Source organism: Thalia democratica, chromosome 4 (assembly GCF_965202585.1).
Source record: "Thalia democratica chromosome 4, ktThaDemo2.hap1.1, whole genome shotgun sequence".
NCBI classification, from domain to species: Eukaryota; Metazoa; Chordata; class Thaliacea; order Salpida; family Salpidae; genus Thalia; species Thalia democratica.
Window position 1 is genome coordinate 41,511,255 of NC_139168.1, and position 72,089 is coordinate 41,583,343.

The window sequence follows — 72,089 nt, forward strand, 5'->3', positions numbered from 1 at the left end:
TATTTATGTCAGGATCAAAAACACAACTAGGAATTTATTGGCTAATCTCAATATGATCTTGCTTTAAAAATAGTTGAAAAACTAAAACACACCATTTGTATATTTTTTACTAAAAATTATATTTTAAAAAATTCAAGTTTTATTTTCATAGAGAGCAATTTGCCATTTCTTTCTCGAAGTTCGTAGAAGGGGTTCTGAACAGGTTTGACAAGGGGAACGCAGTATGTGCGGTAACACTTTATTCAAGTGCAGTTTTTTACAATGTTCATAAAATAATTTTGCTGAACAAAACACAATACTATGGCATAAGAGAAGAAAAAAATGTTGGTTAAATCATATTTAGCCAAAAAGAAACCGTTTGTTAATTTTAATTCGATTGAACAAAATATGAAAATCACAAGAGTTCCACAAGGTTCAGTCTTATTGTTCATCGAACGACTAAAAGAACTTTCAAAAAGTTAGATCCACAGACCTGCCGTACGAAAAAACCTTTCGGTTATCGAGTCATATACCACGGATGCAGTTTAATATCTTATCCAGACTTAGGATACATATTGCTTTTAACACACATTAACGACTTACAAAATAACACTAGCTAAAGAGTATAAAATTTGCAAATGATACCTTAAAAAAACAAATATTTGAACGTGGCAACCTTAATTAGGAACTTCAAAAAATATCAAATTGGCCAAAAGAAAATAAACTGCAATCAAATATAGATAAAACTAGAAGTATACTATTTTATCTAGTTAAAGCAAAATTTTGAAGTCGTATGTTACAATATACAGTTATAAAAAATGTAAAAAACTATAATTATTTGAGAGTAACTTTAAACAGTAATTAAAACTGGTCAGAACAGAACGGGTTACTTTTTCACGAAAGGTAATTTTTGCATCAAGGGTTAGTTTTTCACGAGTGTCAATTTCGCAGAGAGTAAAATTTAAAAAGTTATATTAATAATAGAAATACCGACCACAAGGGTAAGGGTTAGGGTAACAGTAATGTAAAATAAATTAATACAATATAAAAAACAAGAAGAATAAAAAAAGTGTACCGTACCGACCAAAGGTGAGGGTTAGTGTCCAGTGGTTATAGTGGTAGTAAAAAAAAAGATACTAGTTTAAAAATAATAAATAAACAATAAAAATTTTTTTTACCCGTGCAAAAGTTTTCCTTTGAGCATATTAATACCTAATCGGTCAAAACACATAAAAAAAGTAAAATGAAAATTATTAAACGAAATTGGTGTTCCGTATGAAGTATTTTTAATTAAGAAATTTCTATACTTAAGTTTTAAATCATTATACATAAGTCAAACAAAGTACGGTTTGTTGTTTTTGGATAGAAATAAATGAACTAAATTTAAATAAGTCAACATTGTTATAAATAAAGCATTGGTACATTTATTCCAAAAAATATAAAACAAAAATTAAATTAACTTTTAAAAAAGCTAAAAAAAAAATCAAATACTGTTTAAATAAGATATGTATTTTATATAAACTCTTAAAAGATCAATTAAATAAACAAAGTTTGCATAAAATAAATATGAATAATGCTTTTATTAAAAGGAGCAATGGATTAATAGTTATTTTATGTCTTAGGATAGTCATGTTTAAGTATTTTATTTAGGTTTAATTGCGTTGGTATAGCCTACTACATTGTAAAAAGTTGTAATATGATATTGTGTTTTTTTTTTCAGTTCAATAGTAAAAAAATTACTGTATAGCCAAATTTTTTTGGGAAACTTTTAATACATATATAAATGTCTCAAGTGTAAGAGAACCATGCCTATTTTATTATAATAATAAAAAACAAAATTTTATCTACTTATTGACAATGATACGTGTTTAAATGGCTGAGCCTTTGTTTTAAAACATGATTTGTTTACTAATCAAATATTATTTATTTTATCATGTTAATTTAAAAATAGTTGAATAACTGTAGTTGCTGATAAAACTAAGATTTAATTTTTTTAGCTTTTTTTTGTTGTTTGATGTGAAAGTTAATAAAGAAAAAACTGTTTTGAGTCTGTTGTTATGTTTTTTCCCCAATGATTTTAATTTTAATTTATAGATATTTATCTACAATTTTAAAGTTTACAAATTAGATAACATCGTTAAGTTTTTAATAAAAACCAGTAACAAAACAAAACTCTAAAAAAAATAGTTAAGTTTTTTCTAAAGAGCAAAGTTGTCAACTGCTGTAGTATACTTTTTAGTCTTTTTTTAATTCTTAAAAGTTAACGTGACTGATTCAATTTTTCCATTCTTTTTAAGTTAAGTTATTTTTTGTAAATTTATCTTTTAAAAATATTTTGTCTTTTTTTTTCTATAGAGGATATTGATGCTTAATTTTTCTATAGCACATGATAGTTTTAGTTTAACCATGTGTGGTGTATGACTCGATGACGGAATTGTTTTTTTTACACCATGTCCATAGACAAAAATTTTTGAGTACTTTCATTTGTGTCCAATAAAATTTTTATATCCAATACAAATAACTGCGTTAATTATGCTGTAGTATCTAGTTATTTGTTTTCATTATATTTTATTTTGTTTCACATGTTAAAATTCACTTTAGTTTTATACTTGGTTTGCATGTATAAGTTTTGTAAATACTATCATTAAGCTAGTTTTTGAATACGAAAGTTTTTATGTTGTGTTCATTCAAGCAACTACAAATTGGAGCATCTTTTGAAACTAACCAAAATTCAATAAGGAATGCCTACAAAATTACAAGTTTTATTATAGGTTTAGTATTAAAAGCCTTGTTCGTGAGGCAAATTTTAAATTAAAATAAAACTATTTGAAATTTTAGAAAATTCTATGAAAATAATAAAATTTTGAACAATTCTTGTGTGTAAAATAGAATAAATTAGAAAAATTACTTTTATGAAAAAATAAATGTATTATTTGATTTTTATAAGATATATTGAAATTGGCAATTTGGTGTTTTTTCACTATTTTAATACAATTATAAGCATTATTTTACCTTAATTTTAGCTTTATACTTAAAGCCTTTAAAAATTGTACTTTGACTAGCTAATTGAAATCATAATAACTACAAGGCATAGGGGGGGAATTACTTTTTTCAAAATTTGATCTTTTTTTGAAAGAAAGAAAATTGTGAATACTCACAACTATGGTCAATGGATTGGTGTGGAGAAAGACCTTTTGGTCATTGATCCTCACACCATATATTTGTAAATAACTGTGATAAGTTTTATTTAGAACTTTAAAAGAATAATTTATTAATCAATTCAAATGATTTTTTTGAATTAAATTAAAAAATAAATAAATTAACTCTAAAAGAAAAAAAAATGGTATGCTTTCTTTTTTAAACCCATTACTGCCAATATTAACTATGGAAACCATAGTCTACCATGGGCACCACACCGTCTCCACCCAAAGATTTTGATTTTTATGATAATTATAATGTATGTTCACATTTTTCTTTTTGCCCTCCTTACAAGAGCAAGCTGGAAAAATGCTATAAAAAGTTCAATAATAAAATTAAAAGGGAGAAGTAGTGAAATTGCTATAACTAACATATTTTCCAATGTATATGTAAAAACAAACATAAGTAAAAGCATTAACTTTAGAGCATTACCTATTCTAATAAGATCTACAGATATATGTGCTAAGAACAAAAATATAAAAACATTCAGTATTTTCTTATACTTTTTAATATGTAAATTACTCAGTTACAATTACTATTCCTCATGCTAATAAATACTAGATACATGTAAGAAAATAAAAACAAATAAATCAACCTATAAAAGTACAACTAAAAGTTAAAAAAAAAGTTAAATAAAAAAAAAATTAACAACTACTTAAGTAAATAAAAAATTAGTTAATAAATCTTACTTAAAAAAATAAAAAAATAAGTTAAAAGAATTATAAATAAAGATAATAATCATACTTGATTACAAAACTCATATGAAAAAAAAAGAGTTAGTAAATGAAAACTGCATGTTCAAAAACTATAACCAAGACCAAATCAACTCCGCTCACACCCAGCCAACACAACTGCCATTGATTAGTCTTAAAAAGAAAAAAATAGAGAGTAAAATCTAATGACCAAAAAATCATTTTATGTGATACTATATAAAACAGAAAATACAAATTGACTTCTGTCTGATTGATTTTTGAGTAATACATTTTTTAGTCCAGATTGAAATGCTATAAGATAGTATTGTTCTTTTAAGCTTTTTGGAATTTCCCCCCATACCTTACATCCAAGATAGGATAAGGAAATTGTTGAGTTTTAACTAAGCTACATGATACTTTTTACAGATTTTAAAATTAAAAATAATTTTTGAAATATAACAGGTCAAAGTTGGAGACTACAATAGGAATGGAGGTGCAAACTAAAACGACAAAAAAGACTATTTCACTAATAATCTTCCTACATTTTTTAAGATAAATACCTCAAACTTTCAGGAAATGTTCCTTGCAGTATTTAGAAAATTCTGTTGGAAAGAATAAAAAAATAAATAAATAATTTTTTTTTTGTTTTTTTTACTTATAAAACTTGATTTTTAATTTTTTTAAATTTTGTCCAACTAAATTTTCTAAATATTGCAAGTAACATTTCCTGAAAGTTTGAGGTAGTTATCTAAAAAAACGTAGGAGGAAATATAATTTTAAAGATTTCTAGTTATTTGCTGTTTTAGTTTGTGCCTCCCATAAGGAACCTATAGTAGTCATCAACTTTAACCTGCTATATCTCAAAAATTGTCTTGAGTTTTAAAAATCTGTAAAGCAACTTGTTGCTCAATTAAAACTAAATAAAATAAGACTGAATTGTGAAAAAGATGATTTACCCCCCACTTCCCATATGTCCTTAGACATTTTAAATCTATCATGAGCTTGTAGATTACAATGTGAGGAAAGCTAACATCAAGCAGAATAGACCCATAGCTTTTAAGAGGGAAGGTCAAAGAATGGCCCTTAAGAATAATTGCTGCTTCAACAATGGGTTCCTGGCGTAAATAGTGACTAATGATAATAATTCCTAAGACATAACCAATTTTTGCACTTAATTCTGCAACACCAACTCTTGTGGCTCCTGCACCAATTAACTTGGCTCAACTTGAATCAATACCCCTGTTATGGTTGGTTTTGCACACAGCTGGGGACATGTGAGTGAAGCTTCTCACAGGTTTGCCACACATTTAGGATACCTCAGGATATATATTTTTTTTAAACTCACGATAGTTTTTTGTTATTATTTATAAAAACTCATAGCTTTAAGATTTCTAAAAATCACAGATAGTTGTTTATTTTCTAGATTTTGTCAAAAAATTATTTAACAAAATGAAACAAGTAAAGTAGTTATGAAATACATTATTGCTTTTTTTGATTTACTTATTTTGTTACTTAATGTGTTCCTCTTAAAGTGCGTACCTTGTTGATGACATTACTGTTTTAAAAGCACATATTAGAAATTTGAACCTGTTATTAAACAAATATTGTTTATCATATTATTTAGAAGAAGTTCCAGTGAATATTGTTGAATAATGTGTGCCTGATTTGTGTTTCTAACCAAAGTTAATTTAGTTTAAATATTTTGTTTTTTTATAAATAAATATGTTGAAGAACTTGATTTTTATTGATTTTGAAATGCTTTTTTGTTGTTTTAAAGAATTTGAAAAAACTTAGGATGACTCAAGTCAGTTTTAGTTAAAGTAACTATGACAGTTATTGGTTACTCAGGACAGTTTTTTTAAATAAAGGAGAGGCAATCCTAATCTGAAAAGAACTGTAATTACAGTACTTGATAAGATATCGTTAAAGATTATGTTCCGTTAAATTTTTTTAGAGAAGATTCTCATAAATAACTGTTAATACTATAAGTATAACTTCAAGCAAAAGCAGTTTTCAAAATAATTTTGAATTTTTCACAAAAAAATTATAGCTCAATACTATTTGATAAGTATTAATACTTCTATTAGCTGCTATTTTAGATCAGTTTTACATAAATAGTATAGTTTTCTTAATTTTTGATTTTAAAAGTACTCCAATGCTGCGGCTTTACATCAATTTTGAACAAATTATATATTATATATCATTAACATTAAGTTATTATGAGGTTAAACTGTTCTGGTGTATGAGTAAATAACCAATAAGTTTTTTGTACAACAGGTCTTTGGACCAAACTTTATGTACTTAAAATTATATTAGAGGTGCTGCCTTGAAAAACAGTTTTACACTGTTATTTTATGCACATTGCAAAATTTAAAGCAAATGAAATTAAAATAAAGTAAAACTTAAGATGTTTTATAACATAACAATTGTCTTGCTAATAGTTGGAATGACATTGTTAGTAGCAGTTAAATAGAAATGATTAATAAGAGAAAAAAGAAACTTATTTAGTCATGTATAGAAGAGAAATAGTATTAAACAAAGTATTTCCTGTGAAAAACTCAAAATTTTTTGAATACAATAACTGCTACCCCTTAAATTTATATTAGCCTAAACTGTTACTAAGCCTAAACTTAGTTGAAAATAATATAAACTATCTATTGATGTTAAAATAGTTATGTAATTAAACCAGTACTTAGAAAAAAATAATTGAAACAAACAATGCTTGAGTTGCCACACACTTATGAAAATCAGTATAACTCGGATATTAAAAAAACTTAAAAAATCAGGATAACTTAGGATATAATGTATTTATTTGTACTCAGACTGACTCAAGATAGTTTAGTTTTTAGTAAAAAACTCGGGATAGTTATAAAGTTCTTAGGACAGATTTTTTTTTGATCATGAATAAGATTTAGTTGATCCAGTTTAATATTTTATTTATTTATATACTATTGATATTGCCTGTAAAAAAGATGCTCAATTTACACAGTGTAAAGAGCTAAATATAATAAAACAAATTGTATTATTAAATATTAATAGCATTAATCATCTGTTAGCTTTTTAAGAATTTTGTTAAGAATTTGTTGTGTTTTTGTTCATATATTTTTTAGTTTTTTAAAACTTTTTAATTTTCATTAATTAATACCAATATTAAGTTCACCCAATTATGCATCTTTGATTAAAATTTGAATACTTAATGTCAAAATTCTTTTGTTTATGTTTTTATGTATCAATGAGCATCATTACTGCCATTGTCTAAATGTATTTACTGTTTTGTTGTTATTTGACAAGGTCAGCTAACGCTTACCAAAACCAGGTAAAAAACCAAAGTAATGCATAAACATTTGTTTTATTATATTATTTTTATTTTATTATGTTAAATATTATTTAATAAATATTATATTAACATTAAATGTTATGTCAATATTTATTTTATTATATTATATATTAATTTATATATAAATTTTGTTAAATAAATTGATTTTTAAAATTTGTTTTGCTTATTTAAATATCTTTTAGTCTTGTGGTTAGCTCTTCACTATTCCTAGATGAACATTGTAGTTTGTGTTTTAAACCTAAAATTGATATTATTCATAGTTTGAATTTATGTTAAATAGAAACAATTAAATAATAAAAGTTTAAGTATGCAGCATAAAATTTCAATAATTTTTTAAAGTTAAGTTATTATTTAGAAGGAAAATTAACATGATGTTTGCGCCAGAGGCAAATAAATTTTTATAAGGATCTACAAAACTCAAGTATAGTTAAAGTCACTCAGAATAGTTTTTTTTTTACTCTAAAAGTGACAACCCTGAATAATTACTCATAACTTGAGTTGAAAAATTATAAACAATCCAAAAAGTTTCTTATTTTTTAAAAGTTTTAAATTTTTTTTAAGTAACCTAAATTAAGTAGTATATTTAGTAGGGACACGTTCAAAATCTACCCAGTCAAATTCGAGAACTGCTTATCAATTGAGGGTAAGGGTTAGGGGTATCAGTGATAGTGAACAATAAATTTAGAAAATGCAAAAACATACCATATTTAAATTATTTAATAAAGTAAACAAGATATTAAGTTGATTTTGAACGCAGGTGGATTTTGATAGTATAATATTTAATTACACGGTTTCCGTAAAACTTGTTGGAATAAAATTTGACAACATAAAGAAATGATAAACCTGAAAAAATCTTGAATTTGAAAAAAAAAACAGAAAATACCGGAATTTGGAACAAAAATTACTGAAAAGTCTGGTATTTAAAACTATTTTTACATGTAAAACAATTAAGTTTGATAAGACACAAACAATTTATCATACTAAATAATTTTATTTTGTATCATTTAGAATTCTATATATTGTATAATACACGGTTAATGTAGCAATTAAGTATCCTAATATTTTTGTACTATAGTATTTAAAATATTTTTTTTTACCTGAGTTTAATTTTATAATGAAAATTAAATTAAAAACTTGTTCTTGTACTACCTGGAAGAAATTAGAATCCTGGAAAAATTTCAAAAAACCTATGGCAACCCTGTAGTTATCACAAAAAGCGTTTATTAGTTGTTTGGTATGGAAAACAATTATGATTACCATCAGTAATGTAGTTTTTGTCTTAAATAACTGGAAAACATTTAAATTTATATAACAAGGCTACAAAATATTTGGTCGCATGATTGTAATAATTCAATTAACATTGTGTATAATATACATAGCATAAAAACTTATGAAATTTGTTTTGAGTCTTGTGTGTTCATTCTTTAAGGAATTTTATTAACTTGTACAAACTTGCTATATGTTATTTTATTAACTACTCATTAAAAGACTTTTTAATTTTCTTAATAGAAAATCTAGTTGCTTAAATTTGTTTCTTTGTTGTATCCTTGTTTTAAATAATTTGGCTTTGGTATAACACTAGAGCATTTAAATTAGGTTTTATATATTAAAATAAAGAACAAGTTATGAAACTTCCACCATCTTCATGGAAACCACCAGTTGTTGTAATGGAAACTTCGTTAGTTTTAAACTTTTTTTTTCTTTACTAAAAAGAGTACTATATTGGTTAATGAAAAACGTTTTTGTAGTTGTACAGTACTTTACTTAATACTTCATTTTGATTTTTTTTCATGAAAGTAATATTAGCTGGCTTTATGTTAAAAAACATTTTGTTTGTTGTTTATTGAACAACAAAAAAAGCACTCAAAATATTTGGTCCAAAGACCTGGTGCAAGAAAAAACCTTTCAGTTATTTTATAGCTAAGTTTATGAATAAGTATCTTTCAGTAAAACATTCTTAGTAAATTAAAATAAATCAAGAATCATATACTATTCAGAAAAACTATATTAAATTAAAATTAATTGGAATTTTTTTGAAACTAACTCTTAAAATTTGAATGTACTATTTTTTTCAACTTTATATATTAAACTAATTTTAAAACCTTATAACTTGAGTTTATTTATATCATCAAATTAACCATGTAAGAACAAAACAAATAATAATTAAGTGAAAATAAATAATAATGTAAAAAAATTAAAAAGTTTTATTGCAGAGTCTCATAGACAAATTTTTATAGTTTTTAAAAATTGACTTTAAAAGTCTAGAGGGAAAAACAAATGGCCTAATGGGAAAAATATATGGCACACAACATAATTTTTAGAGCTTTTAGAAAAGCTTTTTAGGTAAGCTTGTATAAAATAAAACAGATAAAATTGATCCTTTTTGTATCAAAGATTTTAAAATGTGATTATTATTTGCTTGTTAAATATACCATAATGCTAGTTAAAAGATCTTTTTGTGATACAGATTTATTTTTAAAAGTCTTAAAAAATTTTAAGTTTTGATTTTAAGTGTTTTTAGTTACTCTATTCACTAAGAAACTTTAACAAGTCCAGCTTGCAAAAAAATTTTAGTATGGTCTGTCAACTAAAATGTTGCCTACCTCAAATGTATACAATGCTTTTATAATATGTACCTGTAAAACATTTTCACTCTCACCACAATAGTTAAATGAAATTTCTGACTCACTCATGACTCATGGTTTATAAGTATTAAAAATTACATAATTTTTTTTTTAGGTTTCCTGTTATACTTTTATCTCTGAGAATTTTTGTCACATGATTATTAACTTGTAAGTGTAATGATTAACTTTTTTTCAATCTACATAGTCACTACCACAGTATAGTTTTGTTGGAACAATCTGTTACCAGTAATCTTTTAATAAAAATTACAAGAAAGTTAAACTCAGAGGTTTTATGTATTAGGATGCTTATAAATATAGCAGCTTTTGAGTTTTTGTATGGAAAATAATGTTACACTTAGCAAATACCACAAAAACACCCTGTGCAAAATTTTAGATGATTTGAATAAACTTTTACTTTGACCAAATCCAATTTTCTGAAAACCCCCATGCAAATTGTATGGGACCCAACAAATGCAACCTTTGAGTTTTTAGCTGGATTTCTTTTTTCATTTGGTAATTATCATATAAACACATTGTGCACAGTTTAAGACAATTTAAAAAAAGTTTTGTAAAGGAAATTCTTAATTTTAGGTTGTTTTTATTCTTTTTTGTATGTTTTCTTTAATTTATAGTCTTTTTTTTCAAAAAATCAAGAAAACTCCACAATAAAACTTTTCAATTGGAACAGTAAACTCATAGGAGCAGATTGAAAAAAATTATTACCAAAATTAAAAAAAAGATCAAATTTTTTGTTGATATTTTATAATTACTATCAATTTTCTTATTTAAATATAAAGGTTCCTAAAAATTTATTAAAGACTTATATGAGAAAAACTTGAACCATATTAAAGAAGAAAATATGTTTTTAATGAAGTAATTTTGCTGTTTTGATTTGTACATCCTATAAGAATCTATTAAACTCTCTTACTTTGATCACTTATATCTAAGAAGTTACTTTTAATTTTTTTAGTGGTAAAAACATATGTTTGTTTTTTGTGTAAAAATAATACCTACTTGAAAAAAAGGTTTACCCCCCATATGCTCTTAATATAAAAAGTTATTACAAGAGCAAAATACTAAATTGTCTTTAAAATCACTGTCCTTAAAAAATTCACAGTTTACATTATTTTTACTTATCCCTTGTTTTTACATAATTTTTACTTATCCAAGTTAACTTAAATAGTTTCTTAGGAACTAAGTCAGGTTTTATGAAATAACTAAACAACAACTTTAATGTATATTATACAGTTGCTGTTACTTGATGTTTTGTAAATCTTGTATCTTTTTTTTTTTTGATAGTCGTGATGATTTAATTACAAAGTATCAAAAATTCCACAAACTGAGCTTTAGTTGTAATGGCCCTGGTTTAAAAATATCAACATTTGTTTCAAGAAGTTATACCTAAATGACATTATTTACATGCACTCATTAATCATTAACAAAGAGTTTACAAAGATGTTTTCCTTATTGAAAAAACTAATTATAACATTTATTAGTACAACTGTCACTACCGTAGTATGAATAATTTACCAGACTATTAACAGAATAATCATGATGTGTATAAAAATCTCCAGGCACTGGGTTCAAGGTTTATCTGATAATTCTGCAAAAAGTATATTTTTCTGTGATTAGCCGAACTTATATTATATATAAATAAATATGTGTGTGTAAATGTCATTTTTTCGTGTTGTGATAATATTTAACAATATTAATAATACAGTTTAATTCAAAGAAAAAGTTAAATATAGTTTTTCCTACTGTTACATCATTTATTTTCTTTTAGAATTTAGAATATTATGAATATAATATATTTAAATTTATTTCACTTTGTAAAGAACGTTTCACTGATGAGTCTTGACCAAAAAAATTTATGGTTTTAAAAATGTTATATTAGTTTATTTTTCAGTTTTGTACTAAAAAAGTTTTTTTTGTTTAATTGTATATTATTGTTAACTTTTATGTATTTATTGACTATTTTGTTTAATTTATTGAGCAATAAGTTTAGTTAATGTTTACTAACTAGACAAAATTTAGACTACTCTTGTATTTATACCTGACAAACTGCATTAGCTGTGAAACAATTGTAGTACATCATTACACATTGACTAGATATTACTACATGAGTTTTATACTTTTATTCAAACTCTTGAATACTTACAGATTGGGTGTTATAGAAATTGAGTTGTACCACGACCATGCACCAAAAACTTGCCGAAACTTTGCAGAATTGTGTAGAAGAGGTTACTATAACAACACTAAGTTTCACAGAATTATCAGCAATTTTATGATACAAGGCGGAGATCCAACCGCTACAGGTAAATACTTAAGTTATAATTATAACTTTTTAACAGATGAAAAAAATGGTAAAGCTTTTGTTTTTATTGCTTTGTATGTTTTATTTATAAATTTTTCTTAAAATTTATTTAAATAAAATTTTATTTTAAATCTAATTTATGTTCCTTTAAATCTCAAAAATATAATTTATTTTCAAATCGTGACTTTGAAGTTTAATAAGTCATGAAGTAATTGTTTTTTCACATTTTATTGTTTGATTTAAAAGTAGTACAAAGCAAATACCAATTTAAAAAATAAAATTAATTTAGTGTTGTCAAATAATATAACAATAAATTACTATATTTAAAACTATATTTTTTTCAGTTATCAAGTGTGCGCTCAACTTAAATATAGTTATTTTGATTTTTAAGGTAGTTTGGAGTATATATTTATTTTTCAAATTCATCTTACTTTAAAAAATAAAAGCTAATCTATGATCAATTAATTGATATTATAATTATCTACACAAGTAAAAAGTTCAGCTGGTTTGCCATAAATGAAAAACTTAAATTTAAAAACAGGCTCAAAATTGCGCTAAACTTGACATAGTGAAGTTTTGTATAACATCAATAATTTTAAATCTTTTCAAAAATATTATTTTCATGTATTCCAAGATAATATAAGACTATAAGCTAAGTAAAAATTTACTACTGAAAAACCTTTATCAGACTTGAAGTAGTAGTAGCTTACTAAAGTGTTTTTGCTTGATGTTGTTTTCGTATAAAATAGCTTTAAATTATACTTTAATAAAGGGAAGTTAAAAATATATCTTAATATTTTTTGTTGTAGTAGCTAGCAAATGTTAAGTAGATATTAAATTTTTTAAATGAAATGAACTCTTCAACTGAAATTTATCAATGAAACTTTAAAATAATTTTTCTAAACTATTAAAAAGTTCCTTTTAGGTAAAAGTAATTTTAAGGGTTTTCGTTTGATAATTGATTTTTAATTTAAATACATAAAAGTTTGATCTTTTCATAAATCCTCCAACTTGTTTTGCTCCAACTGGCAAAACTATTGTTGTAAACGGAATTTTTATTTTGGGTTCAATCTCTAGATGCGTTTTGCATTGTAAGCTATTAATTTTCTGTGTAAAAAACCCCGTTTTATTTTTTATTCGTCAAGTTGCTGACTTACTGTGAACAGGGTTGCCAAAAAAACCTGGAATCCTAGAAAAACTTTGAATTTGACTACCTAGGTAAGCATAACCTGGAAAAAGTGGAAATTTAAAAAAATATCACAAAAAACTTGTAATTTTAAAATATAATTTCAATTGTAAAGTAGTGTATTTTTTATTAAATACGAAAAACCTACCATGCAATTAGTTTTTTTAAATATTTTTTAAACATTTATTTATTGTAAAGTACAGGATTGCAGTATCTTTTCAATATTTAGCAATTTAGACAGTTTTTACCTTAAATTTAACTTTATACTATAAATGAATAAAAAAAGTTGTTAGTTTAAAAACCTTGAAGAAATCATAAAACCTAGAAGAAATTTAAAAAAAGGCAACCCTGTGTAAAGCTCTAATGTTTATTTTTAAGTTTATATAAATCGTGTTAGTTCTTTGATTTTAAAACGTTTCTTTATGCTATTTCACACAAGTTATATATAAGTATCCCTACTTATATGTAAATTACAATATACTTACACTTATAACCTAGTTCTAATTTTTGGTTTTCTGATAAGACAAAACATTGTAAACGAATAAAGTTTTAAATAGTATAAGCTAAATTAAATTTATTTTTCGACGTACTTTTTTATTAGTAAGTATAGTTATATCGAGTTTTTGCTGATTTACTTACTCTTAAATTGTTTATAAATACCTATTTTTTATCTTTTATTTGTTATATTTTTGCAAAAAATAGTTTATTTGTTTTATTTTTTTGTTTTTCTGTACCTGAGCTTTTATACTTGAACTAACTTTAACATGATTTTATTTCGTTGAAAATAAAACAAGTAGTAACTGTAATAGTTTTATTAAAAATAATTATAGAAAGTTTTTAAAACTATGCTGAAAATTATTTTGTTTTATTTGAGCAGACTAAACAAAAATTAAAATTAAATACAATATTTATTAAAGAATTTTGTACAGACTAGATTATTATCGTGTGTTAAAGTCAATAAAATGTATATTTTAGTATTTTTGTTTGTAGTTAAATTATTCTCATTGATTAAACTATGCTAGAGTTTATCAATATGTATTGAAAATATTAAAAGAAATATAGAGCTGTTTAATTTTGTTTTAACAATTAAACAAGTTTATGTGCAAAGTTTAATACTTATATGCACACTACTATGCACAAGTTCACAATAAAATTAAAACTAGAAAAACAAAATTTTACGAAGTCTTATGTGTTGTACAAGTTGCACACCTAAAGATTGGTCAAGATTAAAATTTCTTTCTGTAAAAATGTTATTTAATTTTATTCGAAAGGTTGTGGTGGCGCGTCAATATATGGAAACACGTTCGAAGATGAAATTCACAAAGATCTGAAACACACGGGAGCGGGAATTTTGTCGATGGCAAACGCGGGACCTGATACGAACGGAAGCCAGTTTTTCATCACATTAGCACCCACACAGCACCTTGATGGTAGGTATTGTAAAATATGAAAGTCTTGACAAGTGGTTTCATTCTTTTGTAGTAATAAACATAGCACCATATATTAATATTAAACTATGGTTACTCACTTCACTGAAGAGATTTTCTAAAATGTATAACTAATTGATATATAAAATTTATAAACCAAATGAACTAAAATTTATCAGGTTTACACGCAATTTTTGGCCGCATTCTACGAGGAATGAAAATTGTGCAGAAGTTAGGAAAAGTGGCAACAAACAAGAACGATCGACCTCTTGATGATGTCATAATAGTAACAGCGTTCCCTACCGATCAATCTGGTGAAAAAAGTAGTTGGTGATTTGTGCCAGTAGGAATTCAGTTTTGGTATATTTTAAATTTACTTTGGAAAGTTTATAAATAACAGTTATCATTTTGTCTTTTTAACAATTTTATTTTATGAAATTAGGTATTCTAAATAGAATTTTTTGATCTAACAAGAACCAGTTAACTTTTTTTTTTTAATATTTTGTTTATGTTAGTATCTGAAGTTTTTTTGTACAACTTTTTTATGAAATTTTAAATTAGTTAAGTTGGTTTAGCTGTAGATTAATTAAAATGAAGAATAAAACTGTTTTAACTATTGAGTTTTGCTGTCTGTTTTATATTTAAAATCATTTGATTTTACGTTTAAAAAAACATAAACTTAGCCAAATAAATTAATAACTTAAAACCAAGCTTATTTACAATATTTGCACTAGTTTACTATAATTCTTTTTTGAATCTCGAAGTTACTGATAAATATTAAGATTAACGATTTTGATTGCATATAATTTGTATTTATTTTTACCGATTTTACTTACTAATATCAAAGAGGCTTAAAACTTTAGATCGCTGATCACATCCCTGTTGTAAAATTTATTTAATGGTTTCCTTGAACTGTTTACTTTGAGTATATTTTTTAATATTACTTATGGTTTGATCAATATAAGTTAACAAGCAGTAGATGTGATATGAATTAGCTGAATAACTTCGAATGTTTTGTTGTTAAGTTATTGACTATTTTGTAGTTGTTAAGATAAAACATAAAGTATTTTCTTAACAATAATATTGTTTTAGTGCTTTAACAGCATATTTTAAAAATAATTTAATATATATTTTTGAATATATTTTAAATAAAAAACAGGTTTTAGCTTACAATCCGCTCTCTAGTTTTTAGCTTATTAAAAGCAACATGTGCAAAACAACCAGAACTGATATTTCTAAAATAAAAATATTTACAAAAATGCATTTACATTCATTTTAACTAAACAGTGATGCATAAAAAGAGATCGTTTCTCACAATTATGCTTATAAAAAGTTTTTAGGTAAAATTAATTGAAACTTAGCGGTCCACCAAAGACATGTTTTTGAAAATGTTGGGTTACTTGTAGAAGGCTGCAATCTTTTTGTTTAAATTAAGATATTAAAAAAACTTTAATTTGTTTAGGTTAAATGAATAAAATTATTAATTAATTCTTATTATTTCTACAGAAGTTTGCTATTACCATAAAATTTTAGGGTGGGTGTCGGAATGGCACAGCGACACTTTAGTACGGGTCTTCAATTCAGCACAGTGCGTCACTTTAGTACTTAACATTCTAAAGTTTTCATTTTTTAGGCTAGAAAGTTTAGTAAAACTAAGAAAAGCTTCTAAGTATTAACCCTATTTAATTAAATTAAGCCTTATAAATTTGATTAAATTGACCAAAACTTGAAAATGTTATACTATATTTTTTGAAACAACTATAATTTTCCATGCATTGAATTTAGTTTCATACAATATAAACTTGTTTTAGACTAAATTTTCCTTAGTACCACATATAAAAAAAAGGTTAAAATACTTATAAATTAAGTTATAATTTCTTACGAATCTATTGCGTGTTTACTTTTAAATTTAGTTTTTAAACAAGTGTTTTATATTTTACATAGTTCTAAATATTTAAAATTAAAAATGTTATATCGAAAAACTTTCAAATGAAGGATTAAAAATGTTTCGTTAGTACAAAATAACGCTCAGTAAAAATTATAAAGACGCTTCAAGCAAAAATAACAGAGAAAGAAATAGTGCTAAACTGACGCCATGCGAAATTGACGAACCGTACCAAGGTTACCCGCTCCCAGTATTTTACATAGCATTAACATTTACTGCCATAAAAAACAATCTTATTATAATTTCAAAAGTTTTAACTTAAAAGCTTTTAAGTATAAAATAATCATTTTAGAATTGTATATATTATGAAAAGTTTAAAAAAATATTATAGCCAAACTTTTTATAATAACTTATGGTGTAAGCAATTTCCTAGCTGCTTCATTATACTTTATTAGTAAAAATTAATAATTTTACGGATTAAAGAACTCGGATCCGACTGGATGATGCCTTTTTGGATTTGATTCTGGCTGGATCCTAATTTGAAGAAATTGTCTAGATCCTGCCGGATCTTAGTTTGTAAAAATATCCTGATCCAACTAGATCTTAGTTTGTGGATTCGGTAGAAAGTAGATCACTAAACTTGTTATACCTAAGTTGTCATTTTATAGCTTATAAAACTCTTACGAGTGTAAAAGTATTTAGCGTCTTAAAAATTGAAAAGAATCCCTTTGGTTATTGTATCTTACAATACAGATTAAAGATTAGAAAACTTTGTAATAATGTCTTTGATAGAAGAATGCAGCGGTTCTTAACCTTTTTTTTTCATATTTTACTCCTTTGCAGAGGGTGGTTACCAAACTTCCACCCCAATAAAAAGAATTTAACTACTTTTAAGGAGAATAAACTATTTTTTTTGAATATTATGCTTACTAAATAAATAGAATGAAGTATTTATTAAGCTAAATAAAATACTAACTTGAAATTGAAAGATATAATTGATAAACATAAATTTACATAACTTGTAATCAAGAAAATTTATCCTTTGAAACAAAAGAATGTATCCCAGGTTAAGAATCGCTGGAATAATGCATATACTATAAAAACAAACTTCACAGCTTCTAATAAATTGGAAAGAAAGGAAGTACAAAACTAAACAGTGCTAAAATGACGCTCGTGCAAAAGTGACCCGTTCCCATTTTATGTAGCTTTAAAACTTTAAAAACATCGAGTTTTGTGATAGATTTAATTAGAAAGAGAATAAAAATAAATTTTAAAATAGTTTTACTCAAATATTTTTAAAATTCAGCGTATAAAAAGTCACATACAAAAGTCACATAATATAATTATATTGTATGAATATCCTGGACAAGACGTTAAAAGGTATCCGTGGTGTACGACTCGATGACCGAAAGATTCTTCGGGCACCAGGTCCTAGGACAATGTATAATATTTTGAGCGCTTTTATTTGTCGTTCAATATCATTTCATTGTTACTGATAACTAAGTGTTATACTTAATCTTAAATGACTGCGACCCAAATTCAACTTTTATAAGGAAAATTTGTAGGCCTGCAACTATTTAAGCCTTTTGACCTTTGGTTTAAAGTTTTACACATAGTATAAAAACTATGATAAATTATTTTAGTTAGACTCTCAAAAAAAGTATGTTATTAAGGCGTTTAACCTAAGCTTTTTGCATAACCGTTCTTACTTAATCATCATACATTTTTTATCTTTGCTCGTGAACATATTTGGTTCAAATGGCATTCTGGCTTTTCTCCTACGATAATTTAAAAGACTTATATCGCTTTAGGTAATAAATTTCATTTTAGTGAGGTCACTCAGACCACCTCAGTTAAGCTTGAAGTATTATCTGGGAAAGTCAGGTCTAATCAAGGGTTTTCATATATCTCTATTTAGCTTATCTTTTTTAGTTTATGACATATATGTTATGAATAAATATATGAAGTTTTTAGTGGAGAGGTCTAGTTTGTAAAAACCATCTAACTATATAAACTACCTTTTTTGGTTAATATGATTTTCAGCAACTGTATAGATGTTATTATTTTTTTAATCATGAAGTGAATGCAGCGCTCCAACAAGGTCAGGAAAAACTAAAAAAATTACAAAAGTCAGGAAATTTGAAAAACGTGAAATTTTGTCAATTCAAATTTACAAAATTTCTTTTTTTTTCAAAGACTTCAAATGGTGAAAAATTTACTGAAAATCCTTGAAAGTTAGACTAAAGTTGCAAAATTTCCTAGAAATTTACAAAATAACTTAATTTCCAATGTTTTCATCTGATTAAAGTTAACAAAGTATACTTTATAAAATTTTCTTTTAACATATTGAACAACTACCCTACTTGAACAAGCACTTTTTGTATACTTTTTATTATTGATGATCTGTGGCAAGGATACTTCCATAGTGAAACTGTGATATATACACAAAAGTTTATTATGCAGAATTTTAGAATCAAAGTGTTTTTTGTTGAAGTAAATAACTAAGTTCTTTATAACTAAGCACTAAGATTAGTATTTTATTTAACAAAATTATGTATATACTTTACCTCTTTATAAATTTTCAAAATTGTTTAAATTAAAAAATAAGTAAAAGTAGATTGTGTTATTAAATTGTAATGATCTACTGCCTTTATTTATTGTTTTATTTGTTTTAAACCCTGAATGAGTTGAGCGAGAAAACAATGACCATATATGGAAGTTAACTCTTAAAGCACCCAAATGAGCTAATAGGAAACGAGGGTTAGTCAGGCGTAAATCACTGATGAAACAATTCGTAAAAAAGATAACAAATACATTTTATGTGTGCAGATAATTGAATTCAGCAAAAAAAAATTATTGTATTAATCTGTATAAAAATAAGATTAAAAGCTTTATATAGTTTCAAGTGTTTGATATATACTTCAGAATAAGTGTAAACTAAGAATTTGGTTTAGAAATGTCATGAATTTTTTTCAGCTTGATCTGTGGCAATCCTGTGAATGACTTAGACTAGAATTGAAAACATTTATATACTTTTTTTCAAATCATGTTATTCTGTCTTTTTCAATGAGCCTGTTAGTTGGAATAAAAATCTCGGTTAAGTAATTTTACAATAGATATTATTAAAGATGTCCGTATAGTTTAAGCTTTATACTTTTATGTACATATAACATATTGTTTATTTACTTGATAATTTAAATTTATGACATATATGCTAATTTTATATTGTATTAAGTGCGGATGTCTAGTTTACGAAAAAAATATATATTTCAAGAATGTTTGTTTGTTTGTTATTTTTGATTTTTAGCAACAATTCAAATTTTATTTAATTTTTATTTAAATGAGTAGTGAATGACTTGTTACCAAGATTGAAAAAAAAAATATATATAATTTTCACACTGTCAGTAGAACTGATTTTTTTTCTTTAAAGATTTTTACTTGGATGTCAAATGTTTATACTTTTAGATAAAAATATAAGTTTAACAATTAAAAGAACAAAAAAGTTATATTTAAGCACATTCTCGCATACTTATAGAATTTTAATTATAGAACAAGGTTTAGATTCGTTAAACTTTTAGAGTTTCAACTAAAAAATATCCTAATTCTTACCCGACCTCATCTAAGTTGGAAAAAAATGTATCTGAGTCCTAGTTTTTATAAACTATCCGAATCTTATTTTGAAAAAAAAATCGGAAAATTTTGGATTTAGTAGATAACTAGTAAAATTATACTAATAAAAATAATAACTTAACTTAGAAAAAGTTTAGGTTAGTTTTTATATTTTAACTGAAAACTTAAGTCCGTTGATTTGACGTTTAATAGTTTATTTTTCATCGAAATGTTTATAGGTTAATGGTATCATTGCTATACAAAAATTTCATCAGATAAATAAACAACAATAGTATGTACTCAAATAAAGAAGCGTTAGACCGGTTCATAACAGATTTTTCCGGTCCTCGAACGTTTTTACGTGGTCTCTGTGAAAAAGAAAGAGACAGGATAAAAAAGAAAATAAAAAGAGAAGAAAAACTATTCAAAATGGAAAAATATGATTAAAAACGCAAAGAAGTTGTTTAAAAACAAAACTTTAAACTTTACAGAATCTTTTTCTGGTTTTAAGTACAAACTCGAGGTCTTAGAAAACGATAACTAAGATTGTAAACTTTTAAATTGCTCTTTCGGTCTAGACTCAAAAGGAGAAAGCTCCATGTTGCCTGGATTGAGTAGTAGCTCAAAATTTAATAACGTTGCTAGTAAAATATACAGATTTAAAACAACTTATGATCTTTTAAAAAAACCCGAAGAAGCTTCTAATTTGCTATTGCTCCATGGCACTAAACAAAAAAATTTATTCTGAGATAAGGATTCAGACCATCACAAAGTGGTTACTTCGGGCCAGGTGTTTATTTAACAGATAGTTTAGCAATAACTTGTGACTATGGAAAAAGTTTTGTTAATGACAAAGGATTTGCTAAAAACTTGATATACTTTTTGTTAATAAAGTTAAAAAAAGTTACTGAACATCAACCACCTAGAACTCTAACAAAAAAAAATATCACGTTTGAAGAAAAATAATATTTTGTTTTTATGCTAGAACCTCAAACAACTCGTTATATGGATGGAACAAAAATATTATACAAAAATTTTGCTTCACCATCCGAAGATATTTGGCGAGAAAAAACTAATGCTGGACGGATACTTAATGTTTTAGTGTCAAAACAGTAGCTCGACAAGCATCGATTTTTCTCAAAATGACACTTTCGACAGTGACCAAAACAGAACTCTTAAAGGTAAGTTTCAATTTAATTCCGATGCTGGAAAAGTAGAAGTAACTCATCATGACTTAGTTACTCCTGCATATTTATTAGAAATCGAAGCAAAGTAAAACGTACATGAGTTGATTCATTACGTGGTGTACGACAAATTTGATTCAAATAAGTCAGATAAACAACAAAATAGCTTGCTAAAATTTTCAAGCACGCCTGAAGGTTCATTAAATCAATATAGCTTTATGAAAGCTGGCTGTTTTTCAGTAGAAATGTTTATTTCTGAACTAGAGAAAGAAATACCAGCAAACCATTTTGAAAGAGTAGATAATATTAAATCTGAGTTTGATTGGAATTAAACTTCGTTTGCGCAACAACTGTATTATAATTTTAGGAGTCTTTCTGAAACTACCCAGGACGATTCTGTAATATACGAAACAGAGCTTTTACAACCGTCAGATAAAGACTACAAATTTGTTTTAAATTTAATTTCTGACGAAATAGCTAACGAAAATCATTCAGTTTTTTATATATTCAAAATCAATCCTGTCGGTAAAGTTGAGGTTGAAAGAATGCAAAATAAGTTCCTCTATCTGAAAGGTGTAAGAGCTGAAAGGGTTTTGAAAATGCTTACTTCTGTTTATCCTACAAAATAAGACTCATCAAGTGAACAGAACAGCGATCTCTTGTTTGAGCATGTTACTACTGTTTTGAGTTGTGAAATTAAGGACGCTTTAACTTACTGCAAAATAGGTGATGAAGTGAAGAGTCTGTCGTTTGTTTTTGTTACAAGCGAAGGGGACGGTGAATCGTTGCTTTCCGTAGAAAACCCTTCAGACAGCAGAGGTTGCGTGGTCAGAAATGGCTCATTCAAATGTGGCAAGGAAAATTTTAGCCCACCAGTATAAGGCATGGTACCGGCGTACTTGATAGTAAATATTTAGATATGAAGATTTAGGTATAGTCGACAATTATATTTAATACTTCAACTAATAGTTTTTATTGTATTTATAGTATCTTTATTTTTTTTAAGAAGTTTTAGCCTTTTTCTTAAAAATTATTTTACACAAAACATTTTAAGTTTATCAAACTTGCAAACTTGAATAAGCTTTCACTTTTGAAAAAATGGACATAAATTTAAGTTAAATATTTAGAACAATTGGTTTTAAATTTTTTGCAAACCATTGTAGCCGTCATTTGCTATCAATCTTTCAGTATCGATTTTATTTTTTCTTTGTGTAATGTTGTTTACATTTTTTCATATAAAAACATAACGTATTTTTTGTCTTTCTCTGTCTTTGTTGTTTCATGAAGTTGTTCTACACTACAGTAAAAGTGTGCTGAAATTAAATTATGTGTTTAAATTGAAAGTTTGTAAATTGATGCAGAATAGTATGACTCGATTTAATGTTGAGCATAAAAGTTTTACTCTTGCTAGTTCTCTTCACTCACACAATACAAGCTTCTCTAAAAAATTTAATTTTATAACTGAAATACCTATAACAAGACTTGGTCTAATCTCCTTTAGGTATTTCGGTTCAATATTTTGGTCTAGTATCCCATAAAATTGAAAAACTAAAAAACTAAAAAAAAGATAAGTTTAAATGCGGTTATAAATATTTTCTGTTACCTTGCTACAAGAAGTAAAACTGGAGTGCTTTTAATCATATGTCTGAGTATATTGTTCTATTGTCTTTTACTGCTGTGCATTTGTGTATAAAACTAAATTATTTGTATATTTTGTTTTCCCTTTTGATTTTTGTATAAATTTAAATCTGAACATTTTATGTTATCTATCTTATTTCTGTTATATAAAGGAACATTTCTGTTGAGATGTTGTACTTTTATTAATAAAACTTTGTTATGAAAGAAATTGTTTGTCAAGTTCTTAAATATTGATCAATATTTGTGTTAACTTATTGCTAGCAACGAATTACATTAGTTTTCATTTTTTGTTATAGAAGTTTGTTGTTTTGTAATTGTTTGTTTTTAATTTATACTGCTTAATGATATTTGCTACTTAAATTTTTAACAGCTAATTGTGGTATCACTTTGGTGGCAGTGATATCATAATTGGATTGTTGTTATTTTTGTTTTGTTTAGAATCTCGGCAGCACTTGCTTGAAGATTTGAGCTTCAGGATTTTTCCACACTATGTGGTTTTTAATGTTAAGATTTCAACCTTGTGAGTGTTTGCCAAACGACGTGTCACCAGGGTTTTTTTGATAAAAGTTTAGAATTAGTTTTTTTTTGTTTAGTTAAAATAAATCTTCTCCATTTTTTTTGTTTATAGACAGATTTAGTTTTATTTTTTAACTACAAGATAAATTTTTTACTGATAAATTTTAAGATAGGGTAGGTGGAATAACACATGATGAGCTCAAACTCACTCGCTTGACCTTCAGAAAACGTTTATCGTTGCAAAGGGGAAAGTGTGTTCTCTGATGTTTTTCACCTTAAAAAAATATATTTATAATTTATAATAACTAATATTTCATCAAATAAGTTATTTAGCGAGTTAAATTTTTTTAAATACTCATTTGAAAAAATTATAGTATGAAGCATTGATATACTTATATACAATATACTATAAAGTAAAATAAGCTTTTAAGCTGCAAGTAGAAATGTAAACTAAATTCTTAAAAGCTTTATAGTAGTTATAAAAACAACAATACCCGCCAACACGTTTTAAACTTATAGTTTAAGAATAAGTTAAATACAGCTGCAAAATATACTAGACTTTTATGATTGTTAACAGTTATTTAGTCGAACATATCACTTTTCAATCAAACTAGTAAGAAGTCGGTAAATTACGGTCCACACGCCGGATCAGACGTACTATATTTTAATCAGATGTCAAATTAAACTTTATTATGATAACTATTTACTAACATACTCTTTATTTATGGTCTGTAAACAGTAATACTTAAATAATGATAATTTTGTTATAAATTTCCTTAAAAATTGTTTTTTTTATAACACTTTTTAGTGTTACGTTAGACTGGGTAGAAAGTTTTCTAACGAATTTAGCTCCAAAAAGTTTTTTTCAAGGTAATCTGATGCGTTACTGATCCTTGATGTTAGTATTATATGATAACTTTTAAGTAATGCATAAAAATGTTATATATATATCTTCAAACTAAACGTACAAAATTTAAAGTTTAAACAGGTTTACACCAAATACTTGAGTCCAAATCTTTTATTGATAAAACTTGTTTACTTCTTGGTTCGACTAATCCAAAGTTCCCCTAAAGCTCGTATTTTTTATAACAATTTTGTTGCAACTTTTGCATATTTTGAATAAATAAAATCATATGAACAATAAAAGTTAGTTTAACTAACATTAAACGAGTTCATCATTTAACGACTATAACTATGTCTACATACCAATTTAAAAAATAAATCATGTATTACTGTACTTAAAAAAACGTTTTATTGCGAATCTAAAAGGGTTATCACGGGTCTGAAAAAAAAAAAATTAAAAATAAGCATTTAAGTTAGCTAAATTTATTATTTGCTAGTAACACTAAATTAGTCATTTTTGGAAATTATCAACAATTTTCACAGTATCCTGAAAACCAAAAGTCAATTGATATTTCGTGGGCTAAAATTTTATTCAAACTATAAATATAATTTTGTAAAGTTTCAAAATATACTTTACTCTTTACCTCATAAAAAAATTAAACAGTTTTTAACAAACTGAAAACCTTTTTCAGTAAGCTATAATTTTAAAAAGCATATTTGAATGTTTTGTGTATTGTTTATTGAACGAAAGAAAATAAGCGCTCAAAAATCTAGTCCAAGGACCCGGTGTACGAAAAAACCTTTCGTTTCTCGAGTCATACATTAGGATATAGTTTAATGTCATGTCCAGGACATGTTTAAATTGCATGTTTTAAGTATAACTAAATGTGCATTAATAGTATATATCCTAAAGCTATTTTATTGAAATTTTTATCAAACATTATAAGTCTGTTTGATTTATGTATAAATCGTTTATTAAACCACAAATAAAAGCGCTCAAAATATTTGGTCCTAAGACCTGGTGCACAAAAAAACATTTCGGTTATCGAGTCGCACACCACTTGGATACCTTTTAACGTCTTGTCCAGGACAAACTTTATCTTTGATTGAAAACGAGTAAAACCACTAAATAAATTGAAAACACTAATTCAAAACTAGATTGTAAAACTGTTGTATAATATGGTTAGTAACAACATTTAAGGTATAGCTAACTCAATAAATTTAATAAAAGTATCAAAAAAAAGCTACTAAAAGTTTTTCTAGGCTGTTTAAGATACCTTAACTATGTGAAAAAAAATCTCCTGAAATACCCAGATATTTATTTCTACATAAACTAATATTTGATTTCTTTTGATTTTCGGATAAAATTCTTAGATTTTCAAGGTTATTTTTAAAATGAATATATTTTTAAAATGTCTCTGTAGTTTTTATCAGCAAAAGTTTTTTTAAAGAAACAAAAACATTATTTAAAATTTAGACATTATAAAAATTTTAAAAATAATTTTCTTTTCTTATGATTTTTTGAATTTAAGTAGATCAAAAGTGCAAGAATCAAAATTAACTTACCCTTGAGTTAAAATATTTGTTTAGACTTTTAGTAAAAGACTTATAAGTTATTATACACAATTTAAAAAATAAGTTTATCCTATCTAAGTTTTCTTTTAGTTTTTTTTTATGTGTATCTATCCTGAACAAAACATTAAACTGATTAGATGACCGAAAGGTTTTTTTTTGTAAGTTTTTGAGCAACTTTTTTGTCGTTCAATAAAATGAAAAATATATATTGATTTTATAAAGTGCTTCTAAATCTAAAATATTTTTGTTTTGATATAATACAGTTAGTAACATTTTATAGCATTAATTATTTAATTCTTACTATAATTTGTAACAGTATCAATATACTATAAGAAAACCTACAAAGTATCTTAACTAGGAATTATCTTAAGGTTATACATAAATAAAGTTTATTCAAAGAAAATAAACACCTTACTGTATAAATTATTAAACTAGATTTTTTTATACCATAATCGTAATTAAAATTTACTCTGAACTAAAAATAGACGGTAAGAAGAAGACACTGGTAAAAAATATGTGGTTTATCAACAGAGATGCCAAATAAAAATATTTTTTAAATAATATAACTTGTCACTAGATACAGTAATCACATTTTAAGTTTAAATGTGTTTTACCTGCAATTACTAAAGCTTAAATTTAAAAGTAGTTTTTATAATCAAATCACTATATTGTATTTAAGTTACTTAATATAAGTAAAACATCAGTTTTAACCATAAGTTTCACTAGAGTTTGCGGTTAAAGCACAAACTACAGTTTTTTAAAATTTGAACAGCACTTACTTATTAAATCATTATTTCTTTAACTAATTAAAATAAGTCTTAAGATTATGAAGCAGCATATATAAGTTTTCATTTAATACAGAGTTTAAACTCAGTTATACAGTATTAATAAAAATAAAGACTTTGTAAATTTAAGTAACATCTATTTCATTAGTTACTAAACATCGGTTTTTGAGATTTTACCATGTTGTAATTTTACATTAAAATTAATGTCAATGATATATAAACTGGATAGTTAAAGTTTTTTTTTGTTTATATTTTTACAGTTTAATAAAAAGCACCGATTCTTTAAAAAAGACTCAAAAAATTAAAGAGTATCTTGAAGATTTTTTTGTACTAGACGTGAAAGGTTAGTTCAAGCAAAGAAAATTAAACAACAACTGATTTGATTTCTTTTTGACAAATTAAGTATGTCTAAACTTAACATTTGTTACAAAGTACATTTTCATGAGTTTTTTGTTGTTTTAAATCAAAAAGAAATTAAAAGAGTTGTTGTTAAATTTTGCTCGCTTAGACTAAACTTCTACATCTGCTATATGAAAAATATAATTATGATTTGTTTATTCAAGATGACCTTTAATTTGAAAAATCATTATTAAAGAATCAATGATTATTAATAACTAATTAAAATTAAAAAAAAAACAACTTTAACCATCCAGCTAATGTATCATTGAAATATATTTAATGAAAAATTATAACATTGAAAAATTCTAAAATCTGACTTATGGGTAGGTGTCAGAATAGTACAGCAACACTTTAGTAAGGGTCGTCACTTTAGCACGGACTGAAACTTTAGCACAGAGTGATATTTTATCACAGCGTCACTTTAGCACTAAGTGACACTTCAGCTCGGATTGTAACTTTTGAATTTAGTTTCACTTAAGCATAATTTAAACTTCTTATTTAATAAATTAAAAAAAAAAACTATATTGAATAAAATGTTAAAAATGAACTTAATACAGTAAGCATTCTTTTGAGTACTCACTTTAGGCACATCAAAGTGTAATATAAAGGGAAAAGTAGTTACCAAAAATTTAAAATCAAAATTAAGTAATGATGAAATTATAAGACAAAGCTTGTTAGATTTTTTAGTAAACTACTATATATATATTAAAAGAAATCACTCATTATAATTAAGAATAATAAGTTGGAATATATCCTTTATAGGCTCTACATAATAACAAAAATAAGTACTTTTAAGCTAACAATTTCTGAATAAAATAGTAATGAAACTAATGTTTACAATAATTAAGTATTTAATTAAATATTTACTAGTTTTATATTAATTAAATTTGTACAACAACGAATTTAATAACAATTTAAATACAGCACAAGATTTGAATTAACACTTTATTTATGTAAAACACATTTTGAAGACTTTACTGAAAAAACAAACATAAAAGAAAGCTAAAAAATTGTATTTTATCTACACTGATGTTGTAAAAAATCAAGTTTTATCTTTTGACAGTTTATAAATAATAAAAACTACACATAAATAACATTTGTAAATGTAGATATCACACATAAAATATTAAACTGTATAAAATGATCGATGAAAGGTTTGTTAGATTATCTTTTTTGTGTTTGGCAAGTTTCCTAAAAATAAAGTATTTTGAAGTGTCGGTAATTTAGTGATACTAGACTTATTAAATATACACCTAAATGATGTTTAATTACCGAATAATTATTAAGCTTAAGAAAATAATAAATGCAAAAACAATTTCTAAAAGTATTATCTTCAAAAGATTACAAAAAGATATTTTAATAGTAGCACTTTAAATTAGGCTGTTTTTTTTAAGTTTTAAAACAATAAAAATAAAAAATAAATAAAACAGATATTAAAATCGTTTATTTTAATTTATACTGTTAGTCTATACATAATTAAATTGTATACCAAATAGATAAATACTACAAAAAGTTACGAGATGCGTGTATGTAGATAGAAGAGGAACTTTTTTATCTTGCACTGCGATATTCAATGCTATAGGTTAATCAAAAATAAATAAAGTAATTTTTTAAATAGTCTGTCAAATTATCAAAGCTTTTAAAAAACGAAGGTAAATAAATTATCTGTATAAATTTAATATTTAATTTTAAGGCTTTAAACTAAAATTTACGCTTAACATTTATTAAAATTAATTTTAGTTAGGTTTATGAAAATTTTTAAAGAAATCTAGAGTTTGTATATATGTTTGTCTTGGCTTTTACAAAGTATCAAAACAATTTTTTTAAATATTACAGTAAATTGAGTTAGTAAATCTTATAAATTTATTTTTATCTATTCGTAAAAAGTTTAAATTAGTTTCATGATAACTAGAAGTACAATTAAAAAACGAAGTTTTAGTTGAAGCTTAAAGTTTTAATACATTTAGAGCTTGTTAACTTTAAGTTTACATTTTGTATGGTTTTTGTTTTTTTTATAATAGTACAATTGTTATATAAGCATAGAAAAATAATCGTGTAAAACGTCGCTATGTGCTAAACTGACGCGATGCCTTTTTTACCCGTTCCTATTTAATTAAGTCTATAACAGGGGTTGGTGGCACTGCAGCATTTTTGAGATAGCATGCTAATTTTTGTTGAAAGATTTGCCTGGGGCCTCAATCTTTAAAAAATGTTTCCGCGGGCTGGAGTTATTTAAAATAATTGTGGTATAAAATATAAAAGTACTATTTTAAACCTTAAGTTAAATAAAGTAAACCATAAATAAGCGTTAGTTACTAACAGATTAAGAGTCTAATGGTTATTTTTTATAGAATAACTTTGTTTATATTGTAATATAAAAGTATGGTTTTAACTAAAAAGTAAATTGTGGGCCGAAGATTTTTGCTTTAAGTAGTTGAACAATGGAAATTTCATTACTGTAGGTGGCGACGTTATGCTTAAGGAGAGAAACTAAAAATCTGACTATTTTATTTAAATAATTGTTTATTGTATTTACAAAATATAAACAATTTTTTGTTGCTGCTCTCTAATGTTTGTACAATCTAATCATTTGCAGCAGAGTTGCCAGAATTAGAAAAAACCATTAATTATAAAAAATAAATAAAATTTATTTAAAATTTAATGCTTGAATTAATTTTCGGTGATTTTCTCATAGAAATCGAGCAACTATATTCAGCAATTTTGATTATGTTGTTAAACTGACATGGTTTACTTTCATTAAGTCAACTATTTTTAACAAGTGTTAAGTTTTCTTAATTAAAAAAGCCATTTTTGACTTTTGAACTGCAAATCTGAAGAAAGAATAATATACTTAATACAAAACCATATTTTCTATATATTGGTGTTTATATGGTTAAATTTTGGAGTTTACTGACACACTCAATTACTATTTTCTTTGATATTTAAAAAATATATTAAATTTTGTTTAAATGTTCTTTAATCTACCCAAACTAAATCAAAACACTAAGTGAAATATTTGGGAAAAATATCATTAACCCATTTCACTTAAAATATACCATCAATATATACCATCAACATTGACTAACAACATTGAAATGTTTTATTTAGGTTTTAGGACACTTTGTACTGTTTACATTAATGTACACAGCTAATATTATACTGATTACAAAAATTTCTTTAATGCTAGTTTTTTAAACAGGGTTGCCACACACTCAAGGAACTCAGGGAATTCAGGGAAACTCAGGGAATTCAGGGAAACTCAGGGAACTTTCAAGTTGTAGAAAATCTCAGGGAAACTCAAAGAATTTTTATTTTTTAATTTAAGCTCAGGGAAACTCAGGGAAGTTTTGATTTTTTCTAAAAATTCCAGGGAAGTTTTAAGATGTTATTAAAATCTCAGGGAATTTTTTTTCCTAGATCTTGAATCAGATTTAATTAATCCAGTTTCAAAATTTTCTTCAAAACAGTTAATTTTATTTATTTTTAAGTGCTTATTTAGAAATTTTTAAGGCTTGTGGCTATTTCTTCAATATTCCTAAAATAAACATTGTAATTTTTATAGTAAAATATCTAAGGATTTGAAAAAAACTCAGGGAAAGTCAGGGAAGTTTAAAGTTACTCAGGGAAGATTTTAGTCCCTCTGGGAAGATTTTTTAACCCATAGATTGGCAACCCTGTTTAAGCAAGTTTTGATTTCATTTAGTAACTCTGGAAACATACTCATATGATACTTTTTAAGGCCATAATGAGTTCATCTTGTTTTTAAGGGTTAAATTTAGCTACCAGTTACTTTATACTGCTTATGAATAATAGCTGTTATATCAATTAGTGGTTCATTTTACCTGGAAATTACAAAATAAGCAAAAATATCATGTAAATACCTTAAATTTGATTGATATTGTATAAACCTGGAGTTTCAAACAGTTTTTACATGTTGATTAATAAAGCAAAGTACAGATTAAATATATACTCTAAATAACTAAAAATAAGTGTATACAGATATTCTTCATATATTAATATATTTTAGCTATAAAACATTTAAAGTGCATTACAATTTTTTTAAAATATATTATTTATAAAATAAAGCACATTTTTAAACCTTAGATTTAATTTTGCGCATATAAAAGACTAATAAGGGCATTGGGGAGTAAATCAATTTTTTCACAAATTGTTATGATTTTATTTAGTTTTTACTAAGCTATAAGATTTTTTTTACAGATTTAAAAAAATTAAAATTATTTTTGAGATATACAGGGTTTCCATTTTACCTGGAATCCTGGAAAAACAATTTGACAATTTAGGCAAAAAAACCTGGAATTTTGAACAAAAATCACTACAAAAAACTAGAATTTTAACAATTATCACTTGTTCAGCAGTAAAATTTTGATTTGACTCAAAAACTCTATCATATGAATAAAAATCTTTTGTCATCATCAAATTTTTTTTTATTAAAAAACATATTTAAAGTAGCTTTAAAGTATTTTTTCATTGTTTTTATGCTATTTACCAAAGTTTCTAACCTTAAACTTGACTTTAAACTAAGATAAGAACCAAAAATGTGTACTTTTAAAATCCTAGAAGAAATTTGGAAAACCTGGAAAAAATTTTGACAGAACAAGTGGCAATCCTTGATATAGCTGGTCAAAGTAGGAGGCAACAAAAGGTTCCTTGGGAGGTGCAAACTAAAACTGCAAATATAGACTATTTCACTAAAAATCTATCTCCTACGTTTTTTGAAATAACTACCTCAAACTTGAAGAAAATGTTCCTTGTAATATTTAAAAAGTTCTGTTGCAAGTAATTAAAAAAATATAAATAAAATTAAAATAATAAAAAATAAAACAGTTTTTTTTTATTTTTTGATATAAAAGCTTAATTTAAAAATTATGTTCTGACAGAATTTTCTAAATATTGCAAATAACATATCCTGAAAGTTTGAGGTAGTTATCTCAAAAAACATAGGAGGAGATTGATTTTTAGTGATTTCTAGTTATTTGCTGTTTTAGTTTGCACCTCCCACAATGAACCTATTGTACAGATTGCCTTTTTACCTAAAATCCTGAAAAAACCTGGAAAAACCTAGAATTTGACAATTTAGGCAAAAAAAACTAGGAAAATACTAGAATTTTGAACAAAAATCACTAAAAAAATATGGAAAAACCTGGAACTTGAACAATTTTCACATGTTAAGCATTAAAATTTTGATTTGACTCATAAAATCTATCTCATATATAAAAAAATTTGTCATCATCAAAATTATTTTTATTAAAAAACATATTTAAAGTAGCTTTACAGTATCTTTTCAATGTTTTTATGTTATTTAACACAGTTTCTTACCTTAAACTTAACTTTTAACTAAAAATAGTTCCAAAAATGTGTACTTTTCAAAACCTAAAAAAATTAAAAAAAAAACTTGATTTTTTTTTGAAAAAACAAGTGGCAACCCTGTATTGTAGTCTCCAACTTTGACCAACTATATCTCAAAATTTTTTTTGAACAAAAAAAATCTGTAAAAAGCAACTTGTAGCTTTGTAAAACTCAATTGAATAAGACTAAATTATGAAGAAGTCAATTTAAATTAAAAATAGTTAATTTAGTTGAAATATTTTGTTACTCAAAACCAATTTTGTTGAAGAACTTGAGTTTTAAAAATAGTAAATTTTTTAAAGGTTATAAAATTGTCAGGATGATTCAGACATTTTTAAGGTCACTCAGGACAGTTTTGGTCACTTGAGATGTTTTTTTGACTCCAAGAGTAGTAAGGGATAGTTTTAGTTTTTTTAATAATCTCAGGACATATTTATTTCTATATTTTGAATAAATTTTTTTTTAATTTACTTGAAATATTTTGTTACTTAAAACCAATTTTGTTGAAGAACTTGATTTTTATTATCTAAAAAAATAGTAAATTTTTTTTAAGATTATAAAATTAGCAGGATGATTCAGGACACTTTTAAGGTCACTTGGGATATTTTTTTTGATTCAAAGAGTAGTAACCCTGTAGTTAGAGTATCTATATTGCTGGGATACCATGGTTCAAGTTAAAAGAAATGTCCAAAAACAGCTCTTTACTTGAAACTGTTATGAGTCATCCTAAGTTTATTATAAATCCTTTAAGTTTTTCAATTTTTCAACACTAATAAAAATCAAGGTCTTTAATGAAAATGGTTATTAACTAACAAAATGTTGCAACTAAATTTACTTAATCTTATTCAAACTCTATAAAAAAACTGTTGTGAGTTTTTAAAAAAATCTTGAAACTATCCTGAATCATAAAAATAAGTAAAAATATCCTGTGTTATCTTGAGTATTCTGAATATGTGACAATCCTGATATTGATATTTAATTTTCCAACCTATTATCAATTTTTTTGATTTGAATTTTCATTAAGAATTGTCATATTTTCACAATTTTGAAAATAATAAGCTTTAATCTCAATTAAATATGGTTGTTGTAAAACTTGAATATTTTGCTTGAATAATAAATATTTTCAAATGATAAAAAAAAACTAAGTATTTTGTTTGGATTACAAGTTGAAATGTAAAAGTTCAATAGTGTAACTATATAGTGTTGCTACAAAACCTGTAGTCCTAGAAAAACATGGAATTTTGAACAAAAATCCTGGAAAAACCTGGAATTTTAAAAAATTTTACATGTCAAGTAGTTAAGTTTTGATATGACACAAAAAAACTATCATAAAGATAAAAAAATTATGTCAACATCAAAAATATTTTCAAATAAACATATTTAAGGTAGCTTATAGTATTCTTTTAATGTGGTATACCATTTTAACACCGTTTTTAACTTTAAACTTAACTTAAAAATAAAAATAGACCCAAAAACATGTACTTTCAAAAACCTGCAAGAAACTTAAAAACTAGGAAGACATTTCTCAAAAACCAGTGGCAACTTTATTCTACGATTTGATCTTATTTTATATAGTTTTTACTAAGCTACAAGATGCTTTTTGCAGATTTAAAAAAGTTAAAATAATTTTTGAGATATAGTTGGTCAAAGTTGGAGGCAACAATAGGTCCCTTATGGGAGGCGCAAACAAAAACAGCAAATAACTAAAAATCTATCTCCTCCTACGTAAAAAACCTACCTCAAACTTTTAGGAAGTGTTCCTTAATATATTTAGAATTTTTGGAAAATTATAAATTTAAGTTTTATATATAATAAATAGTTATAAAAACCTTATTTTTTATTTAAAAAAATTTTGTTCTGACAGAATTTTCTAAATATTAACAAGGAACATTTCCTAAAAGTTTGAGGTAGTTATCTCAAAAAACGTAGAAGGAGATAAGTCTTTAGTGATTTCTAGTTATTAGCTGTTTTAGTTTACACCTCCCATAAGAAACCTATTGTTGCCTCCGACTTTGACCGGCTATATCTCAAAAAATGTTTTGAATTTTTAACTTATTTTTTAAATTGTAGCTTAGTAAAAACTATATAAAATAAGATCAAATTAAGAAAAAAAAGTTAACCCCCCTATGCCCTTAACTTTATTTTCAATAGAGTAGTACCCTATTTTTCTTTTGTTTATATAAATATAGTGTTTGTCACATATAACTCAGGTTAGTTTTTTAAAAACTCAGGCTAGTTTAGGAACTTTCCCAAATCTCAACAAGCAGGGTTTCTAAAAAACTGAAAATCCTGGAAAAACCTAGAATTTATCAATTTTGATAAAATTTCTTGAAAAACTTGTAATTTTAAAGAATTTTTACATGTCAAATTATGAAGTTTTGTTTTGGTACAAAAAACTGTCATATAGAAAAATATCACAAAATACTTTTTTTAATAAACAAACACTGTTAAATTAGCTTTACAGTATCTTTTTGATGTTGTTATACCATATAAGAGAGTTTTTTTTACCTTAGATTTAATTTTATACTAATTTTTGATTTCAAAAAAGCCTAGGAAGACTTAAACATTTTAAGTTAACTCAGGACAGTTTTTTGACTTAAAAGAGTGGCAACTCTGTACTATCTTAATTGAAAATTACTGTAGTTAAAACCAGGTTAATGCACTGTCAAATGTCTTAGAATCTGTTCAGATAAAACTTTGATTTTTTTTGTACAGATAGTTTCAAAAAATAAAAACTAAATTTTGGTAATGTTATACTTTTAGCTTGTATACAGTTTGTGCAAAAGTTTAAAATTGCTCTTTTTCCAAACAAATTATTGAAAAGTACCATAATTTCCACACACTTTAGTTAATTTCATATTAAAAAAATTTTAGACTAACCAAAGCTGACTAAGATTAGTTTGAGATTAAAAAAAAAGTCTTGCTATTTTTTGTTATATACTAAAAAAGTTTGAGTATTAATTTTAAAAACTTTTTATTATGCAGTTAATTTAAGTTATAATATTTAATTTTTGATAATTTGAATATTATTTAAAAAACTCAATCTTGTGTCTAGCTCTACTCATGTAAACTAAAAATTTTCCATAGCTTTGGAACATAAAATGTGCAAAGTCATATGTTTACAGTTGTACTCATTGTTGTTGACAATAAATTAAGTATATAAAAGCCAGAAATCAATAGTTTACAACATCTAAATATTTTGTGCCCTATTAATAACGGATTAAAAAAATGTGAAAAGATGTAATAACTTGAGTATTTTTAATCAATAAAAAATACTTTTTAAGATTTAGTTGCCTTTCAGGGTTGCCATACACTCATTATTCTCATGATATTTTAGACTAGTTTGAAATTTTTAAAGTACCCAGGCTGAATCAGAATAGTTTAAAATCTTTTTGGAAATCTCAGGTGAGGTTTTTTAGATCTTGAATGAAATTTATTTGATCCAGTTTTAATAATTTGTTACTTTACAACCAATTTGATCAAGAACTTAATTTTTGTTAATTTCAAGAAAAAATGTTTTTCTAAGTCTTATGTCTAGCTCTTCTTATATAATTGTTAAAAGTCTCAAGTATACATTTATTATGATTTGAATTTACCCTAAACAGAAACAGTTTAGAGATATGAAAGTTTAACTACATAGTTACATTTGATTATTCAAATACTTAAAAAAAGAACTTGGTTGATTTAAACTATAAGTTTTAATTTTTAAAAACAGCATTTAAGGTTTGCCACACACTTGGGATACTTGAGATATTTTGAATCCTTAAAAATCTTAGTATGATTCAGTATTTTGTGATTTTTTTAAACCCAGGCTGACTCGAGATAGTTTTTATTTTAATCAAAACTCAGGATAGTCTTCAAATTTTTTTTTAAATTTCAAGACATTTTTTTTCGAGTCTTGAATGAAATTTAACAAATCCAGTTTCAATATTTTATTAGTTTTAAAAATATATCTATTTAAACATCAAATTCAGAAGCATATATGTACATCTTTTTATTATTAAAAAGAAGGTAACAAGAAGTATAATTATTTGTGCCAAAAAAGAAAAAACACATTTTTTTAAGTATTTTAAACAGATCAGGATGACTCAGGATAGTTTAGGGGCACTTAAGACAGTATTTGGTTATTCAGGATAAATTTTTAACTCAAGGAGTGGCAACCCTGCTTTGACAGCTTATATCTCAAAATTTACTTTAAGTATTTAAAATTGGTATGAAACAACTGGTAGTTAAGTTTTTTATATAAAAAAAAACTAATTTTCAAAAAAGTGATTAACTTTTTATTCCATTAATATGAAAAAACTCTATAAATAATCAGTCTCTATATTAATGTGATTTAATTGCTGTATACATTGAAAAATATGTAACAATTTATTTTAAAATGAAAATAAGACAAGTTATAACATTACTGTTTTTAATGATTTTTTGAATAAATGTTGAAATGACATTAGCAGATATCAATATTTGACAAAAAATATGTTTATTTTAGCACTGGTATAAAAGAACAAATTAAATCAAAATATAAAGTTTCTGTGAAATGTTTTTAATTTTTTAGAACAATTACAACTTCTTGAATCAATAGTAACCTAAAACTGTCTAAAATATATATCAAAAAACTGTTAAGTTATGTTAATCAAGCTTATATTTTAAAGTTTTTTTCAGGGTTGCTTGACACTTTTTCAGGGTTGATAGTTTAAATTTCAAAAAAAAAACATAAGCTGCTTTTTTATATTTCTGTTTGCAAAGTTGAAACTAATTTGTACATTTGTTCAAAATCACTGTTTGTTTTTTTGGTTTTAAACCTTTTTTATTGAAAATTGTATTTTTATTTAAGTGATTTTTTCTATTTAAGCTTTACCAGTATTTTTTCAGTTTTTGCCTCATAGTATAAGTTTTAAATTTTTTCATAATCCTAAGCTAGTTTAAGGTAACTCAAGCTAGTTTTTGGTCACTCTGGCTGTTTTTTTTCTTTCAAAGATTGGTAACTCTGATGGTAGTAGAAAAAAAAAAAGATATGGGTTTACAATCATACACATTTCAATCCAACTAGTCTTAAAAACTACTTAATGGGCAATGTTTAAAAGTATTTATTGTTTAAGTACATTAAAGTTATACAGATGTTATTCCATATCAGGCAAAGCTTGTAAAAGAATCTACTTATAAGTAAAGAAAGCTTAAGGCAATTTTAGCTAAAGGTTGCATTGAGTCTATATTTACCTTATCTCCATCTCTTCACTCTTAAAATTTAACATAGAGTTCCAACTATCTTTATTTTTTTTGTTTATTCCAATAAAATTCCACTTTCTCAGGATACTCATGAAACTCCTGATAATCCAAGATTTTTTGAAACTAGTGAAAAGCTTAAGATTACTTAAGATATTCTGAAAAAAAACACACAAGTTCAGTTTTTTTTTAACAATAATAGTTTTAAAGTTTCTGATAATCTCAGGCCAGTTTTTCTTGACTTTGAGTGTAATTTATTTTCATTAGTTTGTTATTTTATAATCAGTTTTATCAAAGACCTGATTTATATTGAATTTGTTAAGTTAAGAAAATTAATTTAAAAAATTTGAAAAAAAAATCTGATGAGTCAGGACAGCTTAAGGTCACTTGGACAGTTTTTTTGACTCAAAGAAAGGCAACCCTGTTAATGAAAATACAAATGCATTTTAGTATACACCAGCGACAACACATGATAACATAATACAGGGCAATTTATGTTTTCCTAATAGCTATAACTACTTATTTTTAAACTTAAACTATTCCGATCCTGTTTTAGTTCCCTCTGCTTAAGTTACTCTTGCTTGAGCTCAACTTGTCACTATCTCTCTTATTGTTCTTGAGTTGTAGTATATTTATAACAAAGCGAGATCAAGATTTTAAATTCTCATTCTTTCATATTGTAAAAATCTGCAGCTTTTAAAAAGTTTTTTTTACAATGCATTGCTTATTTGTAAACAGAATCTGAGCTGTTTAAATATATATATAATTTAAGTGTATTTAATTTGTTAATTTTTTTAGACATTGCAAGTGCTAAAGAGTGTTTGTATTTCAGGAGGGCAAAACAAAGTATTAAAAAATACTTAAAGCTAAGAAAGCAGAGTCTTTTTAAGCTAAATAAATAAAACATAAACACTTTCTTTTGCAAAGTTGTATACGTTTTTGCAGATTTGCAGAAGTGTACAAAGCTACGTTCCTGGTATACACAACAATATTTTAGTACAATTTTTTTCTATATAACACTGTCATGAAGAAATATTTTTTTTAAAATCTGTCCTACTAACTAGAAAAGTTGCCCACTTAACTATATGCTTATCAGTTATAAAAAAATGTTTATACCTTAACCTAAAATTTTATAGATAAGCACAATGTTTTCAACATTTTTATAACAAATTGTTGAAAAAGTTGAAAAATGTTAATTATTGATAATGAATCATTTGAAATTTAATTGTTAATTTTAATTTTACTTGAAAAGAATCACTTAACTGCTGTAAAAACAAAAGCTTAAAAATACATTAAGTATTTAAACTCCCACCTATTTTTATAGTTTTTAAATAAATAATTAAAAAAGAAGCTCAATTACTAAAAGACTACAATTTGTTTCATGCTCTTATATTTACATTTTGCATTGAAAAAATGAATTAAGATGGTGACAACTAATGCTACAAATGATGAAGTTTTTATGCAAACCATTCCATGCAAAGCAGTTTCAGGTCTTTTTACTTGGGCTGCAATTTTTATTACATGCCACCATATCTATAAACATCTAAAATTTTACACGGTGCCTGACGAGCAAAGATGGATTGTTAGAATTTTGTTTATTGTTCCAATCTTTAGTTTTGACTCTTGGCTTAGTCTGATGCTGTTTAATAAAAATGAAGGTTATATTTATGTAGACACTATTAGGAATTGTTATGAAGCTTTTGTTGTTTATAATTTTTTATGCTTGTGTTATGATGGGTACCTTGGGGGTGAAAGTGCCATTATGGCTGAGATTCGTGGAAAAGAAGCCAAAAAAAGCTGGATGACTCTTTCATGCTGTTTACCTTCACATAGCTACTCTATTGCAACTCTGAGATTTTGTAAACGAGCCACTTTGCAATTCTGTATATTAAAGCCTCCTCTTGCTATAATAACTCTTATTTTACAGTCTCAAAACTTATATCGTGATGGCGATTTCAATGTTCATAGTGGCTACTTGTATATAACTATAATATATAATATTTCAATCAGTATGGCTTTAATAGCATTGGCTGTTTTCTATCAAGCAACTAAGGAAATTTTGAAACCATATAATCCAGTCTTGAAGTTTTTTGTAGTAAAATCAATAATATTTCTATCATTTTGGCAAGGTGTGGCTTTAAGTTTGCTTGAAGCTAGTGGAGCAATAACTCCTGTCAGTATTGGAGGAACAAAAAAGGTAATTTTAGCTTCTGGTAATGTTTCAGCAGGAATACAAAACTTTTTAATCTGTATAGAAATGTTTTTTGCTTCTGTTGCGTTGAGGTTTGCTTTTCCTCATCATATATACAAAAACCATTCATACCAATATCAACTTCCATCAGGTGGTTCGTCTCAGAATATTTCGTCCTCTTTTAAAGATTCTATAAATCCACGAGATGTTATACAAGATGCAGTTCATAATTTTAGTGGTAAATATAAACATTACATCCGCCACTCCACTTCTCCTCATCAAGTTTCTGCTTCAACATCAAACTCCCAAGTCTTGTATGATGTAACAGAAGGTGATGCATATTTGTTTGATGAGGATGTCTGCTCAACAAACAGTCAGAAATTTGAAGAAAAAAAGCGAACACTTGTCCAAAGAAATGATGGGAGCAGTTATGTTACTATGACTGAAAACTCTTCGCTTATAAACAATGATGACCGTAAGCTTTGATGTTTGAATATAACTTCACTTCATGAAAATACTTGTTTTTAAAATTAAGTTTGTACATTTTATGCTTTACACATTCTAAATCAACATAAAATTAAGGTTGCATCAGTTTTAAACATCATATTTTAAGATGTTGATATTTTCCCAGTTAAGTTTTGTTTATTATGGTGTTAATTGCATTTCTATTTGTAGTTTGTAAGATTGCAGTCTTTGTTATAAAAAAGTGTAGTTAAATGTAAAATATTTATCTATAAATTTTAGTCAAAAACAGCTGCTATACATCTAATTTTCTTACGGTTGTAAGTATTGTTGCAGGTACACATGTTCTGATTTAAAAATTGGTAGGTTGTAGGTTATATGTTCAAAAATATAAATTAAACTCTGAGTTTATTTACTTTTCCGCCTATTGATAATATAATTGCTTTTTATAGCATTGATGATATATCAATTTAAAAATTATCCATGATGCTTAGTTATTTTGATATAATTATGGTTTTATTGTTTTAGATCTAATCTGTAAGTTTTTTTATTCATCTCATTTTTTTTTCTTTTTAACTGATACCTAAAAATATGCACTAAATAAAGCTGCAAGTTTAAAATTGAAGAAAAAAAATGCACCACAAAAGTTTAAAATTAAAAGTTGTTAATCTAATTTTAAAGATTATCAATATGTATATATCCTGAAATAAGTATTACAAACTCATTTAGATTCTCCACTTCAAATAGTACTAATAGTACAAATTGTCATTCAAGATCAAAGTATATTTTGTTTTCTAATAGAAGTTCTAAGATTTAATGAAGGTATAAAAGATTACATTTTATTTATGACAGTTTAAACTTCAAATGTGTTATTTTACCATTTATTCAGAAGTTTTATTTCAGTTCATTTAAATAGTCAGCTGTGTAACAATTTTTAGGAATATAAGAATAAAACAAGTTAAAAAAATGATTTTAAAATCTAACAGACTTGGTTTTTAATTTGTAAAAATACCATGAATTTATGTGTAAAATAATTCTGCAAATACTTTAATATGTTAAAATAATACATTTAAGTTTTTATTAAGGAATCAATATTTGCTAATACAATCAATTTGAGGTCATAGAGGAGTACCTGGTTTTTTTATACTAAGTTTAAACAAATTATCATAAATCTTTCCTATTCTCCGTTAACATTTTTTGTAAAATGTGTGTTGAATAGTTAAGATTAGGTGTTATGCAATATTAAGAAAATTAATTTAAAAAAGAAATGTCCATTTAAAAAACATGTATATGCTTCAAATATTTAATAATAATGTTTAAATTCGATTATTTAAAAATTGTCAAAAAAGATAGTTATTAGACAAAGTAAAAGTAGTGTAAATAGTGAAGTAAAAAGCTTGCTGAACCCCTCTTATGGCCTCAAATCTTCCATCACATTTTGCATTTAGTTCAGTAAAGCTCTTTTGTTTTAGTTTGAATAAATTTAACTTCAAGTTATTCTACTGAAAAGTTGTGAGATATTTTCTTAAATGTATATATTTTTAATTTTGTTGCTTATCAGTTAAATTATTTTTTTATAATCAACATATTGCAACTATTTTGTATAGCATAAGGTAATTGATATGTGCATAACATCGCAACACTTTAAAACAACCTTTTTATAGGTAATACATGATTGCTTAAATCAATATGTGAAAAAGAAAGATAGAAAACTTTTACCTACTGGAAATTACTATATTATTATCATTAAAAATTTATATATGTAACATTATAATGAAATTGATTTGTGTGTCTATGTTTTTATATTTTTAAATTTGAAAAAATAATTCTTCAAACACTTTGAACCTCAGTTATGAAAAAAACTTTACAAGTGAATTTTATGTAATATTTGTACACTAAAATCAAAAGTACTATCTCTTATACACTAAAGTTTTTATTTTTTAAATGAACTAAAATTTAAATTAATATAGTAACTATAGATGGATAAGTTAGTTACTGTTTTTTATAAAGGTTCTGCAGAGCCTTTTTGTTTCAGTTTAGTAAAATTAAATTCAATCTACTTAAGACTAAGATAAGCATAACTATCAAGCTAACAATTATATATTTAAAACAATGGAAACTTAAAGATGGAAGTGTATAAGAAGCTAAGATAAACATTATGTATTTAAAACATTTTAGACTTTTTGTAGTTTTTTTAGTGTGCATTATTTGTTTATTTTTGGCGCTTTGTTTAAAAAAGTTTTAACTATACAACATCTTAATTAATAAAATTATATGATAAAAATATTTCTATAACAAAACTCTTCTATCAGCATTAAACAGTTTTTTTAACACAACTTCGTATTTTTTTAAATTTATTGAATATTTGAATGAAACTTAACTGCTTCTCATAACATTTCACTGTCAAATATTTTTTTGTTTCGTGCACATTTTTGTTTTTGTAATGTATTTAATTTCAAGCTTATTTGTTTTATAAATTATATATATTTTATAGTATTTATACCAAATTAAAAAATAAAGCTTCATCAACTATTTGCAATAAATTTTGTTTAATAACCAGAATAATTTATAAATATTAATAATTTGATTGTTTGTTGATGTAATACTAAATAAAATAGTTTCTTTTAATGTCTTAATGATTTTACACGGTACATATCAAATTATAATCCACAGTTTGTAAGTTTGTAAAAAGTTTAAGTCAATTAGTAAAATGTCTACTAAGCTGGAAACGAAAGAAGTTAGTTTTATAGCATTTACATTATACTCTTAATTTTCACTTTTTTTTAGTGAATTTTTTAATGAAAAGATAAATAAATTTATTATCATGATACTTAAAAATCTACTTGATTTTAAATTAAATTTAATCATTGAAAATGTTTTTCTAAAGTTACTTTTCCAATTCTGATAAAATTTCATGAGTAATTCTTTTTTAGGAAGTTCAACAGAAAAACTGCGAATTAGATTTAAATAATCTTGCAGATGATGATGATTTAGCTGACTTTTTCTCTAAGAAAGGAAAAAAGAAAAATAAGAAAAAGAAAAAGAAGGCTGCAGGTTAAAACTAATTAATATTTGTTGTGGTTAAACTAAAAGTAATATATTTTTGTATTTTTATGAAAATTGTTTTTTGCAAGGCTTGACGACTTATTTTTTGATTTAATTTTAAATTTAGCCTGTGTTGTAGGGGTCCTTATTGCGGCTCTGAGATAAACTTTGCAAAATTGACACTCAAATAGATAAATAAATTTACAGTAGTAATGTACACCAATAATAGAACTTTAGTGTACAATACAATCCTTAATGGCAAATGAAGATGATTGGTTTTTTTTTTGTATATGAATTAGAGTGTCAGTTTTGCAAAGTTTTAAAAAAGAACTTTATTACTGTATTAAGTTTAACATTTCTTTAACTATCAATTCTCAATAGAATAAATCCTCTATGCTTGATTACTGCTACGATATCAAAAAATGATGTAAATTAAATATTTTAAATAATCTACACTTAATAATAAATATGTTTTATTAAAAATGGTCAGTTAAATATTTCTTTCAGAAAGAAATATCTTTACAATTTTTTTTTTTAAATTGTGAAAATATTTTGCTCAACTATAAAATATCCAATTATTTTAATTTCACAGTTTTGTAGTGTATTGTAAACGCTATAGTTAAATTAAATATTTAATTATTTTATTTACTTGCTACAGATTTTGATTGAAAAAATTGTATAATAATCGTATTGAATCAAGTTGTATCAGTATTTTAATTGCATATATTTATAAGCCTTAGGGTTTCCAACATTTTTTTTTTACAAAAATAAACATTAAATCTATATGAAAGCTTAATATACTAAGAGATACTTATCACAAACAAATGTTTTGAGATACAGTTAGTTGTGTAAAAATTTTCTCATACAAACGTATGAAGAAGAAATTTTTCATAGCCTACTTTCTAGGAGTTCAAAATAAATAACTTAAAAACTTTCTTCTTTACTTTTCAATCAATCTACTAACCTGGTAACTTTCCTTGTATTAATTTAAAATTCCTATTGTAATGATTAAAAAAAAATCAAAATTGAATATTTTTATGGCAAAAATAGAAATTGCTTTTTAATTAGAAAAATATTAATTAGATTAATATTTTTTCATCAAAAATTTTAATTAGAAAAATATTTTAATCAAAATTGAAAAAAAGTCTATAAAGGATTGTTTATTACCAAGTTAAGAAAAAACTGATTAAGTATGAGAATGATTGTAACTTTAATAAAAAAAAGATATAAGTTGGATATAACTAGGTTTCCTTTAAATTATATGTAATACTTAAAGAATAAACCAGAAAAATGTATATTTAAAATTTTTAATTTATTGCAAGTAGTGAAGTAGAAATAACAAAGTTGAGAAAAATTAAAGAAATGCTTCTTCAAATAATTATCACTCTTAGTTTCATTAAATTGTTTACTGATTTGTGTGACATCCCACTATTTGATAATAAAATAAATAACAATCTATAATAGTCGCTAAAAAATTTTGAGTAAAGTTAAGTTTTCTTAAATGCTAAGCTTCACAATCAAAAACTGTTGTACATTAGTTTTGAGTTTTGCAAACTAATGATTTGATGTTTATATTTTTGTAACTATGTACTTAATACTGATTTAAATCTTATTGATTGTTGAATTACCAGAGAAAGGTGATGCTTTGACTACTAATGAAAGTAATAAGCAAGAATCAGCTAAACAAGAAGAAGTTGAAAATACCCCAAAGGAAAATGAAACAAATAAAGTGAGTTTGATTTTTTATTTTATAAAAATATTATTACTTTTCAACAGTCATGTTTACACTTGCTTTTGTTATATATTAAGTTTATTATGATTTGTTTTTATGAAAATACAAAATCTGCTTAGGATGACGAATGGAATGACTATGAGGAAGAGGTGAAAGATTATAGCATCCTTAAAGTGAAAAATTTACAAATAGAGTGAGTACGATCTTTATAGTTTGTTATATAATACCAATGAAATTTTAAAATATTATTTTTCCTTTTTTTATTTTAAGTAAAATGAATTTAAAGTATGTATTTTGGTCATATGTATCAAAGTCTTTAACACACCAAAAAAGAGTTGTTCACACAAAGATTTAGGATAGTAATGAAGTCAAAAGTTTATTTAAAAAAACTCTAAAATATCTATTATGTATTTCAAAGTTTGAATAAGTTTACAAACACAGTTTTGAAATCACCATTAACTAAAATTCTAAAAAAGTTCAACAACTTTAATGTAAAAATTGATATAAAAAAAAAAAAAAATTACTTTTACATATTTTATACTGATAATTTTTTTTGAGCAGTATTCATATGTAATTTAGATGGGAACGGGTCACTTTTGCACGAGGGGACACTTTTGCACGAAGGGTCATTTTGCATTAAAGTAAAAAAAACTAGAAAGAAGTTAGAAAAAAAGATTAGTTAAAATAAGTTTCCGACCGTGGGTGATAGTAAAAATAAAAAATTACAAAAAAAAAAACTGGACTAAACTAATAAAAAAACATAAAAGAAAAATAAATTACCGACCGAGGGTAAGGGTTAGGGGTAAAAAAAAAAAAAAATATTAATAAAAAAAAAACAGGAAACTAAAAAAAATTAAAATATAAACTATAAAAAAATATCAAATAAAAAATGTACCGACCAAGGCAAGGGTTAAGGGTAATAGTGATAGTAAAAAAAAATTACAGTTATTTAGAACAAATATTTTTTTAAACTGTGCAATATTGTGGGAGCGGGTCAGAATGACACAGCGTCAAATAGACACGGTCGTCAAATAGACACAGAGGGTCACTTTGACACAGCAACAAAATGACACAAAGGGTCACTTTAGCACAGCGACAAAATGACACGGTGGGTCACTCTGGCAGGGTGCGTCACTTTGGCACAGAGGGTCACTTTGACACGGCGACAAAATGACACGGTGCGTCACTTTGGCACAGCGACAAAATGACACGGTGCGTCACTCTGGCACGGTGCGTCACTTTGGCACAGAGGGTCACTTTGACACAGCAACAAAATGACACGGTGGGTCACTTTAGCACAGCGACAAAATGACACGGTGGGTCACTCTGGCAGGGTGCGTCACTTTGGCACAGAGGGTCACTTTGACACGGCGACAAAATGACACGGTGCGTCACTTTGGCACAGCGACAAAATGACACGGTGCGTCACTCTGGCACGGTGCGTCACTTTGGCACAGAGGGTCACTTTGACACAGCGACAAAACGACACGGTGCGTCACTTTGGCACAGCGACAAAACGACACGGTGCGTCACTTTGGCACAGCGACAAAACGACACGGTGCGTCACTTTGACACGGAGGTTCACTTTGACACGGAGGGTCACTTTGGCACAGCGACAAAACGACGCGGTGCGTCACTTTGACACGGAGGGTCACTTTGGCACAGCGACAAAACGACACGGTGCGTCACTTTGGCACGGAGGGTCACTTTAGCACAGCGACAAAATGACACGGTGGTTAATAAGGGAGGGAACGATTTGTTGTGAAACTTCAATCTTCATTGGTATGGACAACGATCTTGTTTTTCTAGGAAACTTTTCAGTTTCCTGTCTTCTAACCGGTTTTGTAGAATCAGCAACAATCACATTGATTAACTTTAAAAACAAAGACCGCAGGAATTTTTGATTGTGACTTCATAAAATAAAGTGAAACACGTAATGTTTATACCTTCTATTGTCTATCGTTGTACTTATAAACATCATACTCATTTTTAAGCAGTAGCAAGGTGTAAGGTGTGCTTAGAAGCTGTGCTTAATAAACGACAAATAATTATTTGTATCAAACAAAGTTCACAAAGATTCAAAAGCAGCAACTTTTTTAACAAAATACGACTGCAAAAGTTAAAGGAAATTTATTTTTGATTTCTTTCGAATGGAAAAACTTAAACACAGTTTTGTACTAGAACTTGATACGAGTAATAAAAATTAAAAAATGACTTGCCATTTTACGACTAAAAAGATAAAAACTCATATAAACTTATTTTTTAAACTTCAGCAACATTCTGATTTAAAAAATACAATCTAGATTTTAGATCAATCATTCACCATATCAAAACAATAAACTAGTAGGTGTTAACACAGAGGAAAATTTGTTTTATAAACTAAAACTCAGACGTTATCGAAAACAACTTTTCTGCTGTTGTAATTCTAAATTCTAATGCGGTTCTTATTTTTCGATTTTATGCTTAATAAAAGTGATACTTGCGCTCTTTTGACGACTTAATAGCTGACAATTTTGAACTAAAATACTGCGTTTCCTGACGATTTACGTTAGTTGCAACATCTTCAAAAAATCATTATGCACTTGACTTAAAAGATCGAAATTTTACTCCTCTATGCGACTTTTGTTAGTTGCAACATATATCGTGCTCTTAGAAGTAGAAGTATAATGCTCTCTCGCAAATAAAATTGTGCACCTAACACTAAAACTGCATAGATAAAAGTATAAGTACAAATAACCGCAAATAAATTAGTTTTTTTAGCAAAACATTCCCTACATCAAGCATCTCTTTAAATAAAACTCAATAAACCACTATTACACACTTGTAATAGACTATTGTAGACTTGCTTTAACAAAGTACAATTTTTCTTACTATTATAATACTAAAACAAGTAGTATAAATGCTATTTAATTCCTTAAATGCAAAAAAATACTATAATATCTGTCATACTCTAAGTTTAATTCTTTATATTTTAGGCTACAAAGTTTTGTAAAAATTAAAAAGACTTGAAGTATTAACTTTATTAGAATTAACTAAATTGACGATAAACTTAACATTTAGTACACTATTTTTAAGAACAACTAATTTTGATTTATTAGGACTCAAGTTGTATAACCTCTAGTGCTTAATTTTCTTAAAAGTGATAAATTTATAAATGCGCATGAATGGTTGCATCAGACTCTTAATTTTCTCTCAACTGTTGATAATACTATTTTTAACTTTTTCAAAAATTTAGGCTCCAGGACCGTTTATTTTAATTATTTGCTTTTAGACAAGTTTATTATACATTTTTAATACAGAGTTTTAAGTAAACATCCTAAGTTATTAACTTTTGTTGAATACTTTTTTTTGTATGTTTTTGGAAATTTAGGACTTAACTTTAAAAAAAAATATTTTAACTGCACGTAATAGATTGTTAAAGCATGTGATTTACGACTCGATAACTGAAATGTTCTTTGGTATAATTTTTCGAGCGATAACCTTTTGTCGTTTAAAAAACAGTAATAATAAAACTTTTATGTTTAAACAAACTACTAGGTTAAAATATTCAACATATTTAATATAACTGGCTAGATACTACAAAAGCAGCTAAACTCTGTATTTTCAAAAACTAGAGTTAAAACACGCATGACTTATTCTTACAACGAAATAACACTGTATAAAATTAAATTTTAGTTATTTTTTATAACAATTTCTGATAATAATTAATTAAACGTTTAACAAAAAATACTAAATTTTATTCATTACATAAATATGAAAAGTTGTGAAACGTAAAAAATAAAACTTAAGAATATTTTTGTTTTTACACTTGGACTTAAATTTTAAAGCATTGTATCATATATAGTTTCAAATGTATCAAGCTACTATAGTTTCGAAAAAATATAATAAATCTTTTGTTTAACTAATTACTATCAAAGTTTTACAATTAAAAGTTATATTACTGAAAAAGATTAGTTTTGCTTATAAGTTTGTTTATCTATGCTATAGTGACGCACCGTGTCATTTTGTCGCTGTGCCAAAGCGACGCATCGTGTCATTTTGTCGCCGTGTCAAAGTGACGCACCGTGCCAAAGTGACGCACCGTGTCATTTTGTCGCTGTGTCATTCTGACACCCACCCCAATATTGTACACTCGTGAAAAAGTGACACCCACTCAATTTAGATTGTTTAAATGTTAGTCATTAAAAAAATTAGTTTAGATTTTATGATATTTAAAACATAAACATTATCTTTTATTTTATGCTTTTTGATTAACAATTTTTTCGTATACTTGATTTCATAAAATAATTCATAAAGCTAGCCAAGATTGACATGGTGATTATTAGAAATCTTATCTTACTTTGTAGGTAAGAGGACTATAAAAAACTACTTTATTAACCGTATGCCTTCTAGCTTTTTAAAGTAATGCTTTGAACTATTTCATGTTTAACTTGATTCGAACTTGAGTTGCAACTCAAACTAAGAGTCATCGTTGCAACTTACTCAGTTTAGCTCAGGCTAAGTACAGGGTTGCCAAAAATCTTGAAAACCTGGAAAAACCTGGAACTTGACAATTTAGGTTAAAAAACCTGGAATTTGAGAAATTAAAAAAAAATTGAAAAACCTTGAATTTTTAACAAAAATCACTAGAAAACCCAAGGTTTCCATAAAACCTGAAATAATCTGGAAAAACTTGGAATATGGCAATTTAGGCTAATAAACCTGGAAAAACCTGTAATTTTTAACAATATTAACATGTTAAGTATTAAAATTTCGATTTGATTCATATAGATCTATCATATAAAAAAATCTATCATATAGATGAACATTTTTGTCATCATCAATTTTTTTTAAAATACACATTTAAGTATCTTTATAGTATCTTTTCATTGTTTTTATACTGTTTAACACAGTTTCTTACCTTAAACTTAACTTTAAATTAAAAATAGACCCAAAAATGTGTACTTTTAAAAACCTGGAAGAAATTTTGCAATCCTGGAGAAAATTTGGCGAAAAATAGTTGGCAACCCTTATTACAGGTCAGTTTAATTACTATAAATCTGTATAATTACTAGTAGTGTGATATTCACTTTGCAGTTATAACTTTAACTGAGAAAACTTTTGTGTTTTCATATGTTATTGACTTGACTATAAATTTTTTTTTGGAAAATATGTAAGTTACAAGTAGTCCATAAAGCTCTTTTTATGTTTTTTAAATTTGTTGTATCACTTTACAGGTCAGAAGAAGCAACCGAAAAAGTTGAGGAAGAAAAAGAGTACAATGCATCGGGAGAACTTGTTGAGTCTCGAAGTGAAGAAGGTCCTTGGAACCGAAGCATGTCTGAGGTGCAAGAGCAGCCCAAAGTGGCAGCACCCAAGCCAGTTTCGAAACCTGGCAAGTATGTACCACCTTCCATGCGCCGTGGTAATGACCAAGGCATTTCTTCTTTAGGTAGAAGAATTCAACCCCAGAAAACTTTTAAGAAAGACTCTTTTATTGATTTTCCTACGCTTAATGCTGCTGAGCAAGATCAAAAGTTAGTTGTTATTACAAGTAGTCTCACCTTAGTAAGTTGTATAACTTTTTTTGTGAACGCTAATAAGTTTTGAATAAGTTTTTGGTTTTTTCAACTTTATAATGTATAAGTAAGTATTTAGAAAAAAAAAACTAAACAATTATAATTTATACAGATATCATTAATCAAATAGTTTAACACAAAAGTATTTTTTCGAAGTTTTTAAATTTTAGATAATTATACAGATATAAGTATAAACTTTTACAAAGGTTATTATGTGTCAGTTTTAAATTTTTTACTTCTAAAATTTAAAATACTTATGGCACGATATAAACAACAACTTCATTGCAGGACTGCGAATCCCGGTTTTCAGACGGTAAAGAAAGGAGCCAAGCAGCAAACTGTGACGAGTTTGGCGAATCAGACTTCTTCTTCCAGCACCACTGCTTGGAGGAGCCGGAGACAGAGGGAGGGTGACCAGCAGACGAGCGTCGCTACTAGCAACCAGTTTTCTGCTTTCAACTCCAACAACAACAGCAGAGGCGGAAGGTGGTAAACCCACGCTAACATTGCTTGGTGACTCAAATTTTCCTAGCAACACCCACATATTTATACCTTCTCTAGATAATTTATAGTTGAAATTAGATTAAGAAAATTTACATTCTTTTTCAGCGACTTTAAGGTTCGCGAACTGTTGCTAGGTAAAACTGTTACCATTTATATCTAGACAATTTGAAAGTTCTAATCTTGGGAACTTCACAATTGTTTTTCTGTTCACTAAATAAACTAATAAAAATTACTCTTTTATTTATTAAATTAAGTTTACTATTAATTTTTAGGGTCAGCAAATGTTTTGCATATTAAAATTTTCTTTGATTGGTATTATTTTGAAATCTAAATATATGGCAGTAAAAACCTTTTATTGCTTCTTCTAGCTTATTTAGGTGTTGTGTTAGGATTTATATATAATTTTTGTTTAGTGAACTCTATTGTTTGTTTCTTATCACAGTTTTGAAATGAATTCTAATAAACTCCATTATAGGCGGTTTTCATTGGTTTGTTTGTAAGAAAGCATTTTTTATTGTTTTATTATATATATTTAGTAATGATCTATACTTGTAATGTAAAACATTAAAGTATTGAAATTTTGAAGTCCCGTTTTAGACTACTTGATTTTTATAGTACAAGTCAATTTTTTATTAAAACTTAACTATTTTACAAGACACTATCGTGTAAATAATAATAATAATAAAAGGTCCACTATCAGCCTGTATCGGCTATGCATAATTGTGCATAGAGAATAAAAATAAATTATAATAATAGATTAAAAAGCACAGTGGTGCAATAAATAAAACAAACAGGTAATTAATAAAAATACAAATATATATAAACAAAAATTAATTAAACTCATTCTCCTTATATCTTCATATTCTTTGTTTTCTTAAGGTATCATTTTTCCCTTTATTTTGTGCACAGTAAATCCTTATTTGACGCGGTTATTTGCAAGCAACTCTAACTCATCAGTTTTTAAATTCAAGCTTTTTAGATCGCGCTTGCATACGTCATTAAAACGTAATTTTGGACGACCTCGGTTGCGTTTACCAACTCCCCATACAACAGAGACTTTTGTATTCGCTCAGCACCCATCCTCAAAACATGACCGAGCCTGCGCTGACTGAGGGCAAAGTACAAAGTGGTAAGACTAGTACGTCTTAACACTTCCTCGTTGGTGATCTTTAGTTGCCATGCAATTCTAAGGATGCGACGAAGGCATCGTTGGGGAAAGGTATTATTATTTCTTTTCCTGAATGCTAGACAGCGTCCATGTTTCACTACTGCGTAGCAGAGTACTGCATACACAGGATCAATGCGCGTTAGTCTTTGTGCGAATGCTTAAACTTTTGTTTATCCTAAACTCTTGCAGTCAAACGAGCCTGAGTGCCTGAGCCCTTACCAATGCGACTATTTATTTCTGTGTCTAATTATGCGTTTGACGCAACATTTGAGCCAAGGTATACAAAATTGTTTACATTTTCAATATCCTTGCCATGATTTTGATTGGTGGTAAAATATCCGTTCCTTGATTTAGAACTTGAGTCTTTTTAAGACTTATAGTAAAACCGAAATCCGAGCATGCCGATGAAAACTGGCTCAGTAGTGTCTGCAGGTCTTGGGACAATTGTGTGAGTGTAATTAAAAAGTATTAATAACTGTTTTTCTGATAAATTGTAACTTTTAAAATATTTCATACAATTTAGTAACCTTATTTAGAATCAAGTATTAGTTTGCTTTTCAAGCGTAATTTTAATCTAATATAATATTTCAAAAAACTGTTATTCATATAAAATTTTAACCTAGAAGTTAAACTTAGACTTCGCTTTTTTTTTGCCGCCAGCGCTAATTACGACTATTTTAATTGTGAGCCCGTCAGTTAGCTATAACAGCAAGAACCTAACATAAATAAAATTAACTTACATCTTTCAGCCTATCTAAAGTAGGTAATTTCAAGAAGTTGTGTTGAAGGTTACACGGAATTTTAAACGGGCAGAGTTACTTCTAAATAAATTAAACTTTGTAATACACAGGAGTTATTTTATTTTTTCACATGCTTTGCTTGTCTAAGAGTTATAGTTAAAACTCCCTTTTAGTTATTATTTTTGTTTTAGGGGATGAATTAAAAATGTTTTCACTCTTAAATATCAAAGAATTTAGCTGAGATTGACATTTTTTATAACTCGTAGACCAGAGTTCACATAACATTTTTTCGGTTGCGACTGCCTGACGAATTTAAATAAAAACTAAACCCGTTTCTAAGTACCGAAATCTTGTGGTCTGATGATCGAAGGGGTATGATCAAACTTTTATGTTAATTTGAGCTTATCTCGCCACACACGTAAGTCCATACTTGGGTCTAATAGACTTGTGCTGATATTTTTTAGTAAAGGTTTGCAAACAACATTTTGTATAGAATGATAACGTCAGTTTATAACTACAGTGATCTCTCACGAATCTACGCACTCTCGTTTACTTACACATTTTAGAATTCTAAAAAATACCAAAAAAGTCTTTGATATTTGACAAACTGAATTATTGTTTGTATTGAAATAAAAATATATGTATTTAATTTAGTTTTACAAAACTTTAAAGCTCATCGCTTTATATTTTTATACTTTGTAAATATACTAAACATTTTAAGTGATTAGTTTGTAAAACATAGGATGAGTAGATTTTAAATAAAGTTGAGATTTTTGCATTTTAAGTTTTTGCCTTTAATAAGGAACCTATTGAATTCTATGGCTTTGCCCTTTATGTCTTACGTCTTTTATACCTTTAAATCAAACAAGATACAACGTTCAATTTTTAATTGTTTATGACAAATTTCTTTCCAAACTCAACAAATCCCTAAATTTTATTATAACACCATGCAAGACAAGTTTTTAATCTTGTGTGGGTAAGAAAAAAAGTCATAAATCACTCTGATACATATAAACAATTTTTAAGAAAAACTGCTTATTTTTTATCTTTGAATTTTCAAAGGAAGACAGCATTGTACATATGTACAACTTGAATTAAAACAAGTGATTTAAAGTGGAAAAGTTTCCAAACTGTTTCTAATCAAATGCATTATTAGAAAACAGTAAACATAGTAGGTGTATTTCATACCTCTCGTTTAGCTACACACTTTTCCTTACACAATATGCGCAGATTCGCGAAGGTTACTGTACTAACAAAAGCCACCCGATTTAACGTAGAAGTTAAGTTTAATTAAAACAACCGTTAATTACTAAATGTTGTAGAAACAATTATTTTTTGAAGTTTTAGTCTTTGAAAAAAAAAACTTAAGGCTTTTTGCAAACTCAAAAAAAAACAATATAATTTATAAACGTTTATCAAAATATCAGTTCAATATATCATCAAAGCACTATTTGTCATTGTCATTGATACATTTCGAAGTATTACTTATCGATTTCTCTAACTACAGGCGAATCTTAAAAGTTGACTAATTAAGACAAATCCCATTTATGTTTAATTTAAGTTTGAAACAATACGGAGGTCGAATACTTCTGAATTACGGCAAAAAAGTTTCTAAAAGAATACTCGTTTACTATTATGTTTTATACTAGTTTGTTTAAACAATTTACTTATATTACTGCGGACGAAACAAAGGAGGACTAATCAGTGGAAGACTTATCCTCGTGATTGAAGGAAGAAACAATTAGAAACAGTGTGAGAGGCTGACTGCAGGTGAAGGAAGTCACGAGAAATTAAAATAAGAACGAATTTTGTTTTACACGCTTAACATAATAAAACAACAACTACCGAAAAATTATTTGAGGTAGTAATAAACTACTAAGACTTCAAATAAAAGCTTAATTATAATATATGATAAGACTTTTAGCTAAATAGAAAAGTGTATGAAATCATAGTGATTTAATTGTATGTATTTTGTTTTAAAATCAAATACTTCAATTTTTTTTTACAGAATGAACTAGCTTTAAATGTATAAAGAATATTATTAAAAATATTATAAACTGTACGTATGAAGGATGTAAAAGCAGGTTAGTTAGTAATTTGGCAAATTAATATACTGTAGACATACTGAGCATTTGTCTACTATAGTAGGGTTGGGCAGCGTGCTAAAATCTACTATTACTTTTTTTTGATAAGTCTGGCCCGCAATTTTTTTTTCTGGTAAACATTTACTGCCGGCTAAAAAAGCTACCCACTTATAGTCTACACTACAACATAGTTCATTATTACAATTACCAAAAATGATGTAAAAAAATGCTAACCGGATTTTTGTTGTATTTAGGCGAGCACTTAAAAAGCAATTACTTTTAAGGGATGTCGCATTTAGTAGAGTATTTCTTACTACAAAACCAACTTTACGTTAAATACAGTCTTTGTCTTTCTAACTAAATGTGTTTTTAGTTTTCTAGTAACGGGTGTCAGTAATCCATATGAGATTTCCTTAGACATCCTAAGACAAAATAAGACTAAACGAACGGTGATGGCACAATACGTACTTAAATAGTTGTTGACCGGGGCTGCCTAGTTTGAGGCGAGCGGTAGTTTTTCTGTTGAGAGCAAAGACTCTAATAAAAATGATTTTTTTACCTAGCTTTACGTCAATCAACCTGTGGCTAATACCGTCAGCTTTAACACGTAAATTGAAAGGGAAAAAATAACTTTATTAATTTTTTTTTTGAAAATTTCTAGGAAATGCTGAGATTTTAGCGCATTTAGAGCTTCAAACCAAACTTTAAAATTCCTTTTACCAAAATAGTAGGAAAACTGCGGTCGGTGGGCCAAATCCGACCCGCAAAGTATACATTTGCTACCAGTGAAGTACTTTTAAGAAGAAAACATACCTTTATAATTTTACAATTTGGGTATTAAATTGGTAATTAGTGATTAATACTGCTTTATTATTGCCTATTTTCTCAAATTTTTGGTTTAAAGTAGTATTTTCTAATTTATTATTACAACTATTTAAAATTACAGCGTCCTGTGAGCAACTTTGGTTTGAAAAATTAGCCAAAATTTTTTAAAAGGTTGCCGATCTAGAAGATTGTTTTAGTATACACCAACTCTTGGCTAAAGTTATAAGTTTAAAACAAGTGAAAACAATAAATGCTAAATATTCAAAAATTTATATTAAAATTTAAATCTTGGTTAAAAATAAAAGGAAAAATAAATTATAAATTGGTAAAATAACTAAACTTTAAACACATATTATCTGTTAAGTTTGTAGGTAGTGTCAATATTTCTTAACTTTTGATTTAAATTTAAAAGCAAATACTGATTATGAGTTTGAAACAAAAACAAAAAACCCTAGATAACTACAAGTTAGTAGAAAATAATATTGAGATCTAATTGATTACTAAATTTATTTAAAGTATATTTAAAAATAAAATAACATAAAATGTTTCAAGTTAAATTACAATTTAGAAAAATCATGTCACTACATTGATGTCGTGGTTGAGTAATCAAAGTGACGTGGTAAGTTTTTTCAAGCTAAAAGAATAAAAAGTTAAAACACTAAAACACAAGTACCAAAAAGAAAATATTATACTAAAACACATTCAGGAATCAGCTTTAACATAAACCAATTTTCAATTGCTGTTTATTAAAAGTAAACATAAGTTTTTTGTTAATTAAAATTATTTTTTAAAAGTAAATAAGTGCTGCTCAACTTTAATAACGATTTAATTTAAAGTAAAACTGCAATGTCTAATTCAAAAATAGTAAAATCCAAGTTTATTTTCTAACACTAAAAGTTTTAAATAAAAAATTTATACAGATAAGAGCTTTCTTTTAAATGATGGACACTCAAAAGTAATAAACTTATCATAATATTATTAAAAGATTCTAATTTTAAACTAGTTTCACCTGTTTCGTAGTAGGTCTCATCACATAGGATCATCATCATTTATATTTAGATGTTGTCATGGTACTTGGTTATAAAATCTTATAGATAAAATTCAAAAATTTAGTAGGAAAACACAGGCAAATATAACAAAATAAGTAATGTTCTGATTCAATATTTTTTTTTCATGAGTAATACATGTTAAAGGAAACCAGTCTAAACATGTTCTTGGTTAAAAGCTGTTGTTCTGTCTCACTTAAAACTAAACTGCAACTATTTTTAACAACTAACAAACTTCTGTAAAATAACCTTGTTGTGGTTTTTAACTTCATGCATTTAATTATATGGGTAAATTTATTTTTAAAGGTACTGAATTTATTCATATTTAGTTTAGGTTGTATAAATCTATACGTATATATATATATATATATATATATATAATATTTATCTAATTGTATAAAAACTATAATTTATGCAGTTTTAATAGTTTTAATATAATAGTTTTATATTATTTTTATATAATTAGATAAATATTTAGCTCCAATTTAATTTGTCGACCAGAACTTTTTATAAAACCTTTAATATATATACATAAAATATATACAAATGTATTTATTTATTCAAGGAAAACAAAATAATTTTGAGTTATGACGTTTGGATGATTCTGTATAATTTAAAAGTGAATAACGAAAGAAGATCAATGAAGAAAATCTTAAACCCTGTAAGTCAGCAAATGACAGTAAAACTTATTATTGTGAATGTATAGTATACTGAAAAGGCTTGTTTTATATTAAAGTTTATTAAGACATAGTGTGGTGCAACTTTTGCTAAACACTCTAAAGAAATTTTGTGTGAAATTCTATTTTTTTATTTTACACAGTTAAATACAAACTAATTATTTTGATGGTATAATTTTTTTTTTGGATAAAGTTTTAAGTTTAATTTTTTCAAGGTAACCACATATTTATGATTTACTAAGAAAATTTCTGTACTCAACATAATAAAATCGTACACATAAGTTTTATTTATTCTGAAGACTTGGTTTTTTATTAATTTAATTTATTTGAATTAGTTTTAACCTTGAAATGAAAACTTTTACATACAATCGATGTCTTAAATTAAACAGACTGTAATTTATAATTGTAGGTAGTTTGTGTGAATTCAAAGACGAGTTTCTAATTAATGATAATTTGATAAAAATTTACGACGAAAAAGTCGATATAATTTATTTCAATTATTGATGTAATTTTTAGAACAAAAATTTAAAATAAATAAATGTACAGATTATATGTCTAGTCGTTGTAATATTGATTTGTACATTGATTAGAAAGTTATTAGCTTTTTTACTTTTTGACTTGACTTCAATCATAAAGATGCTTGCGAGAGTAAGTTACATTATATATTTTTTTTGTTTGGTACAGATGTCTAATACTTTGTGATAACTATGGTTTATACTTGATGTAAAACATAAAATCAATCTACTTATTTTAAAGCAAAATTACTGCAGCCTTGAAAAGCAAGTGTTTAGGCTTTTCACTATGTACAACCTGCTAAAAGATGTAGTTATATTTTAATTTTGCGAAATTAGAGTATGCTGTAATTTTAAGTGTTTGAAAGTACTATATTCGTAGTAGATAAACTTTAAACCAGGTGTCATCAAAATGCGATCCGCAGACCAAAAGAGGCCCGTAAAAAAAAAGGCTGCGGTCCTCAATGTACTTTTCAGCTTAAAAAATACTTTTTTGAAGCAATGAAAAAAATTAAAGTAAAAACAATTTTAATCTAATTATAGTTAACTACCAGTGCTTTATTTATTTGCTTATTGTATCTCATTTTTAATTTAAAACAATGTATTTTTAATTGTTACAACCACTTTTTTGATAGTATTAGTAACAAAAAAAAAATTTACACTCCTAAATTTATTTAAATATTGTATATGATTTTTTTAATAACTTCATTTTCGCAATGTTCTTTGAACTAACTAGTTTTGTTTGAAAAGTTGTTTAAATTTGAAATTATAGAATATATTGTTTTGTGATTAATTGATAAAGTACTTTATGTTAATCCATTCTATTTATGAAAAATATACAACTAAAGTTTGTGTTTATTCCTTTTTTAAGAATTTTACCATAAAAACTACACTGATATAATTAAGTAACAATGAATACAATTAAAAGCACTTTAACCAGTTGATCAATAACCACTTAAACTAGTTGAAGCTCATAAAATAAAACTAAAACCAATAAATCCTCTTTTGATGTTCTCTTACATTTCATTAAATACGTGTTTTTAAACTTTAAATTGTTTGAGTACCTGTTATTAAACGAATACTGAAAATACTGAAAAAATATACTCAAAAAAACAAAACATTTTTCTTTTTTTAGTTAACCAACTTTAACAATAAAACAAAGTAAGACTATTACTAAAAGTGATAAATACTACAAAAATTAAAAATTCTAACTTGCCTATTTACACATATTTTTATTAAATACTATCAATAAACTTCTAAAATTTTTACACATTAAATTTTTAATAAAATTTAATTGACAGAAACTAGACCAAAAAATGAAAAATGTTTCATAAGTTTAAATAAAAAAGTTTTGAAACTTTTACAAAATTACATTTTGTATAACTAAAAACATTGTTTATATTGGTCAATACAGTTTTTAAATTGCCAAAAATACTCTTAAAAATAAAAATACGTATTTCTATAAAGTCAAAAAATTGATGTTTGGAAAAACTAAAAATATTGTAGTAGAGTAAAGTACGTTACTAATTAAGTATTTTGTTACTAAACTTATTTTAACAATGATTGCAAGTATTTTAGATGCAAAATTATTAAGTTCAGTTGTATAAAACCTAATTTATTTATAATTTAGTTGCTAATTCTCTTGAAAAGTCTAAAATTTAAACGTTATAAAATTTAATTTAGACCAGTAATTTAAAAATATCAAGTATACTATGTAAAGTAACATATTAAGATATTCTAAATAAATATTGACTGATATATTTATAGAAGCTTAAAAATTCAAAACTAAAGTAGTTGTTGGTAAAATAAACGAGCATTTATATATAATTAATCAAAACGTTATAAATTTGTTTATCAACTCGTTTCTTTAAGCTCAATAAAGTTAATAAAACTATATAAAATTAAGGTAACTCTTAGGTTGTTGTTATATTTCGTTTATTAGTCTTTGCAATATAATTACGTGAAAAAATTAATAAAAGTTAAAGTGTGAACTTAACAATAGTGACTTTATGCTATCATTTAAGTATACTTGATAAAAAGTAATGGTTTTTGAATAAAAATAGTACTTTTGTTCCTTTATCATGATGTTTTAAAAATTGTTCGTCAATAATAGTTTAAGACATCGTCTTTAAGAAATTTCAAGTTTAAAAATTTATAAAACCTAAAAAGATATGAGTTTACTTTTTAAAGACTTAAAACAATAATTTTAAATATCAGCAAATTAAATTAAAAAAATAATTTATGAAGTAGAGAATTAAAAAAATATTTAAGAATTAGTAAAAGATTTTTTAATTTAAAGATTTCAAAAAAATTAAATAAGCAAAAATGACTTTTCAAATGTTTTTAAGAGTAATCGTTAATTATTATAGAAAAACTAAATTCATTAAAGTTTTGTAGTTCAGAATTCTTATACTTTATACCTTAACAAAAAAAGTATTGAGCTAAAAAAAATTGAAAGTTTTTAAAAAACTTTTAAACGTTTCCTGTAGTTCAATCTTTTACATGAAGCCTTTAATAGATTTGAAACACTTATCGACTGTTAAAAAATCTTAAATATCTAATTACCAATAAACAACAAATTTTAGTTTTGTATGCGTTTTTTTATAAGTTTTGATGAATAGAAAAAATTCTCAAGAAATTTTGTAATATACCAAAAAAAACTCTTACATAAGTTTATACGTTTCATTTAATTCGTTAAGAGGAGGTAAGACTACTTTCTGATCTAATTTATGACGCGAGTTTCGAGATTTGCGTGCAATAAAAACATTGTCATTAGTGTTCGTTATACTGTCAGTGTAATTTAATTTCGAACTTTTACTTAGCTCAGCTACTCGCTGTCGTTTTTTAATCGGTCTGTTTGATTTCTTTTTCAGCTGTAAGGACCTCGTTTTTATTTTTGGGTCTGTTGAAAACATGCTAGGGTCGTAACTAGTAGAAAAATCATCGGTACTCGCAATGTAATCACAATCTAATAAGACTGAATTCACTTCGGCACAAGAACTTATCTCGGACTTTTCTTCCTCGCTTTTCAAACAGCTTCTTCTCCGCCTTATTGGTTTGGAAGTAGTTTTTTCTGGTTCACAAGTGAAGACTGTTTTTTCATCAAATACAAGACTTTCTAATCTTTGCCTTGTAGATACGTTTTTAGAAGCTGTTTTGGAATTTTCGAAATCGAACATGTCATCATCACTCATGTTTGTTTTACTTTTGTTACATATTTGTTTGTTTGACATACAACAGTTTCGTCGACGTGTAGTTTTCTTACTTCTTGTCACAACTTTATTTTCTTCCAACCAGTTTAAATCTGGTGTGATTCTTTTTGTAAACACATCTTGTTTCGGGCCTACATCGTTTTGATTATTGTTGTCTCCGTAAGAGTCAAGTTGGGAGTACACTTTGTTGGTGGATCGAATATTTTTCTTTTCTTTTGCCGAGTCTCTTGTCACAAGTTGAGATCGACGGCTTCTACTAATTTTGGAAAGAGGAAGAGCTTCTTCCACGGCAGCTACGCAAGACTCTTTTTTTATCGAAGACAGTAACTCATTTGTTGTTTTTCCAAGTTTTCCGTCATCAGGTTTCAACCTGATGCGTCTTCTCTTTGTTGACATCTGTTTCGATGCTGCAATTTGAACCGAAGCTAATATTGCATAAGGGTGGCAATTTAGTTTTTTCGTACTGTTTTCATCAACCATTTCTACGCATTAAGAAGTGAAAAAAATCTGTTGATGTAAACTACATACAAAAAGTTTCAGTAAAAACAAATGACATAGCAATTTGTGTCGATATAAGCTACTTTTGATAGTCATCCAGATCATTACTTTTCAATTTATACATTTTGAACAACAATAGTTAATATTTTACAAACTAATTAGTTAATAAGATACATTGCAGACTTAAGCTTTGAATATTTTGTAATTAAAGATCTTTAAGGCTTAAGATACTAAGAATAGAATTTATTTTAATTAAACATTTTAGGTACATACTTTAAATATATAACAGAATATTTAAGTTAAACAGCTATAAGAAAAAAAAATCAAAAATTCTTAGTTTATTTTATTTGATTACACTGTTATAAACCTTCAAAACAATAAATATTGCTTTTAAGTTATAGTAAAAAGTTAAAAATTTTTTTGTAAAGATTTCTACTTTAAAAGTTATTTTCTAAAGTTAAATCATTGGTTTTTAAAATAATTTAAGTCGTAAGTTTTTATTATTTGCTAAACAAGTGTTACTATGTTATAACTTTAACTAGTAATTTACATTTAGATAACAAACTATATCAAAACTAACTTCTTTAAACGCAATTGATTGGATCTTGTTTATTACTACTAACTTAAAAAACATCTTTTTTATTTTAAATAAAATTGAAACTAAAGTGATAATTCTAAAACAATATTCCTACAAGACTTTTTTTTTAAATTTTGGGTTTAATGTACTTCTTAATTACTTAAAACACATCGTTAAACATAAGTGTTAAATTAAATTACTAGCTTTGTTTGCTTTTAGTAGCCATTTTTAAATGTGTTTTAAATTTATTAAAAATAATTTCTCTACTTGGTTGTATGGCTTAAAAATCACTTTTAAAGTTATGACAGTGCTAGATTAGGTATTACCAAAAAAAAAATTATAATATTATCTTTTATTCTTTCGGCAGATAAATATAGAACTTTTAATAACCGTTAACAAAGTTGTTTAAAACAGTAAGCAAGCACTAATTTGTACTCAGAAAAAGTTACTACTCTTTGTGTTAATTTTCATTGTAAGTAGTTAAACAAGCAAAATTTAAAATTTTTAAAACGAAATTTATTGCAATACTTTACTGTTTTCTCAGAACATTTATTTAATTTTTGCACATATTTTTTTTATTTCACTTGAGTTAAGAAAACACCATACTGTTTCATAAAAAAACTAACCATGTAATATTTAGAAAAGCATTAAAAAACAACAAACTGCTTAAAAACATTTTAATGCTCTAAAAAATTTCTTATTTGATTAAATAAAGTTACAACTTGTATCGAAACTTAAACAATCTCATGGTAAAAAACCACCCTAATGCGCTTTCTAATTGGTTTGTTCTTACTTTTTTACGACCTAGTTTTCAATTAGAAAAATCGAAAATAGTTCAAAATGTATATAAAAGCTAAATCACACTAATCAATAACTTAATGACTTCTTAATCACATTTTTTGCTTGTTCTTTAAAAGTTTTAGGGCACAGTAAATGAAGTTTTATAACTTGCATTGTGTAAACTAGATCTTGTTTATTTTGGTAATTAGCCTACATAAATGGTTAAATAAGTTAAAAGCTTTTAGTTTCGATAAAATTTTAATTTTTAAGAAAAAAAAGTTTTATTTATAAACTTAGTGTTAAATTAAAAGTAAGTTCCGTTGAGTTTCAGTTTTGATTAGAATATCTTTTTCAAATATATTTGTGTATAAATATTCAGTATTTAGTATTTTTGTTGCTACTTTTATAACAAAAATTGTAAGAACCTTTATAACAAAAAACAAAAAACAAACTGTTACATAATATAAACAAGCTCATTACACCGTAGTAGGTTGTTTTATCTTGAAAATACAGACAGCTTTTTTGTTTAATATTTTTTGTTTCAACTTTTTAGTTTCTTAATTAAACTTTTGAGTTATAAGGAATACTTAAGTATAAATGAAAATAATAAGAACTTTACAATAATTAATCGAAGAAAGTCTTTTTATGATATTCTAAACTAGTTTTTTTTTGTGTGAAAGAAAAACGAAATTGAGTTTAGTTTGTATAAAATATTTTGAACAATTTAGTATAATTCTAAAAGTATACTAAAGTAAAATATTTTAGTATACTTTTATATACAATTTATTAGTAATTATCTTAAATAGTCTTCTTTTCTATCTCGGTAAGTCTCTCTCTACCTTATGCTTGCCTCTTTTAAAAAATATTTTAAGAATTAACAAGTTCCAAACGGTAGAAATTTAAAAAAAACACTGTAAAGTCTCGATAACATTCAACTAGGATAAAAAGCACTTATTAGTTATTAAAATTTTACTCAACTTCTTCAAAGACATTAACATGTGTCCAGAACGTTTTGAACTGTAAGCCAGTTAATTTTTTCATATACTGAGCTTATGCTATAAGCTTAAAAACATTAAAAAAATTAGATGCCATAGCTAAGAAACTCTTAGAGCAAAAATAAATAGACTAGTTTTTGAATAGTACATATTTTTAACAAATAAAAAAGTTAATGCTCTCTTTTTTATACAGAAACTGTCGCATGCCATAAACAAAGTGTTACACAAATACTGTAGTTAGTTTTGTGAAAATATAGTGTCAGCCCCAAACGAACTAGCTCAAGTATTTTAAAACACTCTCAGGTCGAGTGGTTGTAAGCGCTTCATTGTTGTGTATATCAAAACGGGTAAATGTCGCGTTACGCTTGACTTGCTACGTCAGAAATTCGATCGTTTTTGTTTCGAAGCCAGCTAAGCTGCACGCTATAACGAAAACGACTGGTTTTTACTAGTGATAAGCTATGCTTGCTTTCCTATCGACCTTACCCGAGAAATGTTGTGAGTGCAAACGTGTACGTTTTCATAAAACTTGAGGGCTGATATCACGAGTTCTTGATCTAACCAATCCAAAACAGCGCTTTTCTATACAAAGTTTCTATGTTAATGAATGCTGTAAAAACAATGTTTTTCACTGAGTTGAATTGAATGCGACCCAAGCCAAGCTAAACAAAAACCTGCAATGCAAACAATTTTGTTCTCTGCTCCTATTGTGTTTCTTACGTAATAAATACTTTAAATAAAATATTAAGAATTTTGGATTAAAATTTACATGTATTTTTTTGTTACATAATTTATGAGATTTATTAAAAAAACGTTAAAGTATTTTTAAACCATTACAGAACAACTATTTAATACATTGTTTATGTAAAAAAGCTTATTACTACATAAAAAAAAAACCCTGTTTACAAAGAAACCTGTATTTTATTAGGTTTAACAGGAAAATTATTAAAATCACCAAACTTTTTATTTTATGTTGGTTTTGTCATTATAAATAAATCTTTAAACCATACACGTGAGAAAAAAAGAACTAAATTACAAACTATTTTAATACTAAGAATCTATTTTTTATGCAACCATGAACTGTTATACCTTTATGAACTAAACAAGAGTCTGTATTTTTGTTCAAAAATATACTGAAATAGACCTTAACGTTTACATTTTATCTGACATAAATATTTTATTTATGTAGATAATTAAAAAAAAAATTAAGAAGAAATTTAAGATATTATGTTTTTTTATTACATTATATGTACAATTTTAAAAATTACTTAACTTACGAAACTCAGGGCTATCCGTACAAGAGTTGTAAAAATGCTAATGATGTAGTGCCGACTGAGCACTGAAGCTAAATAAACATTTGTTCGTTTTAATTAAAATGTGCTACTCGAGTAGATATAGCACTTGGTTTCAATTAGTATGATTCGTACTGTTTTTAAAAATAAAAAGTATAACTAATGTTATATGAAGCAGCTAAATATACTTTTCTGTGTGTTTTCGTAGTAAAAGGTAATTAAATAATGATTATATTGAAAAAAAGAAGTGTGAAAAACACAAAAATAGCTGTCTAAGTTGAAAAGTTTTTGTTTTGTATACAACATTTACAAAAATACATGTACTTTTAATTTAAACTTGATAGCTGATTCTCTTTACTAAAATTTATTACTACTTTAAGATGGTTTATTTTAAAGTAACTTTTAAGTAAGACTTATTGAGATATTTTTCCTATTCAAATTAAATATTAGCTGGTGAAACCAATATAGTGTTATCTTAAGTAATAATCGTTATTATTGTTTTTTGTTGTTAAACAGTTTTACAATTTATTTTGAACAATTTATTTTGTTGTTAAAACTATTTTAAAGTTGTATAACAACCTGTTACTATTTTCAAAAGCTATTCTAACCTGTAAAAGGCTAAATGCAAAAACTTATTATATGTTTTTATGCAACCAGTTTAAAATTAGCTTCTATTAGTTACTAGGTTTTTATTTGATTTTGATGAAAATGTTCCAAAAAGATTATTTTTCTGTTAGTTATATAAATTAAATTTCAAATGAATAGTTAGGTTCTGTTTAAAAAGTTATAAATTAAGGCCAAAGCTCCATCCTAGAAACATATGTATTTTTTTCCTAACACTTTTATACTTTTGTATAACTCCATTTGTATATTTGTTTTTAATTGTTACAATTAAGTTTCTATCTCAAAAAATGATCTTAAGTTGTAGAGTTTATTTGTTATATTATAAAAAGTGAATAACGCTAATAACACAAAACTTAAAACTATCTTGCAAAATAAAAAAGTTTTTCAGAACTACATTTTCGGTTGGGATAAATCGTTATTATTTTATTTAACTTTTTTATAAAATAACTAAAAATCTTAAGAATTACAAGGTTGTTATGTACGTAAGCTTAATCTAAGTTTTCTTAAAATTTTATTTATTTATGTAACTTTTTTATTTTCATCACAAACCAACAATTTGCGTCACTAGAAGTTCAAGATCAATTTATTATATTTAACTCGTAATTATGTGCAATCAGAACGAAATTACAAATTTGTATTTCAAGAAATTTTAATCTATGACCTTTTTTCACTTCGGATGTAAAATGTATGTATACCCGGTTTTACGTCTTAAACACAAGATTTGTATTTGAATTGATTTTATCTTTTTTAGTCTGGTGATTTAGCAACGATAACAGTGTTTTACCTTTTAATATTTATTGAACTTAGATCTTCAGTTATCATTAAATCAAAAATTATACTGTAAAAAAAAAATTTAAATAAATAAATTATAAGTTATTGTTTTAAATTAAAAAGCACAGGAGTGTTTATATTAATTAAAATTTGATAAAAAAGAAAATAACTGTTCTAAATAAGGTTTGCAACTCGCTTGTTGTACATTGTTTAAAAAAGTTTTATTTTCAAAATGCTATTTGTATAAGCAATATAAATAATATATTTAAAATGTTAGCTGCATGTCTCTAAAAACCTGTTACATACTATCATTGTGAAGTATAAAACTAATTTTATAAGCTAGCATATTAAAATTGCTGGTTTTTATATATAAAAACAACTTTTACGGAAGTTTAATTTTATTTTTACCAAAATAAAATTAACAAAAAATAAATTTCGGTTTTCTACTAAATTATTAAAAAATCTACACTCATTTTAGCTGTAGAAAATATTTTTAGACAATTTTTTGAAAGTGATTAAAGGAAACAAAAATGAATAAAGCTTCACTTAAGTTTTACTGAGTTTGATTATGTTTTTCATTTAAAACCTACCTGTTTCGGTACCATTATTGTTATTTAGCCTTATTTATTCATACATGATCTAATGAAACTATACTTAAAATAAATTCATTACAATAAAGTTTGCCTTGAATAAGTATCGTATTTAGTTATAAACTTAAAAGCTAGCGGGAAAAACATTTTTCTTTTAAGTATTTTATTATTTAAAATGAACTCTTAAAATGTCTGTATATTTAAAAGTATTTACAAGCCATAGATGTAAGAAAAATACTATGCATTAAAATCAAGTAAGTTGACAACTAAGTAACTTACAGTGTTTTGTATAACCTTATATCATTATACAAAACACTGTAAGTATATTAAAAAGTATAGTTAACTACAAACTTTCGTTATCAAAATTTAAGTATGTTTTAATATAAGGTAGATAGACAATGCAATTTTTTAACTCTTGTAAAAAACAGCTATTTAAGTTATAAACCTAATGTTACTATAAAAATTTGATTACAACTTGGTTAAAAAAGTTCGGGTTACAAAGTTTTTTAGCAACAATTAAAAACTTATTTACTTTTTATTATTTCAACTGCGTTTTGTCTTAAATAAAAATGTTTCTAATAGTTTTTTCTATTCAATGTTGTAGTTTTTATTTAGTATAGAGAATTTACTAAAGTTTATAAATACAGTATTCTTTATATCTTGCATCTAATAAAATTAGTTTTATAAACGAAAAATCCAGAATGTTAAAGCTGATTACTTGACCATTTAATATTTGGTTAAACTACTTTAGTTCTATAGTAAATTAATAAATTGATAATTTTTTTAACTAAATTTTATAAGACTTATCGATTTCTGAGTAAAATATAGAAGTAAATTTCTTTCTTTCTTTTATCACAAACAAAAACTGTTTTTAAATTTTGTATTTATTTTAAAACTGCCATTTTTAAATTTACTTATAATTAAAACAAATCTACGATATTTAACAAGTTCTAAAATTTTTTTAACACAAAAAATAAAGTCTAACAAAAACGTTTAAGTTTGTAATTCATTAATTATTAAATCCCATCAAAAACATTTGTACTATTTTGTTTAATTCTGTTAGTTTTAAAGTCTAGTATTATTATTTTTTCAATGAATTATGTTTTATGATTAAACTTTATCTTTCAGAACTTGTCTTAGCAACTAATGTTTTAATGATAACTAAAATGAACAACACTGAAAAAAAATCCTCAAAAATTACTGAATATCTGTTTTTGCTAAATTTTAGATGTTTCAAGCCTTTAAGTCTTAACAATTTCAATATTTATTTTAATCAGGTGGATTAAATTGAACAAATTAATATTGAAAGATGAATTAAAGTTGTAAGAATAATGATATATTTCATATGAGGAAATGATTTGGAAATTCAGTTGAACAACTTTAAATATTAGAAAATGTGAGAATTTTTTGTGTGGTAAATATCAATGTTAAATTTAGTTCGATATTGCGTATTACGAAAATACATTCCGAAGATCAAGGTAGGCAAGTTAAAAAAATAATAAATCTGTATAAGACATCATGTTGCTTTGTAATTTAGCTAAAATGATAGTATATGTTGTGGACCACAGTTTTAATAATGTTAATAATGGAGACTTAAAAAAAAACAAATAAAAAATTATAAACCAGTATATTTTTGTAATGTAGATTAGGCAGTTTTCTGTTAAACATTTATTTTTGTTTTTTTAGTAAAAAACATACAGTAAAATTAAATTCAGCAATTAACATAGTTAAAATTTCAATAGTATTTATGATTTTAGCATGATATATATATAAATACTTAAAAGGTTAAGTATTAGATATAAAATGTTTACAGATAACATGTGACAACCGTTGATTAATTGCTCTAAAATGGCAAGAAGAAGCTTAAAAGGTAAATTACACTAGAATTGACGACAGTTAAGTCTAATTTATAAAAAAACTCTTAAAGAATACGTTGCAGGAAAAAGGTTCTGTTGGTCGTACGTATTTTGACTAAAACCATAAAAAGAAAGAAATAAAGAATCGATTAATGAATCAGATAATTTTTTGCATATAAAAGGAAGTAGGTAGTATAAAATAATCAATTCTATGATTGTATTTGAAACAGGTTTTACATGCGCGTCTTGAACAAAAAATAACCGTTTGCTTAGGACAACAGGCGTAGATAGTTTTTTAATACAATAAGAATTAAGTTTGTTAAGTTAGCTTGTTTAGGTTAAGTTTTAGATTTTTTTGCTTACTTTACCGAAACGTAGTGTACGAAGCTGCTTTAGATAACCATTAATTTCCGGAAAAGTATTTTTGTTTTATAATTTAGTTTAAAGGTTGTGTTGTTTAAAACAAAGTTATGTTAAAACATTAATAGCTTTTTTTTTCGTATTCTTACAAAATTGTACTATTTTTAAAGTTTTGCTTAAAAATGTTATAGAAAAACTTTTATATGAATTTAAAATACGCTTTAATAAACTAATAATGTAATTTTTTTTAAACCAACAACTATTCCTTTTTTTTGAAAAAATGTTTAACAAGTTGTTTTAATTCATCGACAATGTTTCAATAAATTGCTAAAATTCTTGTACATAGAATTGAAAAAAAATTTGAAAGTTCTTAAGAAAATTTTTCAGTTTCTTTCAGTAAGTATTGAGCACTTTAGTTCTTTAAAGACTTATTATTAAAGAAGATATGGTTGTATATTAAAGAAATACACAGTAAAAATCGGAGTTATAAAATTGATTCCTTAGCTAATGTACTGAGACAATTTTTTAAAATGATTTCTTTTGTAAATGATAATTAGTATTATAAAGGCTGTCAAAAAGTTTAGGCTTATTCAAAAGATTATTAAGTAAATTTTGAAGAAAATTGGAAAACTAAAGAATAAAATCAAAACATACTGTACAAACTAAAATTTTAGTTTACTTTTTATTATAATTATGAATATCTTTAAAACTTTAAAAATGAGAAATGTTCTGATTGTTAGTAAATTATGTTTGTTTTAGAAAAATTATAGTAATGAAAAAAAAAGCTTTATACAAGTTTCTAAATTCTCTCTATACATTAGCTTATCTATTTATAGGTTAGCTTTTTTAATTTTTGTGTTTTATATGTTAACATTATACTTTAAAAAGCTAACGTATAAATAGATAAGCTAATGTATAGAGAAAATATAGAAACTTGTACAAAGCTTTTTTTTAATTATTATAGACTTTTAAGTTCAACCTTTTTTAATGAATTGAATTTACTAACACTTTAAATAAAAACTTTCTTCAAACATCGTTTTTAGTCTGTAATTATTTTACAACATTCATATAATTATGATAAACAAACTTTTAAGATATTCAAAACATCTTTTTATATTTTGGCACAGATTTCACACTTTATCCTACATCTATTTCAAATATTTTTTTTGTAAGTTAAAAACACACAGAAAGCAAGCTTAAGTATGAAATACTCATAACAGCAAAAAGTATCTGTAAAACGAGAACCATTTAATTTTTTTAATATGCAATTATAGTAAAAAATAAATGTGAATTTAAGTTAACAAATTAAAAAAAAAAAATTACTGCTATGTAAATTTTTGATTCGAAAAACATTTTTTGATAACTTAAGAAACTTTTAACTTGTCCCTAGTTTATTTTATTTTTTAATTTTCTTTTAATTCATAAGTTTATAGAAAATGGTCGGAGAATCGTTTGCATCACATCTCTTTTTGCGTGCAAATGTATAATAAAGTATTAAATTTTTAAAGAATTTATAAGTTTAAAAAGCACTTATCAAACACTATTAGCTGTATATCCATAAAATATTATACAATTAAGAAGTTTATTTTATTTAGACTAAATTAGTTACATAAGTAAAGTTCCTTTAAGAAACTAAAATAATTCAATTTCTTTGTAATTAACGATGGATGAGTAGTACAAAAGTATGATTTTCATTACTATTTGTATAGTAGCATCAATCCTTATTGAACAGACAACGCATTGTTACTTTTAAAAGACAGTAAAAATGGTGTTTATCATTAAGCTGATAAAAAAGGGGTATTAAAAGTATTATAATAAAGTTGTTGTCTTTTTATGCAGCTTTACTAAATCACGGTCTAAACTTTAGCGTTTTATCTCATTAAGTATTTAGCTTCTGCAACAACTAATTTGTTGCATCTACTAACTGATTGAAATAAGTTGGAGCTAGAAATTCTCATAGAAACACTAGTCCTAAATATGTATGTGCACAAATGCTATAAATATCAATAAAAATACAAAGATTTTACAAATAAAAAATTAAATAAATATCTTGACTTTAAACTGTAGTGTTTTGTATTTTTACATTGAAGTTACACGTAAATATTAAAAAAAGATTATAAACTTGCAATTTTTAGTTATACATAAAAAAACTGTATTAGTTATAATGAATCTATAGTAAAATGAACTTGCAATTTTTAGTTATACAAAA

At 25.6% G+C, this 72,089-nt stretch overlaps 3 protein-coding genes and 1 pseudogene across 3 annotated transcripts; 3 read left to right on the plus strand and 1 right to left on the minus strand.

The window, feature by feature from the left end:
• Window positions 1-8,797: 8,797 nt before the first annotated feature.
• LOC145833965 (peptidyl-prolyl cis-trans isomerase-like 1) lies at window positions 8,798-15,377 on the plus strand. Its single transcript, XM_082941253.1, has 4 exons — window positions 8,798-8,884; window positions 11,991-12,145; window positions 14,602-14,760; window positions 14,937-15,377. Exons 1-4 carry the CDS (start codon window positions 8,832-8,834, stop codon window positions 15,089-15,091), a joined length of 522 nt encoding a protein of 173 aa, XP_082797379.1. The 5' UTR covers window positions 8,798-8,831; the 3' UTR covers window positions 15,092-15,377.
• Window positions 15,378-39,110: 23,733 nt separating this feature from the next.
• Window positions 39,111-42,888, plus strand: LOC145833721 (transmembrane protein 184B pseudogene; annotated as a pseudogene).
• A 217-nt stretch (window positions 42,889-43,105) lies between these two features.
• On the plus strand, window positions 43,106-51,754 carry LOC145834680 (uncharacterized). Its single transcript, XM_082942175.1, has 6 exons — window positions 43,106-43,171; window positions 43,368-43,488; window positions 45,111-45,208; window positions 45,331-45,404; window positions 50,428-50,727; window positions 51,058-51,754. The coding sequence occupies exons 1-6, from the start codon at window positions 43,145-43,147 to the stop codon at window positions 51,260-51,262; spliced, it is 825 nt and encodes a 274-aa protein (XP_082798301.1). The 5' UTR covers window positions 43,106-43,144; the 3' UTR covers window positions 51,263-51,754.
• An 8,842-nt stretch (window positions 51,755-60,596) lies between these two features.
• On the minus strand, window positions 60,597-62,724 carry LOC145834612 (uncharacterized). Its single transcript, XM_082942085.1, has 2 exons — window positions 62,616-62,724; window positions 60,597-62,044 (listed from the first exon to the last, which is right to left on the minus strand). Exon 2 carries the CDS (start codon window positions 62,015-62,017, stop codon window positions 60,989-60,991), a length of 1,029 nt encoding a protein of 342 aa, XP_082798211.1. The 5' UTR covers window positions 62,018-62,044; window positions 62,616-62,724; the 3' UTR covers window positions 60,597-60,988.
• Window positions 62,725-72,089: the final 9,365 nt, after the last annotated feature.

Excerpts from the sequence above, each read along its gene's own strand:
- LOC145833965 (XM_082941253.1), top strand. The coding sequence starts at position 8,832 with ATGAAACTTCCACCATCTTCATGGAAACCACCAGTTGTTGTAATGGAA. Across the intron at positions 12,146-14,601 it reads CGGAGATCCAACCGCTACAG|GTTGTGGTGGCGCGTCAATA; the intron begins GTAAATACTTAA and ends TTTATTCGAAAG. Across the intron at positions 14,761-14,936 it reads ACCCACACAGCACCTTGATG|GTTTACACGCAATTTTTGGC; the intron begins GTAGGTATTGTA and ends AAAATTTATCAG.
- LOC145834680 (XM_082942175.1), top strand. The coding sequence starts at position 43,145 with ATGTCTACTAAGCTGGAAACGAAAGAA. Across the intron at positions 43,489-45,110 it reads AAAGAAAAAGAAGGCTGCAG|AGAAAGGTGATGCTTTGACT; the intron begins GTTAAAACTAAT and ends TTGAATTACCAG. Across the intron at positions 50,728-51,057 it reads GCTGCTGAGCAAGATCAAAA|GACTGCGAATCCCGGTTTTC; the intron begins GTTAGTTGTTAT and ends ACTTCATTGCAG.
- LOC145834612 (XM_082942085.1), bottom strand. The coding sequence starts at position 62,017 with ATGGTTGATGAAAACAGTACGAAAAAACTAAATTGCCACCCTTATGCA.